At 46.5% G+C, this 67,500-nt stretch overlaps 5 protein-coding genes across 21 annotated transcripts in view; 4 read left to right on the top strand and 1 right to left on the bottom strand.

The window, feature by feature from the left end:
* otofa (otoferlin a) overlaps positions 1 to 15,211 on the top strand; it is an 88,416-nt gene extending 73,205 nt beyond the window's left edge. For 2 of the 13 annotated variants that reach the window (XM_060041367.1, XM_060041360.1), the window contains exons 27-47: positions 1 to 57; positions 417 to 536; positions 850 to 1,011; positions 1,428 to 1,590; positions 2,112 to 2,290; positions 2,514 to 2,543; positions 2,672 to 2,809; positions 3,284 to 3,359; positions 4,285 to 4,436; positions 4,793 to 4,927; positions 5,232 to 5,369; positions 5,466 to 5,593; positions 6,139 to 6,309; positions 7,102 to 7,262; positions 7,458 to 7,600; positions 7,710 to 7,798; positions 8,117 to 8,215; positions 9,933 to 10,174; positions 10,606 to 10,784; positions 11,240 to 11,340; positions 13,401 to 15,211. The exon at positions 1 to 57 is cut by the window's left edge and continues 15 nt beyond it. In XM_060041367.1, the coding sequence (XP_059897350.1) occupies positions 1 to 57; positions 417 to 536; positions 850 to 1,011; positions 1,428 to 1,590; positions 2,112 to 2,290; positions 2,514 to 2,543; positions 2,672 to 2,809; positions 3,284 to 3,359; positions 4,285 to 4,436; positions 4,793 to 4,927; positions 5,232 to 5,369; positions 5,466 to 5,593; positions 6,139 to 6,309; positions 7,102 to 7,262; positions 7,458 to 7,600; positions 7,710 to 7,798; positions 8,117 to 8,215; positions 9,933 to 10,174; positions 10,606 to 10,784; positions 11,240 to 11,340; positions 13,401 to 13,581 (2,844 nt within the window). In that variant the 3' untranslated portion in view covers positions 13,582 to 15,211. Of the gene's footprint in view, positions 58 to 416; positions 537 to 849; positions 1,012 to 1,427; positions 1,591 to 2,111; positions 2,291 to 2,513; positions 2,544 to 2,671; positions 2,810 to 3,283; positions 3,360 to 4,284; positions 4,437 to 4,792; positions 4,928 to 5,231; positions 5,370 to 5,465; positions 5,594 to 6,138; positions 6,310 to 7,101; positions 7,263 to 7,457; positions 7,601 to 7,709; positions 7,799 to 8,116; positions 8,216 to 8,498; positions 8,598 to 9,932; positions 10,175 to 10,605; positions 10,785 to 11,239; positions 11,341 to 11,872; positions 12,061 to 13,400 lie in introns of all 13 variants that reach the window. The other 11 variants (XM_060041365.1, XM_060041364.1, XM_060041361.1 and 8 more) reach the window with 11 other exon arrangements.
* Positions 15,212 to 16,803: 1,592 nt separating this feature from the next.
* drc1 (dynein regulatory complex subunit 1 homolog (Chlamydomonas)) lies at positions 16,804 to 25,886 on the bottom strand. 2 transcript variants are annotated; one of them, XM_060041450.1, is made up of 17 exons: positions 25,604 to 25,886; positions 24,431 to 24,571; positions 24,017 to 24,104; positions 23,315 to 23,427; positions 22,814 to 22,997; positions 22,377 to 22,514; positions 21,911 to 21,997; positions 20,565 to 20,687; positions 19,552 to 19,691; positions 19,287 to 19,409; positions 18,643 to 19,024; positions 18,447 to 18,536; positions 18,194 to 18,280; positions 17,967 to 18,064; positions 17,498 to 17,650; positions 17,064 to 17,166; positions 16,804 to 16,907 (listed from the first exon to the last, which is right to left on the bottom strand). In XM_060041450.1, exons 2-17 carry the CDS (start codon positions 24,550 to 24,552, stop codon positions 16,851 to 16,853), a joined length of 2,088 nt encoding a protein of 695 aa, XP_059897433.1. In that variant the 5' UTR covers positions 24,553 to 24,571; positions 25,604 to 25,886; the 3' UTR covers positions 16,804 to 16,850. The 2 variants fall into 2 exon arrangements, with proteins under 2 accessions (XP_059897433.1, XP_059897434.1); XM_060041451.1 differs by lacking the exon at positions 25,604 to 25,886 and adding an exon at positions 24,928 to 25,027.
* A 3,674-nt stretch (positions 25,887 to 29,560) lies between these two features.
* paplnb (papilin b, proteoglycan-like sulfated glycoprotein) lies at positions 29,561 to 33,883 on the top strand. 3 transcript variants are annotated; one of them, XM_060041454.1, is made up of 13 exons: positions 29,561 to 29,728; positions 29,849 to 29,925; positions 30,205 to 30,314; positions 30,474 to 30,534; positions 30,639 to 30,741; positions 30,968 to 31,098; positions 31,469 to 31,792; positions 31,923 to 32,099; positions 32,186 to 32,336; positions 32,417 to 32,497; positions 32,935 to 33,073; positions 33,249 to 33,327; positions 33,453 to 33,883. In XM_060041454.1, the coding sequence occupies exons 2-13, from the start codon at positions 29,872 to 29,874 to the stop codon at positions 33,714 to 33,716; spliced, it is 1,674 nt and encodes a 557-aa protein (XP_059897437.1). In that variant the 5' UTR covers positions 29,561 to 29,728; positions 29,849 to 29,871; the 3' UTR covers positions 33,717 to 33,883. The 3 variants fall into 3 exon arrangements, with proteins under 3 accessions (XP_059897437.1, XP_059897435.1, XP_059897438.1); XM_060041452.1 differs by having other exon boundaries at positions 29,846 to 29,925; XM_060041455.1 differs by having other exon boundaries at positions 29,846 to 29,925; positions 33,506 to 33,666.
* Positions 33,884 to 37,876: 3,993 nt separating this feature from the next.
* Positions 37,877 to 39,666, top strand: LOC132450417 (enhancer of rudimentary homolog). The gene is made up of 4 exons (XM_060042533.1): positions 37,877 to 38,050; positions 38,430 to 38,517; positions 38,899 to 39,019; positions 39,110 to 39,666. Exons 1-4 carry the CDS (start codon positions 38,048 to 38,050, stop codon positions 39,210 to 39,212), a joined length of 315 nt encoding a protein of 104 aa, XP_059898516.1. The 5' UTR covers positions 37,877 to 38,047; the 3' UTR covers positions 39,213 to 39,666.
* Positions 39,667 to 39,824: 158 nt separating this feature from the next.
* smek1 (SMEK homolog 1, suppressor of mek1 (Dictyostelium)) lies at positions 39,825 to 54,290 on the top strand. 2 transcript variants are annotated; one of them, XM_060042531.1, is made up of 15 exons: positions 39,825 to 40,916; positions 41,116 to 41,171; positions 41,256 to 41,354; positions 41,503 to 42,120; positions 43,818 to 43,895; positions 44,016 to 44,132; positions 44,691 to 44,807; positions 47,781 to 47,912; positions 48,472 to 48,574; positions 48,702 to 48,860; positions 49,479 to 49,648; positions 50,019 to 50,161; positions 50,845 to 51,035; positions 52,019 to 52,230; positions 52,871 to 54,290. In XM_060042531.1, the coding sequence occupies exons 1-15, from the start codon at positions 40,775 to 40,777 to the stop codon at positions 52,997 to 52,999; spliced, it is 2,466 nt and encodes an 821-aa protein (XP_059898514.1). In that variant the 5' UTR covers positions 39,825 to 40,774; the 3' UTR covers positions 53,000 to 54,290. The 2 variants fall into 2 exon arrangements, with proteins under 2 accessions (XP_059898514.1, XP_059898515.1); XM_060042532.1 differs by having other exon boundaries at positions 39,826 to 40,916; positions 50,022 to 50,161.
* The last annotated feature ends 13,210 nt before the right edge of the window (positions 54,291 to 67,500 follow it).

Here is a 67,500-nt window from a genome sequence, read left to right as displayed (position 1 = left end):
GAGGAGATGAGACGAGCTCTGATCAACGTACATAGTTTCGCTGTTCCTCAGATAAAGGTGCTTTCTTTTCAGCGTCTTTCCCTCTCTCTCTCTCTCTCTCTCTCTCTCTCTCTCTCTCTCTCTCTCTCTCTCTCTCTTTGCCCGTCTCCTTACACTACGACCAGTCACACCATCTCTATTTTGCCAAATCTTCTGCTTTTTAAGTACAATTGACTGTCTCTAACATTGTCCTCTTCATCTTAACTTACTTTTAAATTGACTTTGAACGCATCAAAACATGTCCTTTCAGTATTGCCACTAAAGACAAACAAACCTGGGATGGAAAAACAATGAAGCATGAGGGAGGATCATGTTGTTTCCAGTGATGAATAGCAGGGGTCATGTTCTGACCCTCACCGTCTCCCCTCGGTGAACAGATTGGCCAAGCAGGGAAGGCCGGGCTCCCCCCCATAGATGGGCCCACCGACCCTGAACGGGGACCCATCCTCCCGGTGCCCCTGGGCATCAGGCCGGTTCTGAGCCGCTACCGCATAGAGGTAGACGCCCCCGCATTCACTCACCATTCACTGTTTCATTTACTGTCCAGACCGACCTGTGGTCAATTCAGACACAGGTCATGAGGAAACAGGTCTACCTCAATGAACACTGGGGTTGTGTCTACGGTCCTCGCCTCTGGATCAGCCTGCCGGAGGAGCTCAGGACATCACAATCTGTGAACAGCCTTAAGACATACCTACTTAATTCAGCCTTCTCTAAGCAAAACCATCCTGCCTACTAGGGGCGTGTGTTCCGTTGTTCAGGGTGTTGCAACACTTGCATCCATCATGCCCCCTCCTCCCCCCGGGTCAGGTGCTGTTCTGGGGCCTCAGGGGCCTGAAGAGGGTGAACCTGGCCCTGGTGGACCGGCCCCGAGTGGACATAGAGTGTGCCGGCAGAGGGGTTCAATCGGCCCTCATCCAGAACTACAAGAAGAACCCAAACTTCAGCTGCCTGGTCAAGTGGTTCGAGGTGGTACGTGCTGCACACCGTTGAGTCCGGCTGGTCGGTCCGGTCTGACACCAGCGGTCTGTTAACCACCAGTCATTTTGTCATATTATTAGGGGTGGGAATCTTAGGGTACCTCATGATATGATACGCGATACATGGCCCGCAATACCGATATATCGCGAAACAGTGATTCTGTAATAATTGATGCATTGTTAGGCAATCCTATAACGATACATCACGATATATGTCTAACGATAAATACAAAATACACCTAATGGGGTTAAGAGGTAATGACGTTATTTGCCATCCGTGTATACATTAAGCGATCACAGGAAGGTGTGAGCATATGGTCACAGTAACAGAGACACAATAATAAAGTCCAATTCACAAAGCGGTACAGATTGAGTCTGTCCTCACGGAGGCTGTACCTCTGACCACAGGACCTGCCGGAGAACGAGCTGCTCCACCCTCCTCTGAACATCCGAGTGGTGGACTGCCGGGCGTTCGGCCGCTACACCCTGGTGGGCTCCCACGCCGTCACCAGCCTCCGGAGGTTCATCTACAGCCCCCCCGACAAGACCTCCAACAACTGGGCCAGTGCAGGTACCAGCTTTAGTGCTGTGTCCCGGCAGCCTAATATGATCAGTGCTGATATTTCAACAAGTCCTTTAACTGAATTATAGTTTCTGTAGTGTAGAATTATTACTTTCCTTTTCATAGTAATTTCTGATCATATTTATCATCGGATGTCAGAAGTTCGAGGGTATTTATTCGAAAAATATGACGAGAAAGTCCCGTGACATATGCACCTGTGAAATGTTGCACATGTCTTTCAACCCATTTTGCAGTGCATTGTGAGTCCGTATCCTTAACTTACTACTTCTTTACTTCTCTCTGCTTCCTGGTGTGGACCACACTATGCCATGGCATGCCTTTGCACAACCCTCTATATCTTATGCCTTATCAATGGATCTCTCTGTCTCCATCCTTCTGCTTCTCCTCCAACTCTCAACTCTCAACGGCCCTGGTGTGTCCTGTCCGCTCCTACCTGGGTGCTGTGTTGCTGTGTTGCTGTGTTGCTGTGCTGCTGTGTTGCTGTGTGGCTGTGCTTCCCCTGACTCCAGCTAAGCTAATGAACGGCTACATGGTCCTGACCAATGGCGGCTCGCGCTCCGGCTCCTCACCCAGCCTGTACTCCCGCCCCCCGTCCCGCACCCTCTCTCGACCTGCAGGTGATATCCTCCTCAGCATGGACTCCGAGCCCTCAGTCAGGAAGATGGACACCGTGGTCAAACTGGAGGCCGTAAGCCTTTCTGTGTGTGTGTGTGTGTGTGTGTGTGTGTGTGTGTGTGTGTGTGTGTGTGTGTGTGTGTGTGTGTGTGTGTGTGTGTGTGTGTGTGTGTGTGTGTGTGTGTGTGTGTTCAATGTGTTCAATATGCTGCATAGATGCGTGTCGTCTGTTGTGAGTATTAATCCCTGTGCTTTCTGGGACCCGGGGCTCCCGCCCGCCTCCACCACTACTGTAGACATCTGATGCAGTGGTCAAGGTGGACATGGTGAGTCCCTGTAGAAATATGCCAATGAATCTGTGTAGCGGGTGGGCGGGTGCTTTGCTTTGCTGGGAATGAAACCAACCAGATAAGAGCCGGTGAGTGCCTTTTACTTTGACACTTTGTGCACACAGAAGGAAGTGGAGAATGAGAAGGACAAGAAGAAGAAGAAGAAGAAGAAGAAGGGCGAGGCAGAGGAGGAGGAGGAGACTGACGAGAGCACGCTGGACTGGTGGTCCAAATACTTTGCTTCAATTGAGACACACATGGAGGTACGTGCACTTTATTCTCATCTGTGGCTCACTTGTGGGTGGTGGGTTTCTTTGTACAAAATTCATACATTTCCTGATTAATAAAGTGCATCAAAATCAAATCTGAAGGAGGTGTGTCGTTGAGTATGATGGTGCTTTGCATATAATATAACGAGAACTTTAGCAGGCAGTAAAATGGGAGCCGCACTTCGCTGCCTTTTGGTCTGAGCCGAGAAAAAAACAGAGTGGCGCGATGAGCCTTATGACTGTCGCATAGCAACCACAGAATATCCATATCTAAAACACACAATAAATCTGCCCTCTTTTTCCTCGGTTTGACAATTTCTCAACCCAGGGCGCCAAGGGCAGAAACCATTATATTCTATTCTGTGAAATATTCATAGCTTACCGTCCAACATCAGCATTGCTGAATCTGGCAGTCGATTGCAAATGCATGTCTGGGATGCATGCTGAGAATGAGGTCATGTTGTGTAGATCCTGAAGGCCCAGGAGGCGGCCCAGGCGGAGGCAGAGGAGCGCGAGGACCTGGAGATCGCCGCGGAGGGAGCAGGTAAGAGAAGCCCCGTGGGAGTCTGCTCCACAGACGGACTGCTTTGATTGCCACTAGTAGGAAAAGAGGAGAAGAGGCATGAGGTTCTGGTCCTAATGATCCCAATGGTTCTGTGATGGTCTGCTCTGTTTGCTTCTGATCTCTGAAGCTGTAACAGAATGCAATTCATGTTGTTGTTGAATCACAAAGGGGGGCTTTAAGGCAAATATCCTAGCAAACAATGAAATTATGCCCCTCTGAAAGCACAATGGTACAAATGGACTTTTTTATTGCCCAAATCTTAATTGAAATTATTTTTTATACTCAGCATTCTTTTATTTGTTTGTTTTCTGTAGCTAAGGTGGGTTCGGTAGAGCCACATTGTGGTGTGATGCATGGACATTGAAAGCCTCTCCTCACATTCTTCCTATTCATATGTATAGCGCCCGGTAGATGCAGGCTTTGGTTCTTGGTCATCATCCATTGCCATTGTCCATCTCTCCTCCTCTCCCAGTCAGCTCAGCTTGACCTAGCAGCTCTGCCTTACACATGAAAGTTGGCCGATACCATACTAACATTTAATAATGACCAATCCTAATCCTAAACATACTCTCCCTTTCATCTGTTGTTAAAATGATTTGAGAAATATTGTCATTTAAAAGATGTAAGAATGATTAAGAAGACATTGATTGAATTTACTCATTTTGGTTGCTCTACTGATTATTATCAGCCGAGATCAAAATTATGTTTGAAATGTTCTTAATGTCTGCCCAGACTTGCTTGGACAACTGTCAGCTTTCTTGTTCGATGACATGTGGAGCGCTGCTGTGTCTGCCCTCCGGACCCCCCGCTACTCCCCCCCCCCCCCCCCCTCCCCTGCCTCACCCTCCCTCCCCCCCACAACGCTCTCCATCTCCACACCGGCCTCCACCTCTACCTAACTCAGATCTGATCCACCCCGACGACCTGCTTACCAAAGGCTCAAAGGGCAGGGACAAGGGCCGAGACAGGAGGGGGCCCAAGGACAGGAAGAAAGCCGGCCACGTCATGGAGGGCCCAGAGAAACGAGGCCCCCGGCCCCGAGTGGACGAGTTGCTGGTCGGTGCATTACGTGCTCCCTTGACATTACATTTAAGTGCTGTATTACATTGCCTTTGGGTGTTGAGCTATGTGTTTCGATACTGGCTGACCTCTCAACACATAATGAGCAGCTCTCAGTGTTTCACAGAATGTTTCAGAATGGAAAGAATAACTTGTAGTTTGACGATGAAACAATACCACAGGGTACAATCAGGCTGTGAAACATTGCAGTGCAGAAGGGGAGATAGTGAGCTGAGATAACGTGTTTACAGAGTGCTTACTTTAGGGTTAATCTGGTTTTAGCCATTGTGTTTCAATATTAACAATGAACAAATGCTGTTGTGAACCGGTTGTCTGTGCTGCTGCTGTTCCAGGTGTACAACCAGGAGCTGGAGGATGAGTATGGTAACTTTGAGGACTGGCTGCACACCTTCAACCTGTACCGAGGCAAGGCCGGGGACGACGACGAGCGCGCCCTGGACGACGACCGGATCGTGGGCAGGTTCAAGGTGGGACCAGCGTCCTGACGTTTTGGTTTGGATCAACAAACGGGCGTCACCCAACACCGACATCCTACCTCAATCCACACATCCAAGCTAGCACACAAGCGTGACGGAAAGAGTTGTGAGGTGGAGTCCGTGCCCTCGATGACTTTCTATTCATTTATATGGAGGGGATTTTGCTGACGCTTTTATCCAAAACGACTTGCAACCATTCATTCACACATTCACACAACCCGCTCTACCTCCTGAGCTACTGCTGCCCCAAATTCAGATTATTTTGTTCTTCTCTCTCCTTGTACCTCTTGCCCAGGGCTCCCTGTGCATGTACAAGGTGCCCCTGTCCGAGGAGATCACCAGGGACGCGGGCTTCGACCCCAACATGGGCATGTTCCAGAGCATTCCTCACAACGACCCAATCAACGTCCTGGTGCGCGTGTACGTGGTCAGGGTGAGTCCACGCCCAAACTGTGAACCTTGAAGCACACGCTTGACCAAAAGACTGTTCAGAACAGAATTGTTTTTTTCTATTGTATTCTCATCCCAGGCGACAGACCTTCACCCTGCCGACATCAATGGCAAGGCAGACCCTTACATCGTCATCAAACTGGGCAAGTCGGACTTCCGTGACAAGGAGAACTACATCTCCAAGCAGCTCAACCCCGTCTTTGGCAAGTGAGTGAAAAGAGCATTGGTCCAATAGAGCATCCATACATGTTATGATGGGGAATAAGTAGCATCACGTTAGCCTCATAGCATAATTCCGTTATCATGCTATGATATCTAACCTAACTTTCCTCTCCAAATGCTGCTGATTCACTGTGCCTCATTGGCTATATGCTAATCCAATGAGGCTTAAAATAGGATTTAGGCAATTATGCTACGAGGCTAACTATATGGGAAAGAGAAAACACACAAACAAACAAACTGGAAATTAAATAAAACGATTATTTATTTTGTTGTGGAACATTAACTCTGTTCAAGTCGATCGACGTCAAGTACCTTTCCCCGGTCAACAATATTTATTTAATTCAATTCACTTTTATTTATTTAGCCCTTAATCACAGGTACAGTCTCAAAGGGCTTAACAGGCCACGTATGAATGACCCCCCCTGACCCTAGCCCCCCAGAGGGCAAGAAAAAGCTCCCTCCTTCCTGCTTTGCGTCACCTCTCCGATCTCTTCTGTGTCCTCCACCCTGCTCCCACGCTCCCTCTTCAGGTCCTTTGACATCGAGGCCACCTTCCCCATGGAGTCCATGCTCACGGTGTCGGTGTACGACTGGGACCTGGTGGGCACAGACGACCTGATCGGGGAGACCAAGATTGACCTGGAGAACCGCTTCTACAGCAAGCACAGAGCCACCTGTGGCATCAGCTCCACCTACTCTGTGTGAGCATTTATATATGTCTTCATTCATGTCTCATGAGTCGTATTGTGCTAACCAGGTAGCCCACTGCTATATTACGCTGCTGTGTCTGTTACCTGCCCTCATTCGCTCAGTAATAGGTGCAGGATGCTGGGATACCTGTGCAGTTGTTGAGCGCTGAGCGCTGACCAGCTATGTTTGGTGCTGCCGGTGGCAGCTCTTGTAATGTGTAGGGAAGGTATTGCTCAACTAGCACATGGTCCTTCTATAATTGTTTTAATGGCTTTTTAGCAAAGGATAGATTGTGGAGGAGATTAGATAATCACAATAGGTCATAGGTTGTCTCAAAGTAGCACTGAAGGTTTATTTGTAAAGTATTAGTGTTCTATTACAGTAATTGCATTACATATAAAGAGCCAGTGAACCCACTTTTACAGATGGAATTCAAACACTATGTGATACAAAAAATAAAAGAGGGGTGCGTGTTATCCCCCTGTTTACAACCCGCGGCAACTTTATGATAGTTGTTTAGTACCGCTACCGGACGCCGCAATCAACGGCTGCCCAGACAGAGCTCCACACACACTGCGCTGCCGGCGCCCCTTGCTTGTGAAGTAAGAGTGATTGTACCCCATTTCTCTCTAAATTGGGGACTTAGTAGCAGTGAATAAGTGGCACGGATTACCATGTTGACAATCATATAAGGCAAAAATAATTTGGGGTTGGCTGGCTCTTTAATGTTTGAGTGAGGATCACAAGGATCTGGGGCTCAGAGGATCAATGCTGCTGTGGCTTTGGGCCTCTGGGACATGTAGGAATGGATACAACGTGTGGCGGGACCCTATGAAGCCCAGCCAGATCCTGGCCAAGCTGTGCAAAGAGGGCAAGCTGGAGGCGCCTCAGTACGGCCCGGGGGGGAAGGTGAAGGTGGCCAACCGCATCTTCTTTGGCGCCGCCGAGATCGAAGACGAAAGCGGTAGAGCACCACAACTCATTCACACCTGCCTCCCTTCTGTTGTTTCTCATCTGTACATCTCCTTAAAACAATTTCAACTCATTATTATCCTATTTGACTAACTCTTAGTGAAGCGTTCTCTGTTCATGGTGCTGACCCATCACCATGAACAGTACATCTTATGCTTCACTTCTACCATCATGCACACTGTTCCAGGTATGAAGAGACAGACGGAGGAGCACCTAGCTCTGACCGTGTTGAGGCACTGGGAGGAGATCCCCAGGGTGGGCTGCCCCCTCATCCCCGAGCATGTGGAGACCCGACCCCTCCTGAACCCGGATAAACCCGGCATCGAACAAGTACCCCACGCCTTCTCCAGCACTGTCACACCTCACTCTGTACTGTGAACGCCATCGGCGAGAGCAGCTGCTTCAGCGACGGTATTAAACTGCTCCCCTGCTTCCAAAGGGCCGGATCGAGATGTGGGTGGACATGTTCTCCATGGACATGCCAGCGCCCGGGCCCGCCATCGACATATCACCGCGGAAACCCAAGAGGTAGGCCCCAGACGAGTGCTGTCAGGGCTGACAAGGAACATTAAATATAAATGCAACAGTGTTAAGAACCGCTGTCAGAGTCACTGTTATCTAATGTAACATCGTTTAATCCAACTCCCATTCCTCCTGCTGCCTGAGTAGAATGACCTGTAGTTTTACCAGCAGAGCTAAGTTGCCTCGCTCCCAGGGCTCACAGGGTTAACACTATGGGTGAGTGTTCTTTCAACGGGTTAGATCTGTAATGTTCCACCCAAGCCCAACAGAGTGTGTGTGTGTATGTGTGTGTACGTGTGTTCCTTCCTCCCCCCTCCTCACCAGATATGATCTCAGGGTGATTATTTGGAATACAGACGAAGTAATACTGGAGGACGATGATTACTTCACTGGGGAAAAGTCCAGTGACATATTTGTCCGGGGGTAGGTACGGCCAGGGGGGGCGGCGGTGAGCTCTTGTGCCCTGGCAGGGTTGTGCCTCGTATGGTTGTTTGCTGTTAATCTTTTGATTTGTTGTTGTTTTGTTGTGTTCTTTGTTTTGTTTTTGTGCCACCCCCATCTTTCTTTCTGTCTTTTCTTTCTTTTGTTTTCCGTTGTGCGTTTTGTTTTGCCGTGTGTTTTTTCTATTTGTGTGTGTTTGTCTGTCTCCCTGTCTGCGTGTCGTCCTCTCTCTCTCCTCTCGGGTCAATGCAACGCTGTCGCCTAGCTTTGAGCTTCGTGTAATTATTTGGAACACTGATGACGTAATTCTAGAGGACGATGGTTTCATGACAGGAGAGAAGATGTCTGACATCTATGTCAGGGGGTAAACACACACGATTCCATCGCATGGCTCGTACGACCTCCCCCCAACACTCCCCTCCCCCTCTTTCCCTGGGTCCTGTTCTGTTATTCCCCCCCCCCATTGACCGCCCCCTTCCACCAAACAGCATGCGACCTCCTTCCCCACCTTACCCTTCCCGCAGTTATTCCGTCCCATTTGAAAGGACCGTAGACAGACAGGACTATAGCACAGACGACTTATATTAAAGTATATTCAATTTAGGGCCGCAGCGACCTTTTGAAATAACCACCACAAATCTGTCTCTTGTTCTTCTGTTAAAGCCTGCTCTGCATTACAGTTTGATTCGATTAGAGGAATGATCAGATGTTTGTGTTCTGGTCCTGTTTGGTCATGTTCTGCTGTTGACCCTTGCATTTGCTTTAAGCTTCGCTCGAAGATGATGTTCAAAGACAATGTTTTCAAGAATGAATGCATGGAATAATCCATTTAATTGCATGCAACTCAAACCAATGATGTTCTTAAGTATTGTCCTTTTTGCAACAGTTTCAATCAATCTTCAAGACACTGGGTCCTCTGTCAGGCAGATTTAGACGTCACACATAAGGGCTTTGTTGAGCTAAGTGTGCCACTATCCAACAAGCTCTTGTTCCCTGGACAAACACAATTCCACTCACATATTTCTCTAAAAATACATGCTGTTTGGCATTGTCCACAGCCATGTTTTGATCAGAAAATATAACAGTAAAGGATATTATTGTTATATTGTACTTAATGTTAGCTAATAGCATGTTGTTGAGAGCACAGCTTTGCTCTTCCATCTCCTCATCCGTTAATGAGAAATATAATCCACTAGCATAGGCCTACCTCAACATTATTTATCATTTGCCTGCCAGTGCCGCTGTTTGCATTGATTAACCTCATATGGTTCAAAAGATACCTTTTGACAGAAAGGTTTCTTCTGTGCATGGAAATATATGAAAACAATGTGAGCCTGCAACAGTAAATCAGAATGAAGAAACACATTACGATCAAATCGGTGCAGGGCCATTCAAAAGCTAAACTGCTCTCTTGGCCTATCGATCTGATTTGTTGTTCGGGATTTGCATTACATGAGTCAATCCATAACAATAACCAACACATCAGATCCCTCAGACGACAAATGGCTGTCCATAAGGGACAGCCAGGAAGTCCTCATTGCACATCCTCAAAACACACATACAAGTACCTCAAGTCCAGGGAACGCCCGCAAACAACACAAGCCAGTGTCGGACGATGTCAGTGTGACTACCCGCTGGAACCCCCCTGGTGCTGAACACCCCCTCCCTGGTGTCCCCCCCCCCCCCCCCCCACCTCTAGATGGCTGAAAGGCCAGCAAGAGGACAAGCAGGACACGGATGTGCACTACCACTCGCTGACGGGCGAGGGCAACTTCAACTGGCGCTTCGTCTACCCCTTCGAGTACCTGATGGCCGAGGAGAAGATCGTCATCTCCAAGAAGGAGTCCATGTTCTCCTGGGACGAGACCGAGTACAAGATCCCGGCCCGCCTCACGCTGCAGGTCTGGGACGCCGACCACTTCTCCGCCGATGACTTCCTGGGTGAGTCTGAGATAAGATAAGGGCCTGTGCGTGTTGTGAGGGGTGAGGTTAATACGTCAGGTTGGCGATGGTTGGGTTTTGGGATAAGGTACACAGTATCTTATCCCTTAACTCATTCCCTGTATACAAAAACGATAGCTAGGACAAGATGATAAACAATTAAGTACTATATATTTTTCAGTTTTCAGTTTTCATACTTAAAGTGCATACTTCAAGACCCAGGACGTACAGCATACAATAAGTGTGTACATTAAGTGCAAGGATGTACAACATACAACAAGTGTGTAGGAGGGGTGGGAGGGGGTGGCTATGCACAGTCTAGGTGAACTCTGAACAACTCTAAAATGGCCAACATATCATCCTGAATTCTTTATTTTTGCTGAACTGACCAGAAAATAAGGACTTCACCAGGGTCTGCTTGTGCGTTCCAGGTGCTATCGAGTTGGACCTGAACCGGTTCCCTCGTGGCGCTAAGACAGCCAAGCAGTGCTCCATCAACATGGTCCGCAAGGAGCTGCAGCTACCCACCATCTCCATCTTCAAGCAGAAGAGGGTGAAGGGGTGGTGGCCCTTCGTGGCCCGTGATGAGAACGATGAGATAGAGCTCACGGTTAGTTCATATTCATGTTTTAAGCTCATTATACCTTTTATTAAATTTTTACAGACATACAAATTATAAACACATGTACCTCAAGACTTTTGCTCAAGTGAAATGACCATGTGACTACAATTACAATTAGGGCATTTAGCAGACGCTTTTATCCAAAGCGACTAACATCGGTTAAAGGTTAGGCTGTGAAATTATACCTGTAAATGCTGTTAAATAACAAATAGATATGAAGAAGATTACAATATATTGGGGTCTCACATACTGTATATTATTTGGATTCATACACTGAAATGTAAACTCAAGTTTAAAAATATTCATCGATTGGGTCGAATTTGGGTTGGTGTTTAAAGCTAAATTCCAGGAACTATTTTCCTTTTCTTTTTGGTACATACGTATAACTGGTTTTCATAATAGCATTTTGAAACTGTTCCACATGTACTCCCCTCTCTTGGCAGGGTAAAGTGGAAGCAGAGCTCCACCTAATGACAGCGGAGGAGGCTGAGAAGAGCCCTGTTGGTCTGGGACGCAATGAGCCAGACCCCCTGGAGAAACCAAAGTAAGAGCCTCAGCCACCACCACCAGCCGGCAGGGAGTTTCTCCACTCCAGCATAACGCACATTTCCTTCCTCATTCAAATCTCGTTTGAACATTAAAATCCATCTATTGCTCATAAGAGCAAACTAAATAAAAAAACACGCAAGTAACGCCACAAATGTGTCTCACACCATAGTTCTGAAAGCCCTATGGTTTGAATGACAGTTTGGAGCTGAAATTGGTCAGCCCTACTCTACCGCTTATTATGATCATTAATTGACTTTTTTATGCAGCTTATTTAACAAATTCAGAGTTTATTTTCCCTTTTTGGGTCATGGGTCACAGCATGTGCACTTTCACTCCTTTATCTTCCGTACATTTCTTCACCTCCTCTCTCCCTGTGTTTCTTCTTCCCTTCTTCCTACTGTGTTATTCCCCTTCTCAAATCCTTTAAATATCACCTCAATTTCCTTAATTCCCTCCCTTACGCCTCCCCTCCCCCTCTCTCTCTCTATGGCTGTCTCTCTGTCTCCTCACCCCCTGCCCGTGTGCAGCCGCCCGGACACCAGTCTCATGTGGTTTCTGAGTCCCCTGAGGTCCATTCGTTACTTCATCTGGCACAACTACCGCTGGCTGATTCTCAAGATCCTGGGTCTGGCGCTGCTGCTGCTAATGCTGGGCGTTTTCCTCTACTCTCTCCCCGGTTACCTGGTCAAGAAGATGATCGGGGCCTAAGCCACGGGTAGCCCCAGTCTAGTGCCTCTGCCTTAAAGGTCCCATGACATGCCAACAGGTGTGAGTGTGATTAGCCGTTACAAGCCGTTCTGAAAATCTGTCTCTTATGACATCACTAGTGGACGTGTCCACCTAGATTTATGACGGATAGATGAGCAACGTTTGCTAGGGTCCCCTGGGTAGGCTGGTAGACTGATCTATCCAGCACACATCTAGGTGGACACGCCCACCTCTGATGTCATAAGAGACCGATTTTCTTGTAACGGCTTGTAACGGCTAATCACAATCACACCTGGTGGCATGTCATGGGAAATTTAAAGGGACATCCCAATTCAAAGCTATGTTAAAATCAGATTGTATCAGGGTTTCATCCGTCGTGGCCATAAGCCAAAGCAATTTGAAATACCACTTGGTAATAGTTTCGAGGGAAGATCTAGGGAAAATCTAAAGATAGAAAGAGATGATCTGACCTCCCATGTTAACATCTTGTCAGGCATGAGTAAATGATTATGTTAGCTATTTGCTAAGACTGCTGGATAAAGATTCAATTAAAAATATAATCGAAGCGGTGATTTACGGGGTCTGAGCGAAATTAAAAGTCAAGAACGAACTAATGGAAGATATATAAATATAACATATAACTGTCATATTTAAGGAAAGATGTTCAACTTATAAACCTGAACTGCAGCCTCATTCACATGGCCAAGCAGCGTCGCTGCTCGGATCCCTAATTAATTGTAGTTTGGCTTACATTCCTGAAAGCACATCTTGGATCTTGAACACATTAAGCTTCCCTTTAAACTGTTTTAATACTTCTGCCAGTCTTCCGTCTCTCAGTCTTCTCTCAAGGATGGGCTGTTCTCCTGTCTCTTTCATGTCCCTCTCCTGTCTGACCTTGTCTAAACCCAAGTGTTCCATGTCGTGTCTTTTGCTTATCCACCCACATATCATTTGCAGCCTTTTCAGAATCACATGGGATATTGTTTTGTATAAATTGGTATCTGTACTGATCCTACAAAGGCACATCGGTTCTCTTCTTCATGGTAGTGGTATTTCAATGGGTTGTATTGAATCTGAACGAGATATACACCAATGCTGAGAAGCGTCCAACCAAGCATCATATTTTTCTCTCCACTAACACTGATCACTTTATCTCTTCCACCCTCTTCCATATTTGCCCTGATATCCCTACTACTTATCCTCTACCTCCACCCTTTCCCCCCTAACCCTAAAAAACTCTCCATCGCTCCTATGCATCTTTTGAATCCAACTTGCTTCATCCTCATCCCCCATACCAACCCACCCCTCTTCCATGTCCATCCCGCTCCTCTCTCTGCCCTCTTCCAGTCGCCCAGACACCACGTTCCTGTGGTTCTTGAGCCCGCTGAAGGCCATCCGCTACCTGATCTGCAACCGCTACAAGTGGCTGATCATCAAGATGGTGCTGGCCACGCTGCTTCTCATCATGCTGGGCCTCTTCCTCTACAGCATGCCGGGGTACCTGGTAAAGAAGATGCTAGGGGCCTGAGGCGGCCCCACGGGGCCCCGTGGGAGCCTGAGGGGGTGGTGGGGGTCCGTTGAGGCGGGTTGCTTGGGGAGGGGGGGAGGGGCGGCTCTTGGCTCTGGAATGTCTTCCGCCCTCTCCATCCCTACCCAGGAAAGAGAGGAAGCGGCATGGTCTCTCCCTTCTCTATGTCTTATTTTTCGTAGAGAAGGAAGAGATACATTGAAGACCCAAAAGCAATATATTTCCTTTGTACTACTGGGATAGCCAGATATTGAGATGTATATCCACATCGCTCAGGTCACCTGGAGTGGGGGGGTGTGGGAGGGGGGGGGGGGGGGCAACAACTACTGTCGTTATCCAAAGATGACAACAATAACTAAAAAACATAGCATTATGACCAAGTAAATAATATCTGGACTCAACCTAATCAGCAAATCACCTCCAACAACATGCACCAAGGTGAAACCAAGATCTCAACCTAAACCACGCCTACCAAGCAATGTTACTTGGGAGGGACTTCTCCTTTATGTCTTTGTACAGATTTTGATGATCTTTATATTTATCAAGGGAAGAGTTAATAAATGATTGCATGGACAACCTTCCTAGTATAACATCTTGGTGTTATACTATGGTTTATTAGTGCTTAAATGTTATTGATTTAATATGATAGAGAACAAATTAGAAAATATGTCCCGTTATAAAGGGCATTGTTCCCTCTTCATTATTGCAGTCTTTGCACAATTCAGAAATAATAAGCACATAAAATTAATCAACAAAAATCTGAAATATATCTATTTTCATAACCTGATTATATCCATTTGGGCGAAGATCAAGCTTATATTAAAGTCTGAAATCAACGATGCTCTGCATATTGTGTAGGTAAATTTGCATTTCCAGCATATTTTATTGAACAAAAGTGTGTTAGGGAACAGTGAAGGAACAGTGTTAGCAAGAGTGTTAGGGAACAGTGAAGGAACAGTGAGGGAACAAGCAGCATTTTCTAACAGCCTTTGAATAGCAATGCTTATAAGCACACAATAGATAGGGATGGTGCCAGCCTACCATTTCCCACTATCAACGCATCTGAAAACATGATCACACTGCTTGTTCCAAACCCCTCATCGGGCCGCCCCGCGGGGACAAAATCTCATCTGAGAATCACTTGCAACCAGCTCAGGTCTGATTACAAAAGTACACCTTCACGGGTATTAACTGTGTTTCACCAAAAAGTAGTCTTAGACACCAGTAGCATGCCTTTGTGTTTTTGACCTTCAACTGACCAGAGGTCATGCGTCTTTTGGCATGGCTGTCTTTCTATAGTTCCACCCTAACCAAATCACTGAACCCTGCTGTCCCCCAACGAGTTTTCTTGTTATGAAAAGTTGAAGTGCACTTGAAAGGTGTGACAGGGCCTGAGCCTGAACAAGGGGTTGTTGAAGACGGCGTTCTGTACGGTCTTTAAATTGTCCTTTTGCCTGTGCTTGACCAATGTTTTCTGTGAAGTCGTCTTCTGTATTTCATCGACACTCTTGTTTGCACTTAACCTGCCTGTTTGTATGAAAATTAACTGGATTCCTAAACTTGTGTAACTGTGTGAGCAATATTTATTTGTGCTGATTTACTGATTTGAAATAAACTAAATATAATTACATCTTTTCGTAGTCTGTTAAGTGGCCGGCTTTATATATATTTACCAGATTTCAACTTGAAATGTATCTTATCTTTTCTCTCGAAATGAAAGTTTACATGTTAGATTAATTAATTATGTTTATTACACGGGTCTTTTCAACGTTCCGTTCACTTGCATGCGCACTTCACAACTTCCGTATAATTACTTGGTCAATTTTGAACTGAATTTCAATATAATTTATACTTTTTTTCAAAATCAGTTTCATTTCATACCTGCTTCGAATATTTTCTGTTGTCTGCGGTTCAGGCTAGAGCGTGTGACGCCACACTAGCTAGCTTGGGCTAGAGCGGATCATGTGATTTCCACCAAACGTGGCTGTCTATCACAAAGCTAACCATTGTGGACGTCAAGCTTAAATGATTATTTCTTGTTACACTGTCGCTAAAATTATTAATCAATTGGAAATATTATTGTCATATATATGGGGGTTTGTATAGAGGCTGGGTGCCTTCAACATGTCCGGGTGTACTCCCGGTAGAAGCTACATGCTAAAAACAATCCTTAAAAAATCTTTTCCATGTCATCTACACAAACGATAGGCCATATGAAAGCTGAGACTCAAAGAAGTACGAACGAGTATGCCAACCGAAATTGCAAAGTATTAGAAGGTGATATGCAAATCGCAAAGGCCGCGAATATTAAAATAATAATATTAGCAATAAAGAGCTGCTTTCACCAGAGCTCATGGCTTTCTGGTACTTGAACTGTCGCAAAAGAACTTAATAACATGCAAATTAACTAATTTGGCCCCAGACGGTCTTTCCCCTTTGCGGCGAGATGGAGTCCGGATAGGGGTAGAAACAGTGCCTGACCCGGCTCGACCACGGCTCATGGCCGTGTGTTCGACCTCAACCCTCCCGGGGTCTCCGGCGCTCCTCATTGGAGTCCATCTTGTTGGAGTCCCTCTTGCAGGAGTCCCGCTTGGTGGAGTGAGTCCCTCTTGGTGGAGTCCCTCCAGTTGGAGTCCCTCTTGGTGGAGTCCCTCTTGCAGGAGTCCCTCTTGTTGGTGTCCCTCCTGTTGGAGTCCCCCCTGTTGGAGTCCCCCCTGTTGGTGTCCCTCCTGTTGGTGTCCCTTCGGTTGGAGTCCCTCTTGTTGGAGATTTCCTCACCCGTCTCCTTCCCATTCTTCGCTCGCTCCACTTTGCTCACTGGTCAAAACAATGCTATGCTCGATCTCTAATAACCAGGTAATGCTTACCGCTCGACTCTTTGATCAGCACTGAGCAGGGGACTGAGAGGTGACTTATATAGAGCGGGCCTCGGGATATCATAGAGGAGCGCCGGGTACCGCTGGCCCCAAACGACACCTGATGTTGTGATGTATCACATTAGTTAAAGGGTGTGAAAAAAAAAAAGGGTTAAAGGTACCACCTTTGCTAAAACATTTTTCAACCACACTTTGCACTACAGCACTAACCGCATTTTCTTCAGAAAATGCATTTTCTAGTTCTATAATGATATACATTTTTTTTAAGATGGATAACCTGCATTAATTATGTTCCAGTTATCTACACTCCCACCCATTACTCTAGAAAGAAGGGTGCTCAGAGTAGTTGTTTTTTTTAGATGCTTTATTATAACATATAACATATTTTGCCGTTCACTTAGGGGCCATCTTCATCAGCCGGTCAGGTGGGATCACCAGCTCTGTGTTCACCTGTCAGGGAACACTCTTTTAGAATGGGTTCTTTCTTAGGGAGACACAGGATCACTTCAAAAACATTTTAATCTTGAGAGGGAGGCTTTACTAATTATCTTTTGCAGTAACAGTTGATAACATAACAGGGCTGGAGGTGACGTTAGAAGGAGGTACCTTAGCATTGAGGGACTGATGCAGCAGCATGCGCAGCTCTGAGTTCTGCCGCTTGAGGTCCTGAGTGTCCCTGAAGAGCTGGGACCTCTCCGTCAGCACAGCGCTGGGTGGACAACAAGGGCCCTCAGCTCTGTCAATGGACTGCATTTATACAACCAGTGGTAGCTCAAAGCGCTTAACAATATTGCCTAACATTCACCGACATTCACCACACAATCACACACCGACTGTGGAGTCAACCACACAGGGAGACAGCCAGCTCGTCGGGAGCAGTTTGGGTAAAGTGTCGGGCTCAGGGACACCTCGACACCTCGAGATCGAAATAGCAACCTTCTGTTTGCCAGTGGAGCCGCTCTGCCTCCTCCTGAGCCAGCTGGGCCTCTGCGGGGAGACTTTATTCTATCGGTTTTTGGTAGAGCGGTTTTGTTACTCACTGGTACTTCTCCAGGGCGCTATCCAAGGCGGTCCAGATCTTGAGTTTGGACTCAGGCAGCACGTTGGCCAGGCTCTCCCAGAAGGCGGCCTGGTCGGGGCCCTCGGGAGCCCCTGTGAGGGTGGAGCTGTGATGCTGGGGGGCCGACCGTTCTCTGATGAGGACATGATACAGGGAGGAGGAGTCAATGGAGCCACTGCACAATGTGGTAAAGACGGAAAATATCTATAGATAGATAGATAGATATAAAGTATGTTATTTTAAAAACTGCAGTCCTGTGCCGTTATCATTAGGCTAAAGAGAGAAGGAATGTAATAATTAGTTCATTAAATATAATGTGAAATCATTCACATTATATTTGTCCTTTTAATTATATGGATGAAATATGATCTATGATAACGTAGTTGCCATTGCACATGGCTTCCTTGTCATGGCTGGTGTTTCTATCTTCTGGGGGGATTTGGTCAGACCTGGGCCGTCTGTACTGGGCAGTGAAGGCCTTCAGGGCAGCCAGGACCTCATCGGGGTGGAGGAGGTCAAAGGTCGAGCTGGTTCTGAATCCCTCTGCCTGGATGCAGGGAAAAAAGGGAGAGTTACCACGGTTACCATCACCAGACTTTCCCCATCTCCGCTGTTCATCCTCCTTTGACTGCAACAGTGGAGGACATATAACGGTTTGATGTCATTCTCTGCTTACATCAGCCTGCTGAGTCGGTCGTTGTTGGTAGTTTGAGAAGAATTCAGCCAGCCGGTACACGTCGTCTTTGCTCTCAACTCCCAGGGACTAGGAGACGAAGACAACACCAGAGCACACGCGGACTCTATTCAGCAATCCCATTTTCCCTTCATTAAAGAAATCGATCTAAACGCAGTTCAGGCATTCAGCTTCTCCAGTCTAATGCTCTGCTAAACATCCTCTGTTCAAAACAAACCAAAATAGTTCAACTCACAGAGAAAATGGAGTCCAGTTTGATGAGAGACTGGTGGTCTTTGTCCAGGGAAGACATTAGTGTGAGGAGTTTGCTTTCGATCAAAAAGCCCTGGGATGGAAAACGAGGGAGGGGCATCAAGGTTACCATGACTACCTAACGTGCTAAATGAGCTATGCCTAAATGCATAAATATCAACCATAAGTCCAGCGCTCACCGCCTCGTCACACAGCAGCTGCAGCAGTTTCTTCACGGTGTCAGGGGACACCTTACCCCTGCCTCCCTCCCCCGCCGCGCCCCCTGCGCTGTCCCCGGTGGCGGACGACGCCCCGTCACTACAGGCCTCGCCGTACGCCCCCGCGCTCCGAACGCCCGCGGCCCTCGACGAGGGTCCGACCGCCGAGTCGGCCGTTGCCGGGCCCCGGGGGGGAGAAGGGGACAGCTCGGGGGGCACGGTGGGGCGCTCCCAGACCAAGCCCAGCTGCTGCTCATGGAGGAGGCGATCGATGTCCAGCACCCTCTCCGCCAGCTCCCTCACCTCTTCCTCCTTCATCTTCCACACCTCTGCAAACCTCTCGCTGTCCACGGCCTCAAAGTGCCTGCAGCCCGGGGACAGAGAGGAAGAGGAAGGGGGCGAGGGAGGAAGGACAATTATGGGAGAAAAGAGAGAGAGGCATCCGTTATTGAACTATTATTGCGTTTTTAATGTTTTTTTTTGCATCAGCAATGATGCGTCACAGCATATGTCATTTCACCAAAATAGCAACAGCACGAGCTGATGCAATCAACTCAAATAACATTGTATGCATGTGTATATGAGCATAGCCACAGCTGGGTATCCCTCTATGAGCCCCTACGCACTTGATCTTCTTCTGCATGAGGGTGTATTGCTGCACGGTGCGCGTGTAGTCGTCACACTGGCCGTGGCCCACCTTGGCAGCCTGCACACGATTGGCCTTCAGGCTGTTCAGGACATCCTGCAGTCTGCAACACAACGAGGGCCCGAGACGGCCCCGGGGTCAGAACAACAACGCATAACAGATCATCAGTACATTCATTCAACTCTCGCTATGATTTCAAATGCATGTTTTGAACCTCGTCCTCTCAGTGTCTCTGTGTGTATGACCTATTGATCTTGCGCTTCAGCTTGGACTGGATGATCATGCTGTCCTTCTCCCTGTGCATGAGCACGTGGATGTTGAACTCCTGTTTCTCCTGGTTGAGCTGGGCGGTGGCCTTCTGCTGCTGTTTCCAGAGCTGCGTGGTCTGCGCACAAACAGGGTGGGATCGTTCTACAATTACAATTAGGGCATTTAGCAGACGCTTTTATCCAAAGTGACTTACATCGGTTAACACACACATTTCCATCAAACTAGCAACCTTTCGAACTAGCAACCTTTCGGTTACAAGACAACTGCACTACCTCCTGAGCTAAGCCGACCCATTCTAAAAACACTGTGTCCTCATTGCCGCATGTGAATGATCCTTCCTTTTATAAGTTTCCATAATATCTATGAGTCTATCAATGTTTGTGTGTGTGTGTGCGTCTGTGTGTGTGTGTGTGTGTGTGTGTTTGTGTGTGTGCATGCATGCATTTATGTAAGGGTGTGTGTGCATGTGACTGTATTTTTATGTGTTTGTTTTGTGTGTGTGGAGGCTTGTGTGCTGTGTAGGATGAACCTCAGCTCCCCCAAAGGGCAGAGGAAGGGAGGGGGGGAAGTGTTGGGAGTGTGGAAACTGGTGGCACACTGAGCACAGTAATGGGCCTCTGGATGAATGGAGCTTTGTGAAGGACTCCCGGAAGATAATAGGAGCTAAGATGGCTAGCCACAGCTAACCTCTGTTCTCTGGCTTGACAGCAGACCGACACAAGTCTCCTCTCTTTTGTTTCTCACTCCCCAAGCTGTATCCAAGGAGCAATACCCTCAACAGGAGATACCCCGGTCTGGGAAGAACTTGAACCCTGAATGGGCTTGATCCACAGCAGTTGCCTTGACATTCTTCTGACTATTCGGTCTGGGGTGCCACTGTGTGTGTGTGTATATATTAATATATATATATATATATATACATGTATTTGTGTGTATAAATATGTGTGTGTGTGTGCGTGTGTGTGTGTGTGCGTGTGTCTTTGCGTACCTGAACATCAGTCTCCAGCTTTTCCCTGATCACGTTGTAGTCATCTATTTCGGCCAGCCTCAGCTGCTCCAGCATGGCCTCATACTCCTCCACCTTCCTCCTCCTCTCCATCATGTTCTCCAACTGAACGGCCAGAGGAGCGTCTACGTTAGGGTTCACTGACACCCACTGGCGAGTGGCATTGCACACACACACACACGATGGGTGGAGGTCGTGGAGGCAGTTCATTTTAGGTGTGTTTGTATGTGTGTGTGTGTGTGTGCACAATACAGAAATCCATCTAAACCAACAAACAACTTTGACCTCCAAAATGATAATGCTTTTACACGCAAATACTCTCTTTGTGTGTGTTGCGTGTGTCGTGTAGGAGGTGATCAGACGTCTTGCATCAGTCTATTAAAGGTCCCATGGCATGAAAATTTCACTTAATGAAGTTTTCTAACATTAATATGAGTTCCCCTAGCCTGCCCAGTAGCTAGAAATGGCGTAAGGTGTAAAACGAGCACTAGGTATCCTGCTCTTCCTTTTGAAAAGCAAAGCTCAGACTCGCCAATTTTGAATTTTCCCAGGATGTCTTCATACTTGGGCTGGGTAAAATTATCGATTCATCAATGCACTGCAATTTATTTGTTCTAGATTCAATTTAGATTCAGAACTTTTTTGAAATCGATTATTTCCATAAAAAAAAAAAAAGAAGAAAAAAAAAAGAAGCAAACTCAGTCATTGTAATCTAGAAGCGAGTATGCCTAGATGTACATGCCCTTTTACATTTCACCATGTTATGATTATTACTTTTATGCTGCAAGTTTAGCTCAGGAACAATACTATACCATGGTGTATTCCCGTTTTGCTAGTTAAAGCACAATGAAATGGTTAATTCATTCTGAAATGGTTCATTCTAAATAATATTTAGGATTTTTTGTCAACTGCACGTATTATTGAATCGATATTGAAGCAAATCGAATCAATATCGAATTGAATGAAGACCTAAAGAATCTAATTGAATTAAATTGTGAGGTACCTGGCAATACCCAGCCCTTCATACAGGGAAATGTTACCTCCCCGTTCTCTGCTTTGCCCACCCAGAGAATTTGGCCCTTATTCTGCACCAAGGCTGAATTTCTTGAACGACTTTCAGTGCTGTATTAAGGGCCCACTAACAGCTATATAAAAGCATTCATAAAGTAGCATGCCGAGAGAGAGAGAGAGAGAGCGAGAGAGAGAGAGAGAGAGAGAGAGAGAGAGAGAGAGAGAGAGAGAGAGAGAGAGAGAGAGCGAGAGAGAGAGAGAGAGAGAGAGACTTGTAGGAAGTAAAGGGGAACACCCCTACACCCCTACTGCTGTACCTCTGTGGTGGACCTTTGCTTCACGTGTTGCTCCCACTCTTGTCTGTTACCCGTCAGCAGGACCTTGCGTTCCTCCTCGTAGGCTTTCTGCACACAACAGGACCAAGCAAAGGTCAAATGTTTCGTGTGTGAGACGTGAAGATCACAAGTTTTGAGGTCAAGAGTTAGTGTGGTTAAAAACATGTTTATCCGCTGATCCACAGAAAAGTTGCTTGAATGTTTGAAGTATTGATGTTTCATGTGATGTTCAAGGTTTTGAAGGGTCACTTAAAGTTAAGTTTTTCATTTATCCATGTTTTTTTTGCACTCTGTGTCTGTAACAAAGTGGGAGAGCGGTAAAGAATAGAGGGGTCTTCAGGGGGGATGAACGGGGAGCGACTCTGAGTCTCTAATGTCCTGGGGGAGGATTGTCCAGAGCCTGGGTACCGCCCTGGATACGTGGACACATATGAGGTGGGTTCCTCACCTCGATGTGGTCCAGCTCCTCCCTGTTTGTCCTGGTCAGGGTCTTCACCTGCTCCTCCATCCTCTCTATCATCAGGTCCACCTCCTCCGCCTGCCGCTTCAGCTCCTTGACGTAGCGCTCATCCCGCGCCTTCAGCTCCTGTTTCACAGCGCACACACGATGACACACACACACGCACGCACGCACGCACGCACGCACGCACGCACGCACGCACGCACGCACGCACGCACACACACACACACACACACACACACACACACACACACACACACACACACACACAGTTTATGACTTATTCTGCTGCTCTATGGATCAATTTAATGATTGGTGTGTGTGTGTGTGGATGCCTGTGTTTTTGTGTCTGTTTGTCTATGTGTGTGTGTGTGTGTGTGTCTGAGGGCAAGACCATGCGTGTGTGTGTGTGCTACCGTTGTTACCTGTTGCAGGTCGTTGATAAGTTTGCTCTTGTCCTCCAGCACCTGAGCACACAGCTGTAGTTGTCTGCCCAAAGCCTGGTGTAGTTCCTGGGGGATGACCTTGGCCTTGGCCTGGCTCCACCCCCTGGTGATCTCCTCAAACTTCTCCATGCTGGACCTGGCCTCGCTCTCTAGCTTCTCCACTCTGGCCCACATGGGTAGATAAGGTTCATGAGGAAATACAACACTCCTTTTTTTTTAAGTGGTGTAATAGCTTTATTGATCTTAGGAAAAAAAACACAACTATCAAGAAAGCTTTTTCATTAAAAACAAGGGCATTTTACCCATTGTTTCTGCTTTTAGTGGCAGAAATTATGATTATTACATGCAAATTGAGCACTGGTCTGATGTAGTTTATAACAAGTCAAGCTACAAACTCTAACGGTGAATTGAGAGGATGTCAGTGTAGATCTTATAATAAATAAATCAATGAATGAATATGAGGAAAGTAGCGTGCATTACTGGAGTCTGCGGCCTTCCCTCAGCTCAGTCCTTCTCTGGGACTCTTTAGCATCGGCTGCCACCTGGATGTTGGTGATTAACTGCGTCCCTTCGCTCAACAGGTTGACCAGCATCTGAGAAGACGTGGAAAATATGATGACTTATGAGTTATTTAAAGGGCGACCCCATCAGACCCATCAAAGACCTACTAAAATCTGCATTGCCCATGTTGCCTTAACCTCTCTAACTTGTATCTCTCTTTCACTCGCATCGCTCTCTCTCTCTTATTCTCTTTCTATTCTCCCACCCTCTCCCCCTGCTTGTCTCAGTCTATCATTTCACTTCATTTCATCCAAGGAACAGAAAAAGTGTGGAGGGGTTCATGTTGTTCGGTGCTATGGGGAAGGCCAAAGCCTGGGTAGACTATCAATTCGCTGCTGCACTATCAATTCGCTGCTGCTGCAACAAACAAATTTCTCCTACGGGGGATTAATAAAGTTATATCGTATCGTATCGTATCGTAATTTGCAAAACTATGAATAATCTCAAAATGCATCTCAGGTTCCTACTCATAGGAACACCTGGTTTCCAGTGAAGATTTTACATAAATGTATACACATTCCTCTCACACAGGTATACATTATAAGGAAATGTCTCTTATGTTTTTTTTATTTGTAGTCTTTCAATTTAAAATGAGCATACAATAAGCAATTTCCAACCAACCCTTTCACTTTGCTCCGCTCGCTGCTCGCTTGGCCGCCCCGCCTCCTTGATCACCATGTCCTCGTTGGAGTCCTCTCCCCTCTGCCCCCTGGGAGACGGGTGGCATCAAGTCATCAACCTTCTAGAGCAGAGAGCCTACTCCGTTATCACACGGCTTGTTGAATACTCGATTCTGATTGGTCAATGGATTGGAGGCTTTTACGGTCTGATATTTATAACAGACTGCTGCTATGGACGCAGTTCCAATCGTATTTAACCTACAGCTTCTTTTAGCGGAACAAAAAAAAATATATATATTTTTTTTGGTTGGTATATTTAGTTTAGCGATTTAACGACCGTCTTGCTGCAATATTACTTTATCCCTAATACGCCATGTAAATGTTTAATTCAAACAAAGCAAAGGAGAATCACTACCTCTCCTTGGCCGTGCTGCGGGCGGCTCCGCGGAGGCGATGAGCGTCAGTTCTCTCCTGGTGCATTTCTGCCTCCGACGAAGACACCACAACCTCCACTGGTTTCTTCACATCTCCACTCATCTAGAAGATATCTTGCATGCTGTTGATTAATGATTGAATGATTGAACGTTAGTAACGATGACAAGACGGGATATCAATATTTCTGCCTACGGTATTGTGTTTGGTTGACATTGCTATGGATACGGGTCCTGACCTATAGGTCGTTTAAAGGGCCAGTGAACAAGAAAACCACTTTTTGTCTAGTTTTAAACGTGATAATTTGTCTTATATGATGGTCAACAGAGTTATCGATGCCATTCGATCAGTTCTTGTAATAACTGGGGTACTCCAGAAAATGAATCTGGCCAATATAAAATGTTGAATTAAAGATTAAACTCCATAAAGTATAATCCCTTTCCATATTGCAACAAGCGTTTAATTTCTTAACCCATGTACATTTATGAGAAGTTTTTCCGGGGGTCAAATAACATTAAGTTAACATGGGGTTCCCACAGCAGTGGATTGGACAGCTCCCTCAAAGTCTGGAGAACAACCCATTTCTGACGTGCATACACAAGCTCGCTTATCTGCTGTGCACACGAGGAGACATTTCCTCAAGTGCCCTGAAGGCATTGGATCTAATGGGCATTTAAAAAAATCATAATCCATAACAGCTGCAGTTGATGTTCAATGGCGAGACCACTCCAGGCTTATACCAGGTATGTCTAAAAATCTATTGATTCTATTAAGACAGGTCATTCATGAAAGGATGTTGATGCCTGATGAAGATCACTATAGCGATCGAAACGTTGCCTGATAATAAATCCACTTCTGGAGCATTAAAACAGTGTGCAGACCCTCCTTTCTCTTATTTAAGACAGGTATCATAAAGTCTTATATTATATTAAAATAAAAAATATATATAAAAAATATACAATGAATATTGATCAAACTTCTCTCAGTTGTTAAAGCTTATTTTTCTTCCTGCACCTGTCGTAGCATATATATATATATATATATATATATATATATATATATATATATATATATATATATATTTATATATATATATATATATATATATATATATATATATATATATATATTATTTTATTTCTTTAATCATTCTTACCTGTGGCTTTTGGATTATGTAATACACGAGGGTACTCAGCGACTAATAATATATAATTCAGTAAAGAATGCAGCAAAGGTTGGTTGTTTTTGTTATTGTTTAGGTTTTGCGGTCACTTGAACATGGATTGACAGAAGTGAGACCAAAAAGGAATAATACATTCTACTCTAATGTCTGATTCTCATTAATGCTCCACAGTGCGCACATTATAATAGCATTAACCCCTTTTCTTTTAATCTCAAAATACATTTAGACATTTATTATTGACCTTTGGTGTGTTCGAGGGGAAACTGAAAGAGCTTGTGTGGGTGGGAAGTTTTTTCTGTGTTGATGAAGCATGTTGAACACCATTCAGAGGGAGGGCGTAGTGGCTGTATCTCCCCGTGGCGCTGCTCCCAGGGACGCTGCTGGCTGCTTTTGATAAGAGAGGGAGGTGTGGGGATCCTGACACGTGCCTTATCTCCTGGGCCTTTAATGTCTTCTGTGCACGGTTCCTAATGCTGCAGTATTCATTTAGGAGACTGTTAATTCTTTCTCATTTGTCTGTTGTCTCTGCTTACATTAGTAAAAAGCTGCCGTTAAGATCTCAAAGTGCTGTAAATCAAATAGAATAAGTACACAGATAGCATGTTAAAATTAAAACCCACCAGAACTAACTAGCAGTGTTATTTACTAAATTGTCTATCTAATTTATAATTTGATGTATCACACATTTATGTAAAGCTATTAATCTATTGTGGTATATCTCTCTCTTGGAATTGCGCCGATATTTCAACAACAACGATCAAACACTTTACACTCTACATATTCCCATACATAATTTCATTGTCATTCCTCAAGTAAATTCCACAGCAACGTACACAATGGAGCATTGGAGCTGTTCCCTGACAAATAGAGGCCGTTATTTCGCTGATTATTTAAACCTAAAAAGTATAAGAGACAAGGCCTATCGTGTGTCATTCCCACAATAGCAGCAAACATGTGTTTTTAAAAAAGATGATAAGAAACAGACAAAGGGATTATTCAATCAAACAGATCAGTTGTTTTGATAGGGAGAATTATAGGGCATTGATAGACATTCATACGTAAACATTCGGTTTTTCGTACCAAATACAATTAGGCATTCAACGAAATTGATTCAATGGGTAAGACGCAAACACTGCTGGACTTTTAGATTCTGGATTTTGATTGGATTTTGATTGAAACATGGTGATACTGTCAAGCCCTAACACAGATCAAAGTCCCAACACATAACTTGACACAAACAATTCCAAAAAAGACAAAGATAGTGGGGAGAGGAAGAAACATGATTTGTGTGTAAATGTGTGGTTGTTTTTGTTTGTATGTGTGCGTGAGTGCGTGTGTGTGCGTGTGTGTGTGTGTGTGTGTGCATGCATATGTGAGTGTATTTGTGCCTTTGTGCATTTGATGTGTGTGTGCATATGTGAGTGTGTTTGTGCATTTGTATGTGTGTGCGCTTGGGCATATACAAAGGCCAACGTACACAAGCTCTGATATCGGAAAGGAATTCATTGCGAACCACTTGATCACTCCCTTGTGGCACTTCTGTTCCACCCGGTGGACGAGCACTGATTGATGTGGGCACGAGTGTTTGTGTGTGTGTGTGTGTGTGTGTGTGCGTGCATGTGAGGGTTCAGAGTTAACGAAGACGTTAATCTGAGTCTCAGACAGCCGTGAATAGGTGAGGAGGGGGAGGAGAAGGAGGGGCAGGGGGAGGAGGATCTAGGCAGTACATCTCATGTCGTGTCTGCCGCCCGCCCTTCACCCCCCCAGGTGTAGAGCCCACTGTGGGGGGGGCGTCGGTGCATGAGATTGCAACCGCAAAATGGATGACGGGATCAAACCTTTTGTAGCCCGCATGGGCGACCCATGCACAAGTGCATAAATGCACACATCTTTCATCCCGATTCAGTATATTCTATGCTGCTATTTTTGTTTATTTCACAGTTTCACTTTTTGTCATTAAGAAGGTGGCACTTTTACTCTCCCTCTCTTTTTCCCTGGCTCTTCTGATACTCTGCTCACAATGAGTCACTAACAGCTTAACTGCCCTGGACCAATGCGGACACAGAGACAGTCCCACGTTTAAAAGCAGACCAGATTAGTCCGAAGCAAACCTATTCCAACCCCCGTCCAGAGCATTACTCCTTGCAGGTCGACGGCCCAGGAGTGTCGCTCGTGTATCTCACACCATTATCCCTTCATCCCTCTTGAGTCTTGTTGTTACTGTTGAACTTCCTTGTCCAGACTTTCCATTGGCTCCTACACCTGCTACAGCTCAACTGCTTTCCTCCCCAGATCTCTGTGTGATTAGTGAAGGAGGCCACAGGCCGTAGGATCACCATGGACTCCGACCAAAAGGACAACTCGGCTCCCGGGGCCGGGAAGGAGGAAGGAGCTGCGGCGGAGGGGACCTCGGGGGGGTTCGAGGTGACGGAGGGCCGCCTGGAGCAGCTGATGAAGAGCATGGAGGTCCTGCTGTCGGAGGTGGAGCAGCTGCGCGCCGGCTGCAGCCACCAGGCGGCGGAGCTGGTCACCACGACCACGGAGCTCCTACGGCAGCAGGAGGACATAAAGGAGAGCTATGCCGGGCTGGGCCGCGACATGCAGGAGGTGGTGGACACCATGGATGAGCTGCTGAGCACCAAGAGCGCCATCGACGACAGGGAGAGGCAGGTCAAGAAGCTGAACCGGCAGCTCTGAGGGTGGGGTTAGGTGTTGAGGCTTGAAGAACAGAGGTGGTGATCTCTCTCTCTCTCTCTCTCTCTCTCTCTCTCTCTCTCTCTCTCTCTCTCTCTCTCTCTCTCTCTGTCTCTCTCTCTCTCTCTGTCTCTCTCGCTCTCTTTCTCTCTCTCTCTCTCTCTCTCTCTCTCTCTCTCTCTCTCTCTCTCTCTCTCACTCTCTCTCTCTCTCTCTCTCTCTCTCTCTCTCTCTCTCTCTCTCTCTCTCTCTCTCTCTCTCTGCCCTCTCTATACAACAGTCGGTGGGAGGGTTTGTGGACTATGGAGAACTTTGAAGAGAAGTGGAGAACATTATAGGCTTGGCTGATCCTAAATAAGAGTCGTATATTGCATGATATATGACATATTTTTAACTGATTATCATACCAACGGTATGTGTGTGCATGTGTGTGTGAGTGTGTGTGTGTGTGTGTGTGTGTGTGTGTGTGTGTGTGTGTGTGTGTGTGTGTGTGTGTGTGTGTGTGTGTGTGTGTGTGTGTGTGTGTGTGTGTGTGTGTGTGTGTGTGTGTGTGTGTGTGTGTGGGCACGCATGTATGTCAATGTGCTAATGTGTGTGTGCACTCACGTATTTGTGTGTGTGCATCTGTGATTCTCGTGTCATCCTCCCAATATGTCCTCTACTGGGTGAACAGTAGAAGCACTATTTCAACAGGACATCCATGAGCCTACCCTACCAGTGGGGAGGACGTGGGCGACTTTGTGCCCCACATCAACAGATCGCTTCTCCTTTCTTCCCTGATGTTAGGCCTTGCTTTCATCCGTGCATCATATGGCATAGAGTCAAAAATGTCCGCCACAGACCCCTCCGGAGACACAGCTCCACACAGCGCCAGTGCTATGATAGGCCAGTGTGTGTTTCGTGGTTTCGGCTGCAAAACGAGGACATTCTATGGTTCAGCAGCCCAAGCCACCGTCACGGCCGCCTGGGATCCTATATGTTTTTATGTGTGTCGCCGCTTCGTAGTTTCTGCTTTTATTGCTGCTTCAGAATGAGTGGTAGCAACTACTGAAATCAACTATTAAATATCTGATTCAAACCCAAGATTTGCATTTGCATTTATCTTAAAACGGGAAAAAAATATGGGAAAAGATATATAGCATACACCATTTGTTTTGTACATTATAATAGCTTTTTTTTGCTTTTATAAAATAATCTAAAAAGAAGTGTGAGCTCATTAAAAAGACTTGGAAAAAAATTAGAACATAGTGTACATTGGAACATTTGAAACCTGACACCTGGGGGGCAGGGGGCTGTAGTATTGGATAGTTCGGAGGTGTTGAAGAGTGTCAGTACAGCCACCTCCTCTTCTAGGATCCACTCCCATCTGGACCGCTGTCTGCAGGACAGATTCCCTGTCCGACGGTAGGAACGCACTCCATCTTCTTACAGAATGAATACTTATTTTTACTTATATTCGAATATTGATGATTTGAATATGCTATACCTGAATTGAAATGCTAACATGAGCCTCTCTAACAGTAGTCCTTCAGAGGCGGTTTTTGGACATGGACATCCTTCTGGTCTTGGTTCTTCAGCTGCTGGCTGTGCCTGTATTTACTGTAAGGTTGACTTTGTACGGCTTTCAATTATTTTTACTTGTAAAACTTAGCAAAGTATCAAAGATAAATATAAAAAAGAATAACCTGACAGATCTGGACGAGTACATACGGTACCACCATTGATATTCAAGTTATGCAATGTTTAACCACCACATCTATTTTGGTGGGTCTTCTGTGGTTTTGTGGTTTGTGGTTTTGACCTCGGTCTCCCTGAGAGCTACATTGTTTGTTCCATAGGCTGTTCTTGTACTTATTTTAGTGCTTGATGTGATGTTTTAGCAAACGAATCCCAGCCATGACATCTGGGGGGATTATGGCGCCTATGGGCCATGCAGTCGAACCTGTGGGACAGGAATCTCTGTAAGAACCAGGAAGTGCATCACCCAAAGGTAGGACAGGGGAGATATAATAAACCATAGACAAATTCTGTAAGAATGTATGATAGAGAAACGAAGACAAACAATATATGTTAAGTATAATAAATAATAAAATGTTAAATAAATTTTTTGTTATTACACTAATCCAATATTGCTTCTTCTCTCCTGCAGGACGGATGGAGGTCATAATTGTGTGGGATCATCCAAATCATACCGCATCTGTAACTCACAGGTAGTTTCCAATTATCCCTCTCTCCTACTCTTTGTCTTTCTCCAGCCTCTAGCTCAATCTCCCTCCTCTCAATGGAACAAACCTTCTATCCTCTGACCATGCAGGAATGTCCTATAGGATCCAGGGACTACCGAGAAGAACAGTGCGCAGAGTTTGACAGACTGGCATTCCAGGGAAAAAGTCACTCATGGGTGCCTTACCATGGAGGTAAAGGTTATGTTTTTTTTTTTTTTTTCACTCTAGAGCTAAGGCCACAACCATCATGGAAAGCTGTCAATAATTAAAGGCACTACTAATACTAGTATTTAATACTAATTTAAATTCCCTGTCTGAAACTCTGGACAGCATGTACCGAAACAAATATCATAAAATCTCTTCAACAATTTGTTTCATCTATGAGGGCATTTTTTACCAATCTCTCTCTATTCTGTAGCTTCCAATGTGTGCGAGCTGCACTGTGTCCCCAAAGGAGGAAACGTCTCCTACAGACAGAGGGCCGCGGTGGTGGACGGGACTCCCTGCCGTGAGGGACGCCGTGGCATCTGTGTGGATGGGGCATGCAGGGTAGGATCTTCACAGCAATATCAACTTCTGAACATGAAATTTGGTTTTAAGAGAGGCTTTAACATGGAATTAGGGTGTCTACATGTAGGTACTTTCTTCAACACCTCCTCTCATAATTCACACAATTGTGCCGATTCACACTTTAGATTCGTCAAATGTTGTTATGGATTTAAACTGGACATTCCAGGCAACAGCCCACGTGTTAAATATGTATGTATTTGTTGTTTGTTTTTTATCTGTGTTTTTATTTGGTTTAGTTTTCATTGAATATAATTTACATCTAGTGTTAAGGGACTAATCCATGACTTATCCGCGTATCTTCATATTCCTAGAGAGCCATACCGAAAAAGCATTTCCCTTTCCTCCACAGCCATTGATCCACGGAGAGTTCCTGGGCTTGGACCAAGACGTGCAGCAGCCTGTTGTCTCCTCGGCGCCGGCCCCTGTGGCTCCTCATCTAAGGGACACGCAAATCTACGCCTACACCACCGGCGTGTACGGGGCCTGCTCAGTCAGCTGCGACGGAGGCATGCAGTACCGCAGTTTGCAATGCGTGCTCCAGGACCCGCTGAACCCGCGCACGGTGGACGAGACCTACTGCATTGCCCGAGTGCTGCAGAGGCCGGCGTGCCAGCAGGCCTGCAACATGCAACCATGTGCCGCTGCTGAGTACAGTGTCTCCGTCTTCAGTGGGGTCTGTACCGCAGGTCTACCTGTTCATCTGTCTATCTGGATGTCCGCCTCAAAAGACAGGGTATCAAAGGATCCTCATAGCTGATACACACAGTGATGTATTGATGCTCTTGTTCTCTGCCCGCCATCAGTGCTCGGTGACGTGTGGAGAAGGCCAGCAGACCAGGGACGTCTTCTGCGCGGGTCCTTCTGGGGAGCACCTGGCCGACCACGCTTGTAGTGGCCTGCAGCGCCCCCCGGCCTTCAGGCCCTGCCACAGGTCCCGGTGCCCCCTCCACATCACCTGGCATGTTGGTGACTTTGGCCTGGTATGTACATTGTGCTATCTGGATCCCCCCATCAGTTTGGCTTTATTTACAATGATTGACGGGTTGTGGTTGGACGCTCTCTGCAGTGCACCACGAGCTGTGGTGGGGGCGTCAGAGACAGGCGGACGGGGTGCTATGATACAGACCTCAACCCCTTTCCAGAGCACAGGTGTGGATCCACCGGAAGTCCTGTCGCCATGGAGTCATGCAACACGCAGCCCTGCCCAGAAGCCCAGAGTATGTATCCTATCCCCTGGTCGCTGTATTGTGTTGTGTGTGTGTATTTCTATGGATATAACCTTGTATATTATTTCCAGGGGTCCCAAGTATGCAGGGCACAATAGCCAATGAAAGCCCTTCAAGAGGACTGGTGCCTTACATCCCAGGAGAGCAGTTGGGTATGCCAGACCATGTGTTTCTATCTAATCTTCTTGGCACGTTCAAACATGCCAATGTTTAACAAGTTCTTTAACAACATGCATCTCGATCGCTGGCAGATATGCATGATAAAAAAGTAGCCTTAGGGGAATGTGCAAAATGAAAATAGGTCTACGCCTCTGATTTTAATTACTGTATTCTCAGGTTATATAATAAGCAACTATAGTTTCCAGGTTATCATTTTCTTATTTTCCGTGTTTAAATCTTTCACTGGCAGACACGGAGTTCCCCGCTGTTTTATGTACTACCTCACTACCAGGGGCAATACTTTGATCGTAAAAATAAACATACCTTCTATAAAAAATGCTAATTAGAAAACGTATATTTTTAACAAGGAAGCCGTAGGCAAGTAGCTCTCCATGTTTTTTATTTTTTCAATGTTGTGTTCACACATTAGCTCCAAGACCACGTGAGAGCATCACTGTGGTCGGATCCCCCTGTCAGCAGTCACGATATGGCTGCTGTGCGGACGGACACACTACTGCCACTGGCCTTAGGAATAGGGGATGCCCCGGTGGTGACTGCGTTCGCACCAGGTATACTTGCTGCTCTGCATCTTTCTTGACATTTGCAAATTTATGCCAGAATTTACAGGCAGCTCATATTTAAAAAAACAAACAAAAACAATATGGAGATTAAATCGACCTGCAACTTCTGCAACGTTGATTGCATGCAATGATATGCAACAAAGAATCTCTCTTGCCTCCTAAGGTACGGCTGTTGTATAGATGGGATAACTGCTGCTCAAGGGTTTGGAAGGGCAGGATGCCCTGAGTACCGGACCTCAGTGGTAAGAATATACATTTTATGTGCTCTCTTGTTGGGTTTCAAGGATTTTCACTACCCAAACATAATATAAACAAACCACTTAGCTAACCGCTATTATTGTTTTTTTATTGTGATCTGGTCAATCAGCCGCCATCTCCCTCCGCCATTCCATCAACTGGAGATATCTGCTCCCTGCCCAGGGAGGAGGGTCCCTGTGACACCTGGATGGTTCGCTTCTACTATGACTCCGGTGTGGGGAAATGCACAGATTTCTGGTATGGAAGTTGCCAGGGCAATACCAATAACTTTGCCTCACTGGAAGCCTGTCAGAGAAAGTGTGGGAAACCATCGCTAAGGGCGATCCCGCATGCAGGCCCAACCTCTCGGAGAGCTATGAGAACAAGGAAGTGAACTCTCTGAAGGGCTGAAGGGAAGTGAAACCCTGATGCACAAATAAATCACAGATGAGGATGTATAAGGATGATGTGTTACTTTGATAAGACATGTTTGTACCAATCATCATAACCATTGTCTTGTGGAAATTGCATTAAACGGAAAAAGACAATTTTTCACGTTGAGCACACGAATGCGTGACTCGTTTATTTTGTTAGAAAAACAGGAAGTCAAAATGCACTGCAAGTAGCAACATTCCCGCATGGGGCTCTACGTCATGAGGCGTTCCTAACATTTAAAGGGACAGCGATCCCTGAACAACCAGGACAGTAAACGATATGCCTACAACAGTGTATAGAACAACACTTAACAACATAGGTGAATTATGATACGTTACACTCACTACACACGTCCCCCCAGAATTCACCAACAGAAGAAAACAAAAACAAAACAGTCATCGTGGAGGCGGGCGTATTAACCGGCCACAACGGCTGTGTCATACCGGAAGTCGAGGAGCCACAACTGTGGCAGGTGTTCCGCCATGACACGGATGTGGGGCATGGAGTGTGGGAGTCCCGGGGTGGGAGGGGAGCAGGGGGCGGGGGCAGAGCTGGAGGTCGTCCGCGTCGTGGGGGCTGGGCCATTTCAATGGGCCTGGCCATGTCCAAGTGAGCTGGCTTGAGGCGGTCAATGGAGATTCGCTCCGGTTTTCACCCCATGTCCACCACAAAATGTTTGTCCCCCATCTCCAAAACCCGAAACGGGCCCTCGTAGGGCGGGCGTAGCGGTCCACTGTGGGCGTTGTGGCGAATGAAAACGTAGTCAGCCGTCCGAAGCCAAGTGGGGATGTGCGACTGAGGAAGGCCGTGACGGGAAGGGGGGACAGGTGCGAAAAGCCTCGCATTGTCCAGTAGCTTGGACCGGAATTGTAGGAAAGATGACATTGCTGGCGGGCAGACCACGGCTCAGCCACCTTGGCCATGGCGAAAGTCAGCGGCTTGTGGTCGACAAAAGCGGTTAAGTGTGACCTTCCAACAGAGAACAAAAGTGTCTGATGGCAGGTAGAGACCAAGCAGCTCCCGGTCGAAAGTCCGCAACTGGGGCGCAACTGACGGCTGAAGAAGGAAAGTGGCTGCCAGGCCCCGCCCACCCACTGCTCATAGACGGCACCGACAGCGTAGTCCGAGGCGTCCGACGTGATGGCGATGGAGGTTGTCGGAGAAGGATGTGCCAGCATGGTGGCGTTCGCCAGGGCTGCCTTAGTGGCAACAAAAGCCTTGTCCCTGCTCTCAGTCCAGTCCACAGCATGCTTGGGCTTACCTTGCAAAGCCTCATGCAAGGGCCGCATGAGCTGGGCGGCTCAAGGGATGAAACGGTGGTAAAATTCACCATGCCGAGGAACTCCTGCAGGGACTTGACAGTGAGCGGGCGTGGGAACTGTGCGACCGCCTCCACCTTCGATGTGAGAGGGGCTGCACCGTCCTTAGTGACTCTGTGTCCCAGGCAATCGATGATGGAGAGACCAAACTGGTACTTGGCCGGGTTGACAATTAGCCCATGTTGGCTGAGCCACTCAAAAAGTGTCCGGAGGTGCGCCAGGTGCTGAGATTTGGACGTGCTCGCCACCAGGATGTCATCCAAGTACACAAAAAGAAAAGGCAGCTCCCGTAAAACAGAGTACATGAGGCGTTAAAAAGTTTGAGCCGCGTTTTTAAAGCCGAATGGCATTTGCAGGTAATCAAACAGACCAAACGGCTTGATCACTGCTGTTTTGGGAACGTCCAGTGGGTGTATAGGCCCCTGATGATATCCCCGGACAAGGTCCACCTTGGAAAAAATCACCATGGAGATGCTGTCGCGGATGAAAAGCAGCCTGCCAGCGTGGCCGACGCTCATGGCCACTACCGAGCGCCGGCCCTGGCGTCTCCCAACCCGCCGAAACTGCATCGCGGACGGCATTTAAGAGACTTAGGTCCAAACTTTGCATGGTAAAACCACATGCCTGAAGACTGCTGCGGGCCTGAAGACTGCTGGGGTCAGAAGACTGCTGCCGACTCGATGAGGGTGGAGTCGTCCAGTGTCAAAGGAGCGACGTACGAGCTACTAATGCAGCTCTCACTTGGGAAGGCACCTGAGGCAGGAAAAACTGAACGAAAAGAAAATCGGGTTTGTGCTCCCCCATGAGATCAAGCATACGGTCCTGGAGCTCAGAAGGTTTGCTGTCACTGAGTCCTTGAAGTAAGAAAAGCCTGCTGGCTCTCTCAGCGTCCGACAGTTTAAATGTCTTCAACAGGTGGGCTTTGAGTGCCGCATACTTCTCCCTTGCCGGAGGATTTTTAAGGAGGCTCACCACTCTGGATGCTGTGGAATTTCCGAGAGCTGACACAACGTAGTAATACTTGGTCGTATCCGCGGTGATCTCCCGCGAGGCGAACTGCGTTTCGGTCTGGGCTAACCATGCCGACGCCGACGATTCCCAGAATTTGGGGAGTTTGAGGGGAACAGCATTCGTGGCATGGCCGTGTCGTGTCTCCGGATATGTCCAGCAGACGTCAGGCCCATTCACAGCCTACGGTAAATACGGATACGGACTGTTTCGTCCGGTCCCGGAGGTGTTTCGTCCGTCAATGGGTCGCCTCAGCATACGAATCCGGAGTGCTCCGGGAGAAACAGAGCAATACCACCGGAAATCGAGGCAGAAGTCAGACCATTCGCAAAAATAGATAGAGTAGTATCTGATATGTATATATATTGTATTTAACGTTTTATACTTAAATTATACTATATACCTGACCTTTTTATTTTATTGTTCCCCTGCTTTGGCAATGAGTTGTAACTGGTCATTTAAAAATCTTGCAACATTTTGAGGAGATAATCTGCAGGTTGGTGAGGGGTGTCACGTGCCACCGCCGTCTATGCCTACACTTTTTGCACTTTTTTTGGCCAATTTCGGATGACACAAAGCAAAATCATCTCTACAGATGCCATGTTTGTGAATGTCGATGCCATTAATTTGTGACACGACAGTCACTGCCCTCTAGAGGATTGCGTAACATCCATAACAATGCTGAAACAGGACGGAGGTATGAAAGGTAGTCCCGGAGGCAACGTTTGGTACAGACGGACAAATTTCGTTCGGATCCGAAGGTATGAATCGGCCTTAACGTCGGGGTCACCAGTGTGGAATTTGCATAAACAGAAAAAGACAATTTCTCACGTTGAGCACACGAATGCGTGACTCGTTTATTTCGTTAGAAAAACAAGAAGTCAAAACGCGCTTCAAGTAGAAACAATCCCACACGTCATCTACGTAAATCTAGGGTAGGCAATATGTTTTAAAACGATTATTGTCATATTTGTCGAAATTCCCATACATCCCAAAGGCAATCAATAAACTAAATGGTCAGATTTTTGGACATTTGTTATCTGGTGTGACGGTCGAAGACCTGTCTTAAGTCTGTCAACAGCCTTGACAACCACACATTGATTAATTGACACAGATACAGATAAATCAGGGTTGAATCAGACATATGGTGCATATGTTTTTTGATTGGGTTAGGTAATGAGTAGTGATGTTACGTTCATCAAGTTCTGTCCCACTCATTACTAATGAGTGGGACAGAACTTGATAAATGGCCATGTAAACACTGAATAAAAGCCTGTGTTATTGTTATTATTTTAATTGTGGATAAACCAGGGACAATTTGATAGTATATATATATATATATATATATATATATATATATATATAGATATAGATAAACAATTAATATTTTATTTTGTTTTTTTGCATTATTAGTGGTAGTAGTAATAGTTATACTGTATATATTATTATATAGTATATATTATATATATATATATATACATATATATATATATGTATATATATATATATATATATATATATATATTCCTCCACAAGCTGCCTTTAATACGGTCTTAAAGGCTCAAAACCAGTGAAACCTGACCACCGGTATATATATATATATATATATAATTTTGTTTTTTTTGCATTATTAGTGGTAGTAGTAATAGTAGTTGTATCTGTTAGTATGGTTTATTTAATTTTATTTTGACGGTCCTTTCCGTTCCCTTCAACCGAACGATCCAGACTCCAGACCAATGGGTGGCAGTAATGAACTGATGAGACTGGTGGTGCCTTATTAAAAACAAAACAAGATGAAGAAGAAGACGAAGAAGACATCAACCGGAACACTACTAACTTCATTTCCTTTATATTCTTGTGCTTGATTTCTGGTGCAACACGAGTAAAGGAAATATATTTTGTAAACTTTGAAATACGGTTGTTTATTTAAAACAACAACTAGAAGTTTGACGTCGGAAAAAAAATGGTAAGTGGTCAAATTTGTTCAGCTTTAGAAAACGATGCGTTGTTGTAATGGCTGCTTTACCGATGCTAAGCTAATGGAGCTATGCTAATACTAACTGAGCGAATGTTTTCATCATAACCTTCATTTCATGTTTAGACGTGTGATCAGATTTAATGCAATCTAAATGTGGTTCTTGTGCATTCCTATCATTTGCTGGATAATATTTAACTATTCAATGAATTTCCATTGAGTTACCCTGCAAAATAAATGCTATATAATAACATGTATCCAGCTTATCCATATTATATCCTATAGATTGGGAGTATTTACACTTTGTACAGTTTTCTTAAGTTTTCATAATTCTTGTCAGATATCCTTTTAATTGTATTTCTTTTTACAGTCTCACACAATTCTACTTGTCCAGCCAACAAAGAGACCCGAGGGCCGCACGTATGCGGACTACGAGTCGGTCAATGAGTGTATGGAAGGTGAGGTCTACGTGTTTTAATCGTACGCTGTTCATGGGTTATTTTCACAAGTATGATTACATCTTCCTAATAGTGCTCACATTTTTAAGAATATAACAATTTCACTATTTTGTTTCCTTTTATACAAACGACACATAGTTGTTGTTTTTTGTGCCAAATATTTGTTTGATCTATCAATCATCATTGTAAGTAATTGTTCTACATCCATCATTGCATGAGTTATATTTCAAGGCATGGCCTGCTGCAGCAGATATAGATGTAAATATTCATTGAGCAAGCATTTACAACATTAATCCTGCCTTTTTCCCTCTCCCATATATGTTCGAAGATTTGTGTTCAAAAACACTGATCATGAGATGTACTGCAATTCTTTTTTTTCAGGTGTGTGCAAGATGTACGAGGAACATTTAAAGAGGATGAACCCAAACAGTCCGTCCATCACTTATGATATCAGTCAGTTGTTTGACTTTATTGATGACCTGGCAGATTTGAGCTGTCTTGTGTAAGTATAAGTGCTCAAGAAGGATGTTGTGTGCCATGCGAACTTGGTCAATTCATTCTGTCGTTCTTGTAACTGTTCTTTTCCTCACAGGTACAGAGCTGACACCCAGACATACCAGCCATACAACAAGGACTGGATTAAAGAGAAGATCTATGTGCTCCTGCGGCGTCAGGCACAACAGGCTGGGAAGTAAATGCCAGGAGTTTGCCCTGCAGTTCAAATCTAGGAGAAGTTTGCTGTGCATAAAGAAATTGATACTTAATTAAAATATATAATTGAGTGGGGGTTGGGTGGGGCATACATTTGATATTCGCAAAGTGGAGCCTCATTTTCAAGGACAGAAATGCTCCATGAGACCGATATTTTTTGTTTTTTTGTTGTCAGATACTGATTTCTTTTAAATATGTGGTCTGTTTATATGAGCACTATTTGACATGTTTTTATACCTGTAGAATAGGCTGCTGTGGACAGAGGGGTGTTTATTTGAATGTGGCTGCATAGGTTTCTTTTGAATGTCAAGCGAAGCAAAGTTACATTTTGTAGCCTGTTACTATTCCACCCTTTTTTTTCCCCGATTTTTTTTTTTCAGCATATATTTACTTTGCTTCTGTTTTGTGTTTCTAAATAAAATATTGTTTTCATTCTGACTTTTGGCATCACATCTTTTTAATTTATACAGAGCTGTAATAAATCTTTTCATAATCAAAATTATGCTTCAGTGTTTAATCTAATAGGTGGAATTACTTGGTTTTATGTTGTCTAAATTGTTTGGTGTAATGTCACTTTAAATGTGGCGGTCTGCCCTGTTGTTGCTGTGCGGGAAACCCCGTACCGATTGAAGGGACCCAAGATGGCCGAATACTCACGGGGGGTTGTTAGCAATTATCTAAGCAAGCCGTCCCGTATGAATGGCATATAGCACTATCATGTAATGCGTATTCGTGAAGAAACCGCACACCTCTACTGTTTATCTGCATATTCTGGAATGCACGGAAAGCAATAAGGAGAGACGAGTCTCTCCACGGCCCCGAGCCAGAACATGGCGGAAAACTCGGGCAAGAAATAGCAGCTAATGCTAGCCTGCTATCGTATTATTGGGACGCATAATCGTAACCGTCGGTTTATCGATTGCACTGTTTTTGTGGTCGCTGGACGTTGAATGATGTTAGCGTTATGTGATTGTTTCCACGTCAGTATTAAACTTGACCTATTGTTGGAAATGTTGAGCGTAGGCAGTTAGCTTCCTAGCTAGCTATTCAATGCACTGGGTTGGCTAACACACCTCAATAGCCCACATAGCTAGCTGGCTTTCGGATTGTACCGATAGACTGTAACGTTATCCGATATTAGTGGGCAGAAACAGGTGATCCCGCAATTCCGAATGTTTTTCTCTGCCTCACACGTGTATTATACCATTCGTCTGTGGTTTACATCGATTAGCAGCTAGCCTCTATATCCTAGACACCATACACCGTCTGCTAGAATGTTAATCAAACTGAATTAAATTGGTAAATGCAGCCGTCGCTGGGCAATATTTTGGTCATTTCAGAATACTTCCATCTGGAAGTTTTATCAGCCTGATTATTCAGCCCCTCTGCATTGGGACTGTTTCGTCGAGCTGTTTGTCCGGTTGACCCCAGCAAGCTTGAAATTGACGTATTGACAGTTGTGACTTGATTTTGAGTCTGATATTACGTGGGCAAGACAGTCAAGGCTAAGGTTCGGGGTGGGACCGATAAAAGCCACCTTGCCAGGATGACGGACACTCGTCGCCGAGTTAAAGTTTATACCCTCAATGAGGACAGACAATGGGACGACCGTGGGACCGGCCACGTCTCTTCGGCTTACGTCGAAAGATTGAAAGGCACTTCTCTGCTGGTGCGAGCAGAAAGTGATGGTAAGTTTAGAGCCACAATATAAGCTCTCTAAGCCATGCTTTACTATTGTACATATTTTGGAACGATATTGTGTATCGTTCAGACACACACACACACACGTAAACAACAACATACTTATGTTGATCTTGTGTTTTCTTTTTCTCATTCATTCGATTTGTTAGGACATAATGAGTACACACTTATTTGTTTGCCTTTCAGGTTCCCTTCTCTTGGAGTCCAAGATCAATCCAAACACAGCATACCAGAAACAACAGGTCAGTCTATAACATGGATTCAAATGTCACTGACATATTTTAATTGAATATAACATGTTTTTACATAATTTGCTTTGTGATTAGGACACGTTAATAGTGTGGTCAGAAGCAGAGAACTACGATTTGGCGCTCAGTTTTCAGGAGAAGGCAGGCTGCGATGAGATCTGGGAGAAAATATGCCAGGTTAGTGCTGTTGTGCCTTCCCCTGTTCAAGGATTTACTGACAAAGGTTTGTTTCTGTTTATAGACTGTTTACAGGCTCTGTAAACAGCTGGCTTCTTCTGTCACCAATTCACAAAATCAAATCCTGACTTCCATTTTCCTTGTCCAGGTTCAGGGAAAAGACCCGTCTGTGGACATCACCCAGGAAGTGGTGGACGAGTCCGAAGAGGAGCGCTTCGACGACATGTCGTCGCCGGGCCTGGAGCTGCCACCATGTGAACTGAACCGCCTGGAAGACCTCGCCGAGCTCGTTGCCTCATCGCTCCCATCGCCGCTGCGCCGCGAGAAGCTTGCGCTGGCGGTAGAGAACGAGGGCTACATCCGCAAGCTCCTGGAGCTGTTTCGTGTGTGCGAGGACCTGGAGAACCACGAGGGGCTGCACCACCTGTACGAGATCATCAAGGGCATTTTCCTGCTCAACCGTACGGCCCTCTTTGAGGTCATGTTCTCAGAGGAGTGCATCATGGACGTGATTGGCTGTCTAGAGTTTGACCCCGCGCTACCGCAGCCACGCCGCCATCGAGAGTTCCTCACCAAAACGGCGCGCTTCAAAGAGGTCATCCCTATCTCGGACCCCGAACTGCGGCAGAAGATACACCAGACGTACCGGGTGCAGTACATCCAGGACATGGTACTGCCCACCCCCTCAGTGTTCGAGGAGAACATGCTGTCTACCCTGCACTCCTTCATCTTCTTCAACAAGGTGGAGATCGTCGGCATGCTTCAGGTGAGATCCGAGCCTGCTGTGTGTTTTTGTATTTGTCTATGCACTCGCATCTTGCTGCGTAAGCTTCTTGGCAAAAGGTATTCATTACATAGAACTGGTGTTGATAATAATACATGAGTGGATCTAAACAAATCCTGAAAATACACCAAAGAACATGCAGAATGTGCCTGGCTTTAGAATGACCTTGAATCAGGTTAATGTAAGCATGGATGTGTAGCCATTGAAGGATTGGTTCCAGACGAGTGCTTTCTGATTTGCAAATCTTTCTGATAGGTTTTACCATCATGTGACCTTTCTGTTTTTATTCTGTGTCAACTCAGCAGTGTTTATGTATGGTCGTCTCCATGGAGACAGAGAAGTGTTGTGTAAATCGGTTACGCTGAGCTCAAGGAAAACTGAATCATGGCATGCTGTTCTCTCTGTTAGGACGGCTCAATTAGAGGTTCAAACACATGCGGCCTGCTTCGTTGTCTTTTAAAGCACCACAGGCCAGGCTGCGGCACGCAATGAGCCTAAAGCGGCCTGTACAGTGTTCCAGTCATTTCGGCAAGGACCAGAATTCTGTCACCAAACTGTTTTTGGCAGAAATTGTGGCTTTCAATTCCTATAATCATTACATAGAGCTCCACATGTTGTTAGAACTACATGTGATTCAATTTGATTACAATCTAATATAAGATCTTTTCAGGTTTTCTACAAAAAAATTATTCGGCTGTTAACAAACGTGAGGATGTCTCAGTGAGCCTACTGTTCTGTGTATTCAGAGGTTATTTCTTGTTTTCTTATTAATTTAGACACTGTTCTGTCGAAGAGATGTTTAGATGGTGGTGAATTAAACAATTCTAAAGAAGTAATGATGTTTTGAATGCCACAATGTTTTTTTTTCTCATGCTCATTTCTTGACCCGGAAAAACTATTTTAAACATAAAAAAAACAATTAAGCATTAGCACAAATGAGCCTCATGGTGAAAAGCCGAAGACTCTTAAAGGGGACTTATTATACCACCAGGTGTGAGTGTGATTAGCCTTACAAGCCGTTTCGAAAATCTGCCTAATATGACATCACTAGTGGGTGTGTCCACCTAGATCTGTGCTGGATAGATCTATCTACCAGCCTACCCAGTGGACTGAAGTAAACATTGCTCATCTATCCAGCACAGATCTAGGTGGACACACCCACTAGTGATGTCATATTAGGCAGATTTTCGAAACGGCTTGTAAGGCTAATCACACTCACACCTGGTGGTATAATAAGTCCCCTTTAATTGGCACTTGCATTTGTTTTGTAAAGTGAGAGACTTTGTTGGTAGGACAAAATAACTGTTTACAAGATGAGGTCATGGAGCAGTAATTGCAGCTGTGCTTGTTGTCGTTATTGTTGTTGTTGTTGGTATGTCTGCTCTGTATGTCCCCAGGTTACTTTGTCTGCTTTTGAAGAAGAGCAAGCCATTTTGGTTTATACTTTTCTGGCAGCCATGGTATGCCATGCTGTTCTTGTAGATGCTTCACAACCTTAACCCGTATGGGTGTTAATAGCTCCACTTAGCTGAGTCCGCTGACTGTGGGCCGAGCCCCTTCAGCCCTCAGTCCTTTAGACTAGCAGCGGGAGTTTTCGTAGCAGACCCCCTCAACCTGTGCCGCTGGCTCCTCCTCCTCAACGCCCCTCTTGTCTTTTCTGCTCACCATCTCATCCCCAGGACGATGAGAAGTTCCTGACCGATCTCTTCGCCCAGCTCACGGATGAGGCCACAGAGGACGACAAAAGACACGAGCTGGTAAGCGACATCAACAAAACATAAATGTCCAGTCGGCATGGGCCCTCTGGCCGATCTTCTTCGTCTCGGTTTTTATTGTATGCCTCATGCCCCAATGCTGTCCCTCCCGCCCGTCTCTAGGTAAACTTCCTCAAGGAATTCTGCGCATTCTCACAAACGTTACAACCTCAAAACAGAGACGCCTTTTTCAAGACGCTGTCAAACATGGGCATTCTCCCAGCACTAGAGGTTATACTGGTAAGTTCTGCATCATCATCATACAGGGGTTACATTTGTGGTGCATAAACCTATGTTTTTGTTGGCTACATGACGCTGATGGGTGTGTTTTCTACACCCTTTTTCTAACTAGTTCCCACCAGAAAGTGTGCGTGCGTGTGTGTGTGTGTGTGTGTGTGTGTGTGTGTGTGAGACTGGAGAGTATGTGGGGGTGGTGCTAATGCTCAGTATTGGTATTGCTCATATGTGGTTTGCCATTTAAAGGTCCCATGGCATGACACCAGGTGTGGTGTGATTAGCTGGTACAAGCTGTTTTGGAAATCTGCCCCTTATGACAGCGGCTAATCACACCAAACCTGGTGGCATGCCATGGGACCTTTAACATGGGCTCTTTGATCTTGCCTCAACAATAGTCCTTCTGACAGATGTACTTCTTATGTAAGTCGCTTTGATAAAATCGTCTGCTAAATGCCCCAAATTTAAATGTAGTCCACACCATCAAAGTATATAAAAAAATAAGCTTATTTTGGTTGCCATTTCTTGGTGTGGTTCTTAGGCTGTGTGTTTGGCCTTTTTCAGGGAATGGACGATGTGCAGGTGCGCGGGGCAGCCACAGATATCTTCTCCTATCTGGTGGAGTACAACCCCTCCATGGTACGAGAGTTTGTGATGCAGGAGTCCCAGCAGAACGATGACGTGAGTATCAAGCAGGAACGTTCACCTCTGATGCTCTGTGCTGCTGCTGTTGTTGGTGGTGGTAGGGTGGGTTATTTGAGGATGTGCCTTGCTATTCCGTTCAGAATAAGCAGGACCAAATCCATTTGCCACCTTCCTCTATATTTAGCGTATGTGTTGCACCATTTGGCATTATATTGTTAATACAGCACACACTCTGTATCATGCAACTCATTTATCTCACTGCACCGGTTATTCTTAAATAGTTGTTAATTGGTCACGAATTCTGTAAAATAGAATGTTGTACTCTACGTCTTTTAATGTGAATCACGTCACTTTTATTGCGTAATACATTATTTTAATCAGATTTGGGATGCACAGATTCCACCTCTTCTCCGACCAAGTACAAGTACTTACATTTGGGTACTCACTGATGCTACTTACCGACACAGGTATTTAGTTATACCATTACAATTTAAAAAACAAACCTCTACCGTCCCCTCTAGCAAAGGGGGGGCGTGTTATCGCTATGGTTGCGGCCCATGGCATCTTTGATACTTTTTCATACTTGATCATACTTATTCAGTACCGTCGTTGTGTACGAGTGTTATGATGAGCGATGTTGTATAGGACATGCGCCACACACCGTAACGATATACTATAGGTTTCCGGGAATCCTAACCTTTGGATGCGGGTATTAAATAAATTGCTGCTCAGACGGAGCTTCACCTTCCACACACTGTAGCGTTGTACTATATGTGCCCGGCACGCCCAACCTTCAGACGCGAGTATTAAATAAATCGCTGCTCAGACTGAGCTTCACCTTCCACACACACCGTACCGGTATAAAATCTGTTTCCAAGAAGCTCAACTTTCTCTCGGACATCGAGAAGTTTAGTCCACTGCTGCCCAGGCAGAGATCCACAGGTCCACACGCACCGTGACGTCAGAGCCTCTCTGTTCTCTAAATTGGGGACTTAATAATAAATAATAATAAAATGGCATATATTACTATGTTGACGATCATATGGGACAAATATACCATGTGTAAAATACATGAATAAAAAAGAGAAAAAAAACCGTTTCTGGTCTCTTCAAGTTTCAATGGTTCAGTGAAACTTGAACAGGTCTCAACCCCAAGTTTCATTGGACCAGCCTTTGTCATGGTAACCAGCCTTCGTCTGACAGGCACAGAGCACGCAGCGGTACGGTGCATAAGTGCTGCATAATCTGATAGGTTAGAAAGTGTGTTCAACACAGTAAACACTAGAGCCTTGAATAATCTGCTGAATCCAGGTAAGAAATCCATTTTATGCCTGCACATGCTACTCATTTGTTAGCCTAACCGTGGCTACACAAACAAACAAACAAACAAACAAACAGACCCCCTCCATAAACTTTAATATTCTAAACATGTCCTTCGAATTAGAACTACTGAAGGCACAGAAAACTATTGCTCACCTGCTGGAGGACAACAGCAAAATCTCAGGAGTTACGGAAGAAAGAAGCGTTGCTTTCCGGCTTCATGGATGTTGCCGCGGAGCAATCGAGGCGTCCATATGTGCCACCCAGGACACTATGCCTTGGGATACGTTCACAGATCCGGGGGATGTCCCCTGTTCCATTCCGCGCTCCTCCTCGACCTGGACCGAGATTGCGGTTTGCGTGAGGAAAAGAACCGGAGACCGGGATCCTCCCCCGTGCTTGAGCCTCTCAAACAGGTTCGAGCCGCTTGCCAACACCGACAGTCCTGTCCCCCCAGCGACATCGCTTGTTGTTGCCAATGCGGTGCCCACGCCCCAGGTGAATAACCCTGGTGCTGCTGACGATCCAAGCCAACAACGCGCTACCTCCCGTCACAAGATGCTGAGGAATGCTGTCATCAGCCGTTCCGGTGGTGGCCCGGTCCGATGTTTCCCCTGGGTCGGCTGGGGACTCCTCTGGCCTTGGACCCGGGTCTCGGCACTCGGCTGGGCGCTCGGGGTCAGGGAGACGGAGGTCTCAGCGCTCGCCCACCGGTGCAGTCGGAGGTCCTCAAACACCTTCCATTCCCCCTCTGTTTCCACCATCTTATCTTGATCGTAGGTGACTCAATCATCAGACCAGTCCGTTTTTTCAACACTCTCACACACAGTTTCCCCGGAGCAACGACCTCCACAATTGCTGAAAAACTCCAGCAGCTCATCCCTTCACTCCCGTCCTCAATTAGTAGGATTATAATCCATGTTGGGTCTAACAATGTTGTCTTCCAAGGGTCGGAGATTACTAAACAGGACTTTGTCCACCAATCTTTGCAAACAAAATGGCAAGGGCCAACGCCAACGATGGGCCGTGGAGACGGACGTTTCAGCAGCCTTCTCAGCCTCAACACCTGACTCCAGTCGGCTGTCAGAACTAACGGCTTGCACTTCATTGACAATTTTAATCTGTTTTGGGATCGTCCATCATTTTTTAAGAACGATGGCATTCACCCAAGTACACCTGGATCACAACGTCTATCATGCTACACGCGGTGCGGACTGCCCAAAGTAACTGACTGTTTACAGCGCATCCCGAAACTCTGGTTGCCACTGCCAATGACCTGCCCGTGTTGGCAAACACTATAGAGCTTCCTGTTTCTGGTGCCTTACTTCATCCGGCCAAGAATGCAGTCCATATCGGTAGCCCCCCCTGCTGATCCATCCAGGCATCACCCACCTCCAAATTCCCCATCCCTGTACTGATAAGTTGTGTATCAACAAAACATAAAGGACAGCGACAACACAGCCGGGTAAACTAGTCGAACCTAAAACCAGTTCCAAAACAAATTCTGTATACACCAGTGGAAAGTATTCCCACACTTAGGCCTACTAATGTAATGTTAGCTCTGCTGAATATCAGGTCACTCTCAAATAAGTCATTTCTAATTAATGATCTCATTTGTTCACACTCGCTTGATTTTATGTTCTTGTCTGATTTCATGTGGCTGATTTGTGTTTTCTATCCTCCATGTAGGACATCCTGCTGATCAACCTGATCATTGAGCACATGATCTGTGACACGGACCCGGAGCTGGGCGGCGCGGTGCAGCTGATGGGTTTGCTGCGCACGCTGGTGGATCCGGAGAACATGCTGGCGACGGCTAACGTAAGCTCTTGGGGCTTCCTCCCACACCCCGTCTCACTTTGCTCACTCCTACTACGGATTGAGGAGCAGGAAATGTAATCCCATTTGTTGCAAATGTTAAGGCATATGACACGCAGACCACTCTGTGACAAAGCAATTTGTGTGAAACTTTGAATAACTACCATGCGAGCGATGGTGTTGAATGTTGAATTATGCATGTTGCCAGAAATGCCCGTTGAAACGCGCGGTGATGCACATCATTTTATCGCCTCCTACCTTTACTCTGATATAGTGGCATAATAAAACTTGGATGAAGCAATAGTGAAATATCACCATCTCGCTTTGGCGAGAGGAAAACATGCAACACCCCTTGTTTTAAACTATGGTTCCGCCTGTTTATACCGATAGCGTCTTTTGAATTGGTCCAGTGTTGAAAAGTCTTGACTTAATCAATATATTGGAGCAATCATTTTTTATCCTCAACCTTTTTAAATAGCGAATTTCTTGACTGTCTGACTGTTAAAGTGCAGAAAAGGTGAACCCTTGTTAATGATAAGTTTCTGGCTTTTGTTCCTCCTAGAAAACGGAGAAGACAGAGTTCCTGAGCTTTTTCTACAAGCACTGCATGCATGTCCTCTCAGCCCCCCTGTTGGCCAACACCACTGAAGAGAAGCCCAGCAAAGGTCAGTCCAGCACCTCCAGTTCCTTTACCTTCGTTTGGTTCACTGCAACCTGAACTCGCAACACGCATGCCTTCTAATCCGATCCAAATGTTCAACATCTAAAACCTGACTCTCCCCCAACCAACAGATGACTTCCAAACGTCTCAGCTGCTGGCCTTGATCTTGGAGCTGCTGACGTTCTGTGTGGAGCACCACACCTACCACATCAAGAACTACATCATCAACAAGGACATCCTGCGGAGGGTGCTGGTACTCACCGCCTCGCAGCACGCCTTCCTGGCCCTGTGTGAGTCACACCCACCACAAATCACAACTAGGGCTGGGAACCAAAGGGTAGCTCACGATAAGATATGCAATACATGGCCCGCGATACCGATAATATCGTGATACAGCGATTCGGCAATAATCAATATATTGTTAGACAATCGAACAATACATCGCGAAATATGTCTAACGATGAATACCTAATGGCCATGGTAAAATGCTGGATTTCGATTTTTAGTCATGGTCCAAATTACTTACTTCAGTTACTCGACTTTAGTTATTTAACCTCCGTTCCTTCATACACGTATTGAGCACCACCTCAAGGAGCAGCAAGCCTTATTTTATAAATTAAAATACTGATATTTGGGCCAATATTTCCTGTCACGCTCCTCAGGAATAAAACATAAAAATAAAATAAAAAAAAAACTTTTTTTTTATTATATCGGTAATTGGCGCCAGTGTATCGATTCTGGTATTGCACGAAGAAGGGTGACGACATCTCAAGGTATCGTTATTTTGTCCCACCCCTAATGGCAACCCTACGGGACGAGGAAGATCCCATCGCCCCGGAGACGTACATGACGGCGGTTGGTTCGGGGCCTCATTCTGCGTTTCTCTCCCCCCTCTCTTTGCCTCCAAGGCGCCCTGCGGTTCATGCGTAGGATCATCGGCCTGAAGGACGAGTTCTACAACCGCTACATCATGAGGAACTTCCTGTTTGAGCCGGTGGTCAAGGCGTTCCTCAGCAACGGCTCGCGCTACAACCTCATGAACTCGGCCATCATCGAGATGTTTGAGTATGTCCGTGTGGTGAGTGTCCCCCTCGCCCTGCCACTCGAAGCACCCACCCTGCACCACTTATTTCTGTCTGTTTATTTACAATTGAGTCTCTTGTTTCCTTGTCAAACCAGATATTCTTAAACCGTGTTGCTGTGTTGCTGCTTTAGAGGTTTACGTTTAACAAGTTTGGTGTTATCTCTCCTCTCTTGAATTCCCTCCTTCTCTATTCTTGCTTTTTCCGTACTTTTTCTTTACTTTATTATTTCTCCCCCCGTCGTTCTGTCTCAAACCCCAAATTGTGAGTTTCTGCTCCCCTGTTTCCCCCATTACCTTTTCCTACTTTTTTTCTTTCTGTGTCTCTCTCCGTCTATCTCCCTCTCTCCCCTCCCATTGCTCCTAGGAGGACGTGAAGTCTCTCACCGCTCACATAGTAGAGAACTATTGGAAGGCTCTGGAGGACGTGGACTATGTCCAGACCTTCAAGGGCCTGAAGCTGCGCTACGAACAGCAAAGGGAGAGGCAAGACAACCCCAAACTAGATAGGTGAGTGGAAGGGCCAGCACTCCACTTGACATTCAGAGAAGGGGATGGCAGGGTGGGCACTCAAGCCTTGCCTAAGGAAAGGTGGGGAGTCAAAAAATGCTATTTGAGAGCCTATTAGTGGTTGATAGGAAGTGGGGTTGTGGGATTTTTGGAGGTACCAGTATATAAGTTATTGAGCTGGCAAGAAACTTGGTAGTAATGTAATAAGTGTGTAATAATGTGGAACATTTGACTGAGACATGCAAGCTGTACTATAGATTATAAGATTATCCAGAAATTTCTGTGGGCCCCCACTTTAATTGTATTTTTATTATTCTATTTACAGACCCCTTCTATTAGTTTCAGCCAGTTCATATTTTATTTAGTTATCTTCCTTCATTGTTACGCCTTGAGGAGAGGCCGATCTGCTTGGTGTACATTCTGATGTACCTAAGGCAGTATTACGGCAGGCTTTTTGCTCATGTCCAGACTGATACTACACCCTCTAACCGGATTTTGAACCGGTGTTGAAACATTATTTATTATAGAAAAAAATTGATTTATGTCTTAAGTATGCAGAGATCCCCATTATTAACAAACCTTTCATGGCTCCAGTGTTACTGAGAATGGACTCGTGTCCCACCACAGGTACTCTGCCACTCGAAGCGGTGAGTCTGACGGACACCTCTCCCTCTGTTCCCCAGCATGCGCTCTATCCTGAGGAACCACCGCTTCCGCCGGGACGCCCGCACACTGGAGGACGAGGAGGAGATGTGGTTCAACACGGACGAGGACGACCTGGAGGACGGAGAGGCGGTGGTCCCGCCCTCAGACAAGATGAAGAGCGAGGAGGACCTCATGGACCCCATCAGCAAGTTCATGGAGAGGAAGAAATGTATGTCTGTGTTTCAATTCGGGTGATCCGGCCCCGTTAGCCTTCCTCCCTGTAGACATTAGATTCCTTATTTTTGATTGAACTAAATAATGTTTTGAGAAGTCTTGAAAGGTCTCATGAAGGTCCTATCTTTGAGTCATCATTCATAGCCACATGCTAGAAACGACTGATCCCGTGTGTGGTGTCAGGTGCATGTGTCCGGTGGGACGATGATATTGTGGGCAGATTTAGGGTTACAATTATGTGCACAAACTGATGCACAAAAACTTAAAAAGCTGAAAATAGGGTCACGGGTCAAAAGAGTTGGTGAACCATTGATGAAACTGTAACTAGAGTTTGCAGAGGGAGGTAGGTGGTTGCACAGGATGTCACAATAAGTCCTGGTCAGTCAAGCTGCAGGCCGTGGCGGGTCCTTGGCACCATTCCATAAGAAAGACAGATCACATTAGTGTGGTCTGTGGCAGAGCAGCGAGACAGCAACCATGACTTGGTGAAGTAAATATTATGTCTAGACTCGTTTTGGCCCCAGCGCTGGTCGATGGTCTTCCATAATAACGGGCTATGAGCTGATGGAGTTCGAAGGGCGACGCTTCGCGCCAACATTGTTCCGCGAACGTCTGGCCGAATCCAAACTCTCCATTCCATGCTCATGGTGTCATACCAATGCATCAAGTATGGGGAGACAAACATCTGCAGGTTGCAGTGACTGATACCTAACTAGCACTTAAAAATCAGCAAACTGAGCGATAATCCCCGTCACCAATCCACACGCAACCAAAGTCCTGCAATACTGAGGGAACACAGAACCAGTGCAATCACAGCAATAAAGTCCCTTTTCTGGCTATCTCAGGGAGTAAAGCAAACAATCTTAGTCTTGAATGGGATTGTTCTATATATCTTATCAGGGTGCAACCTGCGGCTGGGTAAATGGTTAGGTCTAAAAGCATTGATTCTATCTATCTCCCCTTCCCCCCCACCACCAGTGAAAGACTCTGAGGACAAGGAGGTCCTCGGGAAGTCGGGCCTGTCGGGCAGACAGAGCCCCAGCTTCAAGCTCTCCTTCTCCGGCTCCACCAAGAGCAGTCTGTCCAGCCCGCCCTCCTCGGCCTCGCTCAACCCCGGCTCGCCGGGCTCCCCGGGGTCACCGGGGTCGGGCTCCCGGAACTCGCCCCCCGCCGCGGCCGTCCCGACCAAGGTAGGTGCTCCCCCCGGACCCTCGGTGTTGTTGGGGAAGTTTAAAGAAGAGATGTGATTCTAAAAGGTAGTGTGTTATCAAGAGGCGGTGTGTGTCAGAATGCCTTGAAGCATCCCTTTATTGGCACACCATCCTCATCGTGTTTCTTAATGCCTCGATGCCTAGAAACACACATTTCTAAAGCAACATGAAGACTGTTCTCACTTTTGGGGCAAAACGCCCGTTGAATGAGGGGTCATTGAGTCACAGGCCCATTTCCAGATTGAAAAAAGGAGGCAATATACAAGTCGCATGCTTTTGTTTATTATTATTATGAGCTTTTGTAGCAACTGAGGTCAACATCTGAATCAATTGTTAACACATTGTATACTGTTGAGATAAGACCAACTTAAAAGTGGTTGTCGTTATCGTCTGCTCGGTTAATGTCCAGCAGTGATTTACATCTGCTAGACAATAAGGGAATCATTTATGGAATCAAGCTTTAATGTCATTCATGTTGAATTCCTTTGGTTCCAACCGTATACTTCAGATCATTCCAGAAAAGGGTCTTTCATCTCTCTAATGAGTGGCTCAGTGGGACTAGAGACCTCAACACTTGGTAGGAGCCCAACTGACCTGACGTGTTTGTGTCTGTCCTCAGGGGGCGCTGGTGGGCCTGGTGGACTACCCGGACGACGACGACGAGGAGGAGGACGAGGACGAGGAAGAGGACGTGGAGAGTAAAGAGGACCCGCTGCCTCCATCCAAGAAGTCCAAGCTGAGCTCCTAGAGACCCGCCGGTCCCCGCTTCGCCCGCCACACTACTGCAGCAGCAGCAGCAGCAGCAGCAGCAGCATTGACTTGACTACCACAGGCATGATCAAACTTGTACAACAGAACGAATGGAAAAAAAAAATAATATGTGCGCAGCGGCTGTCTCACCAGCCGGCGCCCAGACGAGGAGAGAACTGCGTGAGAGCTCGTAGCGTCCTCAGACTAGAACCCAATTTATACAAGTGCCAATCAGAAGACCAGTTGCGGAGGCCACTGGAGACGTGAGGAGGACCAGAGGAAAACCATGGAGGGGGCAGCGGGGTCGGGGGGGGGGGGGGGGGGGGGGGGGGGGTGAAGACGATTGTAGCTATCGCAGTCACGAACAATACGAGACTCATAATGACCATTCAGTAACTGGAGGAAAACCACACACCAAACACACACGCCGACTCACAAGTAAACAAAACACACACACATTCACACACACACACGGGTCACAGACTTGTTACCCAAACAGGGTTAGTGACTTTACTGCTCTCTGAAACACGACCCACTGCCCCAACCCATCCCCCTCTGTGACCCCCCCCCCCCCCCCCCCCCCCACCTCCTCCACTCAGGGAAGGACATCACAGACTAACCCGACGGGTTGGCCAATGAAGACCCAGAACCGCCACTTGACCACCTCTGTCCCCGGCCCCCTCAGAGCCCCCACCTCTTTAATCGGTTACTTTCTCTCTTCCTCCCTCCTCTGCTGGGTGTTCTGGCTCCTTTTGGTTCTTCTCTCTTCTTCGTTTCTGTCTTTTTATTTTTTAAAGTTAGTTTATAGGACCAGGCGGGACACGGCACAGGGGGGGGGGGCAAAGGAAAGCCTTGGGCGTTTGATGATGTCATCGGTGTCGTTGTTTTCGTGGCCTCAGAGGACGTTCTTTCTCTCTGGAGAATAAAAAAAGCCAGCAGTTTCGTTCCCGCCCTCCCCCTCTTGTTGTTTATTTGACACTCTTTCCTGTTTTTTTTGTAAATGACAACAACAAAAAAGACCTGCCTTTAAATGTTCAGGACGTTTTCTGTCGCACTTGAACAGGTTTTTAAAGACCTCAGTAGGTTGAGCTAGTTTTACCCTTTTTTTGCCCTTTGAAACTGCAGATTTTTTGGAAAATTTGTAATCCCGTCTTGATTAAAGATTGAGTGGAATCCTAGATGTGATACATTTTGTCATATCTTCTCATTTTCTTTTACATGAGTGTACACTTAGTTGTTAAGAATATTTGGGACCATTAAAATGATCTTTGCTGTAAGATCTCTTGCTACCCTGAAGTGATTCATTGTATGACCTCTTTGCTGGTCGTATAGATGTCGCCAAAGGCGACAGTTGGTATTGTTTACTTCAGTTTGCAAAACAAGGCAGATAATGGAACTGTGGCTAACCAATTAACTGCCTTCCAGAAACAGATAAACTAGAATTGAAATACTGTCTCAATTATCTTAGAATATTTACGTTGTCGATCTGAGCTGTTTGTCCACGGGGTGGCGGTGTTGCTTCACCATTATAACACCAATGTCGGGGGGTCATTTTGGAATTGTTGTATTTGCCAAAATTAGACTAGAAAGGGAAATATAGTTTGAAATATATCCATCAAGGTGAAATTATAAAATAACTTTTTTAACCTCGTAGATCAGCCAGGTCGAGAAATTTCTCAAGAAGAGTTGAGGACTTGGAGCTGCACATTTAATACATTGGCCTTATCCTATAGTTTGGATTATTATTGACGTATTCAAGACTTGGTCAAATTCTAAAGTTAGTCAATCGGTTTAACTGTCCCGGAAAACTTTCATATCAATCATTTCCTTTACATGTGTATGCTAAACGGTGGATCCGTTGTTGCACAAATACGAACGATTGCTGCAGCACTCCTCCCAATGTCACCTCCGCAAGGCCTGTGCGCTGAAACAAACGGCCAGGAGACGTTCTGTAGCCATCAGATGTGGTTTAATAATTAAAACTCAAGCGAAGCCAATCACTCCGGGGCCCAGCGTGTGAGCAGAACCGCCCCACTACGCCTGTTAACGCTCATTAACATGAAAGCGCCATTCAGACAACAGCCACTTCTCAAAGAGGAGCGCTCCTTGCCAGCCTCAGTTTGCGCCTCAGTTTGCTCATCAGCAGGAGTGTGGCAGAGTGTGTGTGTGTGTGTGTGTGTGTGTGTGTCGGAGCTCTGTCTACTTGCCACTGGAAAGGCCAGCGTCCTCCCCGTGCCAGGCCGCTGCTTCAATCCACCAGACTCGATGCCATGCGGATGCCAAAACATTCGCCCTTGCTCTGTCCGCCAGGTCGTCTGCCAGCAGTCTGCCGATGTCCCCGTTGGGGGCACTGCTGTCCTGCCTCCCACGGGGCGCGATGAAAAGGCCCCTTTGACAGTTCTCTTGATTGGCACGACTCCTTGTGTAAACATCCCTCTTTTATAGAGCAGTGGGTGGTGAGTGTCTGCCATTTATTTATCTGCCACCCATCTCCATGAATTCATCATGAAACAGACAACAGAGCCCCGTGAAAGGGACTGCGGTTTACGTGTTCAGTGTTGATTTCAGGGACTGCAGAGAATATGACATGGCCTCAGAAGTTCATTTTGGGCCGCGTTTAACGAGAAGAGCTGATCTGAGAGGGTGGGCGGTCTGTAGATGTTGGAAATGGGATTGTTTATACACACACACACACACCTCTCTTATATAAGCTTATAAAACTAAACACATCATCAATGTTAAGGGGCAAACGTAAAGCAGTTGTAGCATTTGTTAATAGGCTAGTTGGAATGGATGACTAACAATTTAACATAGGTTCAGTTTCCTCTCCTAAAATGACCTTTACAGAGATCGAAGAAAACAGTAGGCCCAGTCATCTTTTTTCTTAATAATCTGCTCCAATCCGAGGCATGCATAATGCAGTCTATTAGGCTGTCATGTGACGTGAAATAAATTTCCCTCACTTCCTTTCCACACTAAATCGCCATGCGGTTTGGGATATTTATCCGTTTAAAGGCTAGAAGGTTGTCCAAACAGGCATACAATGTCCACTTTCATGTCTCATAACCGGCCCAAGCCCCACAGCAACAGACAATGACCTGTGTTCGCCTCGCACAGAGTCTCTCTGTGTCCGCAACGGCTACAGGCTCCGGAGGAGGTGATTGACCGTGTAGGCCCTACTGCAGCTCAGCATGTCCGCCGGTGTGTGATTGATCACCGCGTTAAAAACGTACGGAGTCCCGCAGTAGGCTACGTCCCCGAGGTGGAGAGAGCGGCGGGCGGCCCTACGAGAGCTCCTCGTAGACTACAGCAAACGCACACGCCGAAGGTCAGGCTCCGACGGTAGCTAATATATGAAAAAGGAAGGAGGAAAATAAGTAATCTACTTCCTACTCGCACATGTGTTTTGCATTAACATGGCACTGTGATATAGACGCACACACAATACTTAACATACTTTATTTTCTGAAGCCGTCAAGACTTGTTTTAACTGGAAGATCAATTATGACAGATGTTTGAGGACTGTGTCCTATGAACACAATTGTTAACACGTCCAAAAAAATTAGAACCATATGGGGTTATCTGGTCATGTCAATCATTTTTACCGGTCATGGACATGAAAGCAGTTTATTTAAATAATCCGATTTTCAGTTTGCCTGTATTTGAAGTGAATAGCAGGGGTGATGAATTTCAGCATTGTCTTTACTTCAATCACTTGTCACTGTATAATCTGCACCAAAGCCACAGAAAGACATAGGTGTCTCCAAAAGCTTGATTGTCACTTGGATGTATGTCTAACTGACTGGATCCAGAATCAATACTTAATCCTCATCCTCATCGTCATCCGCTTATCCGGGGTCGGGTCGCGGGGGGAGCAGCTCAATACTTAATCTTAACTGAAATATCAATATGCATCTTCACTAAGCTTAGCAATGTAGTCGTGAGTATGGCTTTTGGTGTTCAAATGACTTGGTTATAGATGCAGATCTGTTGATATCCAATGATGTGAGTATGCCTACACCTTGAGTAAGTTCTTACTTAATAGGGCTGCGGACCAATTCTCTTGACTCTTTTGAGTAGGCTACCTAACATTGCCTTACTTCACCTTTTGTTCTATAGTTACAGTTGAATGACACTCACTACAAGCAGTGTCACTGGAACCCTCTCAGGGCTGTGCGGACCCACGGACTAAAGAAGTGCCTTTAAAACAAGATGTGCCAAAAGAGGCATTTATCGGGGGGAAAAAGCGATAGGATGATCTCCGTATTTATGTACAATTAACACCGAAAGGCCAATGGCAACCATATAGATCTAGATATAATCCTCACATCATAACTATATTCAGATGTCAAGCATTATAAACTCATATTCATCTCTTGGAAGTTGAATCGGTTGCAATGCACACGACAGGACATGGCACCACCCTACACAAGTTAATTGTCATTTTTCTTTAAGGCATGAACAATAAGTAAATACATTTTAATTCTTAATCTGTAAGACTCTAAGTAATTACTCTGGTCCCTATGTTATTTACCCTATGGTTGAAACCAAAATCAAATAAAGAAATGCATAGTGGTTCAATATCTTGGACTATGCTCAATGCTCTCTCTTCCCTTGGACCCTGCCTTCACCATGTCTTGAAGCTATCATGACTGGCTGTCATTCATGGACTTGCAACAACCGTTCAGAGGATGGAGACACGAGGAAACGGTTTGCCGCTGCAAGAGAAGGTAAGAGGATGCAAGTTAGCAGGAGATCTGACCATCACGAAATACTAGGAAAACCACTGGGGCGCCTGGCAGCTCACCGGGTGGAGCGCGTGGGCTTAGTCCTGTTCGCAGTGGCTCCAGTCTGATTCCTGCCGGTGGTCATTTGCTGCATGTCCTCCCCTCTATCACTCATACCTTCCTGTCTATTCTCACTCTATAATAAACCATAAAAAATGCAGAAATAAATCTCCCTAAAAAAAACAAAAAACAGTAGGAGGTAATGACGTCAGGATTTACCTTGTTCCTTTGGACAGGTTGTTTAGAAGGTACCCCATCTCCATGGTGTCCAATAGTGCAGTCAGTCATAGTGCGAACATCATTATAGTAAATGGGAGGTCTATTTTTACATCTTCAAACATCCTCATCCATATGAACAGCCACCCACACAGAAAGTGTCCCAGCCTGAAACTCTTACTTATTCCTCTATTTAAGATTCTTCCATTGGTCGATGTGTGTCTAGTCTGATCAGTCTCGAAATCCTCACATTATTATGACATTCTTATTTATCCATCAACCGACTACACAAGAGTTGCGGTCCATTCTCTGAGTACCGAATAGACGTCCCCTTTCCACTCAGACACATGTTTAGAGGCATCTGTCTGTATGAATGCACAGAATGACGTAAAACAACGTAACAAGCCATATTGACCAGACAGTTCTGCTCCGTCACTTAGCTTTCTTTCCCCGTACATAAGCTAGTTCAAATCCATTAACTTGTGAATAAATGTGCCAAGAGGCTGCAAACAAATGTGAAGTGAATTACTTTTTTCCTAACAAGCTAATTCAGTGACTTTAACTACATTTAATCGATTTGTTATTTCGACGAAAAATTAAATGTCATGCATATATTTTTTTCCATGCACAAATCAATTGATATTCATCGACATGAAACTGCAATATCATTTGTCGTGTGTTTCATTACTCTTCATCCGATAGTATTAAACATTATCCATTGCATTGAGGAGACCTATCAGATGGTTTATGTGTAGAGGCAGTTCACAGAGGCCTCTGGAAGCCCGGCTCCTCACTTTCATTCCCTTCCGCTCAGCAGTCACTTAACCCTCATAAGGTGTTCGGGTCTGTGGGACCCGTTTTCAGTTTTTAGCTTTATAAAAGTGATACAAATAATTATTTTTTTGAACTAAGATTCATTGGCTTTGGCTCATTTTCTGTGAGGAACATATATCAGAAAACATTTTCAAGGACCCCCCCCTGTATACCCCCCCATCACATTTATATTACACACAGGGTGTTCGGGTCCAGTGGACCCGGAGCTAGTTTAAGTGTGGAAATCATAGGTTCTGTGCACCCTCATTTTCCCTTTCTCCTCTGTGTGTGTGTGTGTGTGTGTGTGTGTGTGTGTGTGTGTGTGTGTGTGTGTGTGTGTGTGTGTGTGTGTGTGTGTGTGTGTGTGTGTGTGTGTGTGTGTGTGTGTGTGTGTGTGTGTGTGTGTGTGTGTGTGGAGAGTAAAGCAGGTGAATGGGCCCTTGGTGTGAGCACCCACAGTGTGCACCCACTGTTCCCGCACAAGGTTGCAACATTGGAGCACCCAACACTATCTACACCCATATTCCCACACATTTCACCCTCTGTCTTGCGGGAACCAAGCTTGGGGATCTGACACTATAAAAAATCTCTGTCAGCGTGGTTCCATACCACAACTGATCAAGATGGCAAAGCGATTGTCTGTTCAGACTGCCTTACAGTTGATATTTGAAGAGACAGAGGGTTTTGATGGTGATGCAGAGAAAACAGTTTCAGAAAGTGAGGGTAACATTTCTGAAAATTCTGAGTCTGACTGAGTTTGAAGAGGAGGATCAGCATCAACCAGCTCCGAAACGTAAAAGACAAATACACAATATACATAATACATAATAATATAAAACACAATATACATGCAACCAGTGCAACAAATACATATGCAATACACACAGTGAGACTCTGCCCCTCATGTGTGGTATAGTCTGATATACGTATAACGGCCGTGTTCAAAGGCTTTAATGTGTTGTTCAGACAGATGTTATTAAGTATGTTTCAATTTCTAATGATGTTGATAATTTCCCAGTTATGCCTGTTTTATGATGCATTTCATTACCTTGTTACATGCTAATACGAAAATAAACAAAACGAGTGGCACCTCTATTCATAAATGTGATTTAACAAAGGTAAAGGGAACAAATTTAACATATGTGTTGTTTATATTACTTGCAATTGGGTTGAAGTAACCATTTGGTGAGTATTTAAAAAAAAAGTTTGATTATGTTGAATTAAAAGGCCTAAAATGCAATGGGTCCACCAGACCCAGCAGCACATCCTGTGTAACAAAAAGACGAACACCCTATGAGGGTTAACCCAAGATCACATACATCTGTTCCTCAATCTGTGCCTTATGAGCTGCTTTGTTTTTCTGTGTGTGTGTGTGTGTGTGTGTGTGTGTGTGTGTGTGTGTGTGTGTGTGTGTGTGTGTGTGTGTGTGTGTGTGTGTGTGTGTGTGTGTGTGTGTGTGTGTGTGTGTGTGTGTGTGTTGGGGAAAATAGAGGGTGTGGTGCTGGTGGGAGGGGGGGATGGGGTACTTCACGGTACCGCCATAACTCTTTGGTCACTCGGAATAACTGATAAACGATGAGCACTCCCATTAAAAGGTTTTGGAAGTGGGGAGAATTATTTTCAGAGCCTTGGCTCTGCCATCATGTTGCGCGTGTCCGCCGTGTGTAGCATGTCGCATTAGGCGGGGGAGATAGGGGGGGGACTGCAGATGTGAACGTAAGCACGCTTGGCCTGCATGTTAAATGGAAATGTCACAGTGATAAAGAGTGCACCTCCGCTCCCAGGGCTGTGTGTGAGTGTGACTGTGTGTGAGGGTGATGAGTAGGGACTCTGTTCAGGAGGCCCACCCTAAATCCTTCAAGACATCAGCAAACAGAAAGCAACAAATAAACGAGGCGGATGAACACACACACACACACACACACACACACACACGCACATACACTCACACAAACACGTAGACAAGACACACATTCTCAGACCTAGCGGTAATGCTGCTGCGATCCGACCGTAGTTTTATGTTTTAATGCTACTTCATGTTGCAATCCAGCAGATAAAACTTGCAACAGAATTCTGTAATGTGTGTGTGTGTGTGTGTGTGTGTGTCTTCTGGACTTGCGGGGAATAAGAAATAACGAGCAGGAGGGGGGATAAAGGAAGGCAGCTCTGCAGGGCCGTGGGCCCCAGGCCTGACACAGAGGTGTGTGAGATTGGAGGAACAGCGTTCTACCAGTGGGGCGTTCGAGGAGCACAATGGCCCCTGTGAGTAGAGAGAGACACGGAGAGAGAGGCAGACGTCCAACATCACCAGGGGTGAGAGGGAGGAAGGGGAGATGGCGAATGGCTGGGCATGATGCTGTGCCTTTTAAACACACCTCACATAACGTAGCATGAATGAGCCCTTAAAGGTATCGGCTTCCAGTCAATAAACAGGGGAATCAGGCAACTGGTTCAGGGGGAGTTGAACCGCACACACGCATGCATACACACGCACATGAACACACACACACACACACACACACACATGCATGCATGCACGCACACGTGTACACATCCACACACACACACACACACACACAGATACACATGCACGTACACACACACATGTACACACACACACACACACACACACACACACACACGTAGGCACAAACACGCACACACAAATGTACACACACACACACACACACACACACACACACACACACACACAGATCCAGTCATGGCATTACAGTGTACATTAAACTAGCCGTTCGAAGCTTAACAAGTCCAACCTCACAAGCTCCATGTTAATAACTTGGCAGGCCTCTGCGCCGGGCCGGTAACACAACCCTAACCAAACACCATATCTTTTTTTCTTCCCTTTTCCCTTTTTTCCCCAATCCTAAAATACAGTAGCAGCTGAAACGGTGTTTGACATTCATGCTTAACATCCAATATTGTTTCCACTTCTTTTTTTTTCTTCTTCTTCTGAGACACTGAATGGCTACCAAAGGTTTTTAATATTCTTCCCGCCTCTGTTTCCCCCCCCCCCCCCCCCACACACACACACACACACACACACGCACACTGTTGCCCAGCCTGATGCCCCCCGACTGCTCCTGTGTCTAGCTTTGACGGTGGCTCTGTGAGGTCATGCGGCGCTGGCGTCTGCTCTCTGCCATGTGCGCCTCCGACGTACCGGGGGAGCGTGTGTGTGTGTGTGTGTGTGTGTGTGTGTGTGGTCAGCAGCGGAGGCAAACTGTCCCCGCTTGGATGACTGGTGACTTTCCACACACACACATTCAAACTAGTGCCCACACACACACACACACACACACACACACACACACACACACACACACACACACACACACACACACACACACACACACACACACACACACACACACACACACACACACACACGTCCAGACCCACTGTTCCTTATTGACATCCCTCCCCTTCCCACCTCTGACATGTTTTCCTCTGTCCCCCATCCTGACCATTCCCTCTCTCTAATTATCACTATCCCCTATAAGCACATATCATACAGACATGCATGCCTCCGAAATGCACTCGCACACCTCATCGTTCTGCTCCCCCCCCCCCTCCCCTCTCTGTGGCCTCAGGGCATATGGTTTTACTGGGCAGGAGATAAGAGAGACGTGTCAGCCTGCGGTATTGAACAAACACATCTTTTATTCTTTATTCTCACACACACACACACACACACACACACACACACACACACACACACACACACACACACACACACACACACACACACACACATTCTTATTTCATACTTTATTCTCCCCTTGTTGGACTTCTCCTCCTCCACTTCCATCCTGGCTTCCTCGTCCCCCATCTCTCTCCCTTTTCAACTCCTCTCTTCTCCCTCTGCTCTCCCCCCCTCCCTCTGCTCTCCCTCCTCAACTCCTCGCCTGTCTCTCTCACTCATCTCTCCTCTCCTCTGTCCTATCTTCACGATGGAAGGGAGATAAAAATGCACCTTGTCTCTCAGGTGGAGAAGTGAGTTTGCTCGCTGTGTTTCGTGGATGAGGAGGTGTGTGGGCAGCACTGCACCATCACAACAATCAGATGCTCTGGAGGAGCCAACGCCGTGGGGGGCAGGCAGAGTTAAGGGCCAAAGACTGGGCCCTAGAAAGAAGAAGGGAGACAGAGTACCGTCCCCTCCTCCACCCCGCCCACAGCCTACTCCTTAGCCCCTCGTTCACTCCACCGCGAGAAAGGATCTCTCTCTGCTCTCCCCTCTCCTCTGTCTCTGTCTCTCATTCCTCTCCCTCCCTCCCCCCTCCCTCCCTCCCTCCCTTCCTCCCTCTAACGTACACTGCTGGAAAAGGGTGCATGCTCCTTTTGATGGGAGAAGGAAAAAAAATGTTGTCTCCCCCGTGCCAATATGAGTCTCTGCTTCCATTTATCTCCCTGCTCCCTCACTGTTCGGTCTAAACACACAGTCAAAGACACACACACACACACACACACACACACACACACACACACACACACACACACACACACACACACACACATACACACACACACACACACACACACACACACACACACACACACACACACACACACACACACACACACACACACACACACATGCGCACAGTCTGTCCCATTTTGAGGAGGCGCGTGTCAGGTCTTTGCCGGTACAGCGTGCATGCTGGATTTGCTTTGCTTTCTGATTGCCTCGGTGTCTGCGGTGGCTCGATCAAGTTACTGTTTAAACCAGTTCAATCAAAACCAAAACGTGGGCATGGGGAGTGTGTGTGTGCGTGTGTATTTGTGTTTGTGTGCAGGACTTTGCATGTGTGTGTGCTTGTGTGCAAGTGCAAAAGGGAGATCAAGTGCATATGCGTTTAGCGTCACACGCACATATGCACATAAGCGTGCGCTAGTGTGGGTGTGTGAACATGTGTTGGTTCGTGTTTGTATATGTGAGTGAGTTAGTGTGTGTCTGTGCCTGCTTGTCTTTGTTGGATGTGTGCGTGGGATCTTGTGTGTGTCTGTGGGCTCGTGTTCATGTGTGTGTGTATGTGTGTGTGTGTGTGTGTGTGTGTGTGTGTGTGTGTGCCTTCATGGAATCTGTGCCAGTGGTGGGAATAGCACTCTTTCAGCTGCTATTATTAGAATGGCTCTGTTCCACATCGGTCCGCTATTGCCTCTCCGGGCTCCCGGTTGAACGCAGCCATTTCATTGCTATCTGGGTGGAGGAGGAAGGCTGGGCCATCACAGCTCCCGGTCTTTAAGAGCCGCCGCAGCAGAGGGATACATTGTGCCCTGTCAGCCCGTCCGTCCTGGAGAGGCGCATAATGGTTGCCAGAGGCTTGTGGTGCACTTAGCCTTTCATTGTTTTGCTTCAAACACAGACACACAGAGTGACACACGCACATACGCACACCCAGACACGCCTTTGACCAGTAAGTATTTCAAGGGTACAATTCTGGTTATGATGATCTCTCACATGGTATTTAAATCGTTGGAGGAGTTGTGTGTACACGCACACGCACACGCACACGCACATACGCTTATGCCACCCGGTTCCTGACCCCCCACCTGACTATCAGCGTCATGGAGTGTCTTCCATTTCAGATAAGTGCAGCAGTGATACTGACAGGGTCGCGACGGACCAGCAACGCCTTGACCTTAGAGACCCCTATCCAGATGGCGGGGGGGGGGGGAGAGAGAGAGAGAGAGAGAGAGAGAGAACAATAACAACATGGAGGGGGGAGATCTGAATACTGATACACTACTGTTTCCATTTGAAAGCATGTACGCCTCCCACCACGTTGGTCGATATATGAGTGCATTGTGACCAAGTGAGCGGCCCCTTAGAACAGACCACATGCCACCTGATAAGGCCTGCCTTCCACTGGGATCAACGTAGAGTCCGAATGCTTGGCAGATGTAAACGCTCTGTTCTTTTCTTAGAACCTCTTTACTGTTTTTTTTATTTTTATTCTTTTCATTTCATTTTAGTTCCATATGCGATCCAGCACACAGCTGAATATGTCCCCCACCCCACCAACACCCAATTCCCCCCCACCCCCCCCCCCAAATAATAAAGAAGAAGTCTCTCATCTGGAGGAAAGAATGAGACACAGAGATCAAATTTGCGCCCTGCACATTTTTTTTTCAGCTTTTTTCTCTCGTTTACTTGGTAGAAAAACAGTCCAAATAAACAGAAAAGTGGAAAACTGTTATGAGAACATGACGCGGTGCTGTGAACAAGAGCCACTCTGCACAGCCTGTTCGCTGTCACAGGGTGTCAATCTGTCCACAGCCTCTGGTGGTCCGTGTCTGCCTCTATATCTGGATGTGTTTGTGTGTGTCCGTATTGATGTGTGTGTGTCTATATCCGTGTGTGTGAGTGTGTGTATTTCCGCCCCAGTGTGCAGGCGCACAGGCGTTTGTGTGTGTGTGTTTGTGTGACACTACATGTCGACGGTGTTTTGATTGCATGTGTGTTTCCTCGGCGCAGAAGGAGAAAGAAGAAGAAAATAAACGGTCTGGTGCAGCAGGCCTGCCACTGGCCCGCATCACAACGCAGGCCTGGCGCCCGGCCGGCCCCCCGGTCCCCCGAGCCACCCTCTGACCCGAGACCGGCCCGCTGTGTGCTCAGGAATCTCACAGATCCATCCCGGAGCACAATCCTGACCCGGGGCCCAGAGCTCTGTGAGTTCAGGAGTTCCAGTTGATGTTTATTTTTTTCCTGTTTTCTATTGGCTCCAGCCGCGTGACCTGACGCCGGAGGGGGTCCGGGGCCGAGGAAGTTAAAACACTTCCAGGACGCCCCGGCGAGAACGCCTTGCCAGAGACGATGGTGAAGTAGGTCTCTTTTTTCTTATTATAAATATAGTCTGCCTTTGGAGCCGCTTTTAGAAACATTTGGCTTTGATTTATTCCTCAAAGTTGTTTTTTAGACGAGCTCATTGTGATGCTGTCAGTGATTTGGGAGCCAAATATAGACCATATTCTGGTGACATCTTCAAAGTCTGTTCCTCCGCTGTCGGACACACCTGGCTCTCTCTCTCGCTCGCTCTCTCTCTTCTTTTCTCTCTTCCCCCTTCTCTACTTTTACACACAAACACACACACACACACACACACACACACACACACACACACACACACACACACACACACACGCACACACACACACATTTAAAGAGGATGTAATCTTTTATCCACGGTTTCCTCTCCGACCCTCCCCCGCCCCCCTCCCCCGTCCAGTGGCTCTCTTTGTGAGTCTCTGTGAAAAGCAGCCCGAGTACAGCAGTAGAAAAATACTGCCGACAAACTGTCATTTCCTCTTCTTCTTTATTTTTCCAGGCGTTGGTTGGTGCCGTCCACTGCCCCCACCCGTTCCCCCTGTACACACACACACAGCTGATACTAGCTAATGAGGCTGAAACAGGCTCTCACACACACACACTCACACACACTCACACACACACACACACACACACACACACACACACACACACACACACACACACACACACACACACACACACACACACACACACACACACACACACACACACACACACACACACACCACACACACACACATACACACACGCTCACGCCCACTCTGGGTGGTCGTATTATCAATGGGACGATGTATTCTGCAGTCCCCTTCCGGAAGGATATGACAATGATTGGCCACGGGGGGAATATATTGGCTCCCCTCTCGTCATATCGTTAAGCAGAGCGGAGGAACTCCTGGTGAACCTCTCCTGTAGACCCCCCCACCGTGTGTTCCAGGGGTCGGGGCTGCTGCTCCGGTATCAAAGGCTTCAGCTGGAGCTGTCACTGGTTTACAACCTGATCAAAAATAAATCAGCGTTGTCTGTTTTTATCAATGGACAAAGCACAGCTCGTCGACGCTGCTCTTCTCCTCTTATCTCAGGTCTTGTCTGGTGGAGTAGATGTCGTCACGCAGCTACAAAAATGTTGCTGCTTCGGAGCCTCGACGCACAAAGGAAAGTTTTCTTCTGGGTTTGTCTCCCAGAGGTTTGTCTGGTCGCCGCCCGGCGACCGCTGTCCTCCTCACGTCTGTCCTCCTCGCGTCTGTCCTCGGCCATCAGGCGTCCTCATCCCCCCCCCTCCCCTGCTACAAACAACCAGCTTGTGTCCTCACCCAAGAGGTGGGGGCGGGGGGGGGGGGGGGGGGGGCTGCCTGATCTGCCACCCCAGCACTAACGACCTGACCTCTGTTCAAATCGGGACGGTCCGGTCGCACAAAGAAGCCCCAGTGGCCGCTGGCCGTAGTATCAGGGGTGCCCACCCCCCCCCCCCATCCCGTTAGCTAGCGAGCGCTGTGGGTTCAGATAGGGGAGAGGGTTTTCTATCCGGGTTAAAGGTCACCACGAATGCCACATGTTCGGCCGTCTGTCACACACAGCCCCCCCGCCTCATCATCACCCGCCCACCCACCCCGTCTCCCCTTCTGTCTCAGCCCCACCCTCGGGTGACGGCGTGGCCGCGGCGTCGGGTGTCGCCGGGCGGCCTGCAGCGGCTTGACCTCTCTGTGATTCATTCAGAGGCTCCGGTTCCACATGAGGGGCCTGGCACGCGGCCCGCACCCCGGTCCAAGTGGGTCAGGCGGGCCGCGCAGATGGCCCCTCGCTGATGTGTTTGGCGGGCGAATGTGTCGGGAGAGG

This window comes from Gadus macrocephalus, chromosome 21 (genome assembly GCF_031168955.1).
Source record: "Gadus macrocephalus chromosome 21, ASM3116895v1".
Lineage (NCBI taxonomy): Eukaryota > Metazoa > Chordata > Actinopteri > Gadiformes > Gadidae > Gadus > Gadus macrocephalus.
Note: the sequence above shows the minus strand (reverse complement) of the source record. Positions and strands in the feature narration are given on the sequence as shown.

Excerpts from the sequence above, each read along its gene's own strand:
- smek1 (XM_060042531.1), top strand. The coding sequence starts at position 40,775 with ATGACGGACACTCGTCGCCGAGTTAAAGTTTATACCCTCAATGAGGAC. Across the intron at positions 43,896-44,015 it reads ACGACAAAAGACACGAGCTG|GTAAACTTCCTCAAGGAATT; the intron begins GTAAGCGACATC and ends GCCCGTCTCTAG. Across the intron at positions 49,649-50,018 it reads TGTTTGAGTATGTCCGTGTG|GAGGACGTGAAGTCTCTCAC; the intron begins GTGAGTGTCCCC and ends CATTGCTCCTAG.
- drc1 (XM_060041450.1), bottom strand. The coding sequence starts at position 24,552 with ATGAGTGGAGATGTGAAGAAACCAGTGGAGGTTGTGGTGTCTTCGTCG. Across the intron at positions 21,998-22,376 it reads AGGAGCTGGACCACATCGAG|AAAGCCTACGAGGAGGAACG; the intron begins GTGAGGAACCCA and ends TGTTGTGTGCAG. Across the intron at positions 18,281-18,446 it reads AACTGGACTCCATTTTCTCT|TCCCTGGGAGTTGAGAGCAA; the intron begins GTGAGTTGAACT and ends TTCGTCTCCTAG.
- paplnb (XM_060041454.1), top strand. The coding sequence starts at position 29,872 with ATGGACATCCTTCTGGTCTTGGTTCTTCAGCTGCTGGCTGTGCCTGTA. Across the intron at positions 30,742-30,967 it reads ATGGGTGCCTTACCATGGAG|CTTCCAATGTGTGCGAGCTG; the intron begins GTAAAGGTTATG and ends TCTATTCTGTAG. Across the intron at positions 31,099-31,468 it reads GTGTGGATGGGGCATGCAGG|CCATTGATCCACGGAGAGTT; the intron begins GTAGGATCTTCA and ends TTTCCTCCACAG.
- LOC132450417 (XM_060042533.1), top strand. Across the intron at positions 38,518-38,898 it reads GGTCAATGAGTGTATGGAAG|GTGTGTGCAAGATGTACGAG; the intron begins GTGAGGTCTACG and ends CTTTTTTTTCAG. Across the intron at positions 39,020-39,109 it reads GCAGATTTGAGCTGTCTTGT|GTACAGAGCTGACACCCAGA; the intron begins GTAAGTATAAGT and ends TTTTCCTCACAG.